This window comes from Hirundo rustica, chromosome 1, assembly GCF_015227805.2.
Source record: "Hirundo rustica isolate bHirRus1 chromosome 1, bHirRus1.pri.v3, whole genome shotgun sequence".
NCBI classification, from domain to species: Eukaryota; Metazoa; Chordata; class Aves; order Passeriformes; family Hirundinidae; genus Hirundo; species Hirundo rustica.
The window spans coordinates 45,345,608-45,417,696 of record NC_053450.1 but is presented as its reverse complement, the minus strand read 5'-3'; positions in this window follow the sequence as shown (position 1 = coordinate 45,417,696).

Below are 72,089 nucleotides of genomic sequence, written 5' to 3'. Positions count from 1 at the left end.
AAATAATGATTTTCATAAAAAAGAATGTCTTGAAATATGTTTTTAGATATTAAACAGAAGGTTAGTCTAAACATTAATTTGAAATAGTACTTACCTTTAGATATGAAAAAGTAACTGAAAGAGTTTTTCAAATATGAAATAAGATTATTACTGAAATTCAGAGGTGGCTGAAGAAAAATCTGAAGATGACTGATAGAGAGCTTTTTTCGAAACAGATTTTCTGGCACAAGTTTTATCATCCTGAATTATATTAAAAATCAATCTTTTTCAGGCCTCAGTTGGATTTAGAACTAGATATGTTAGCTGTAATCCTTTACTCATGAATTTTGGGTAAAGATCAAGGAGGTGGTGATAAAAATTGTCACTACAGTAAATTATTAGCCAAAATACCATTTTTAAATAAACTGGATAAGCTACTTCCAGTTAATACCTGGGCACTGTGTTTGAGCAAACTGTCTGGAATGGATCAAAACTTTCTCAGGGGATTTTTTTTTCCGATACCTTACCTGTATGATGGTAACTTCCTGCTGCGGGTGTTTGTGGTCTGGACCTGTCTATTCTACCATACTGAGTCTATCCATACTGACAACAAAACGAAGCAGTTTGTAAAATGCCTAAACAAGAAAAGAAACCTTATATTTATGTATCTTCAAACTGCAGGTAACTAATTATTTTAATCAGGTATTGAATCGGGTATTTTAATTTGATCAGGTATCAAAAAAGAATCAATGAGGACACACAACCTGAAGACTGCAGCTGCTGAACAAGGCTCCCCTTCTGAAAGAAAACTCGATATGTCTCAGATAAGGATGTGGGCACAGATAACAGCTAGCACTATTAATATGCATTATCCCTTTTGTCTCTGTCCGTAAAAGTGTCACTAGGATTACGCAGAGGATCTAACCTGGATAAATGGATTTGTTCTGTCCTGCAGACATTTTTGTGTTAATAGTGCTGTGATGCTGCCAGCCAATCTACCACAACATTTTACTTAATTCAAGGAAGATGGGCAAACATTTACTGTATATGACATTTTCTTGCCTATATGACAATTTTTACTATGGGATTAAGCAAATATAACATTCTCTATGAACAAGAAAAAAATAAACCTGACATGTTTTTAAAGTATTGGCCATAATCATGTCATAAAATGCTGAAGCAATCATATAAATAAATAATTTTAATTTTTCAGAAGCTTAGAATTGGAAAAAAAAGTAAACATCTTGGATATAAAATGACATGGAAGTTGTATAAATTATTAGCCTGGATTTAATAGCTAATATTAGGACTTAAAGTAGGACTAAGTGAATTTTTTAATAGGGTTTTCATGCTTAGTTTAACTTCTTTTGTAACAGAAGCTGAATAAGTTCATGTATTTTTGGCAATGTTCTTTTATAATGTTCTTCCATAAAAGGATTATTTTTATAGATATTTATGCTTAATTTGTCTATGTAATCCTCACACTATTCCTAATTTTCAAATAAAGGTTCCAATCTGTTGTTCTGGGGGCAATTATTGTGCTACCAGTGGAATTTTCTGGTGACAACAATAAGAGGACTGATTAGGAAACCCACTGAAAAAGATGTTTTTTTCTAGAAGAAGATTTTTTCATGGTATCTTAGGTTTGCTTCCAGTCTCTGATGGCCTGATAATGAAAGATGTTTAATAAACTAGATTATATGTTTATTGTCAGGTTTTTAATACATTTAGATAGTCAATGACTAGTCTTTTATGAACTCTAATAAGAATATTATTACTCTGTTGGTGATTTGCATAATACTAGTGCTTTTTTTTCCTCATAGCTACATACTCTAATAATATATATATTAAAACACAAATCTGATTCTATCACTCTTGGTATCTAAAATAAACAGTAAAGGTAGGGATGTCTTATAATCAAGGCCACATAAGACATACAAGAAATACGGGAAAAGAATCCTTTTCCTAGTGGGAGAGTATTTTAGGCAAAGAAAGTTCTCAGTTGCTCAAAACAGGGTAAGTTTCATGTCTCTACTAATGTCAGCTGTGGACACATGATAGATTATTTCATCATCATGGAGTGTAACTTAGCTACAGCTTGGTAAGAATTCTTTCAAAGTTTGGACTGAGAGTTTACATTCTAAACCAGAAAAAAGAATCCCAAATACTTCTCACATTTCACTTTTAAAAGCAAAGGAAACAAAACACTCAAAGAGAAACACTTGGAACTTAGAGCAAAGTCAGAATCAAAGCAAACAGCAGTCTTGCATCTTTTACACTTCAGGTATTTCCTGCGGACAAGCATTTGTTGAAATATAGAAACTGTGGTTAGATTTCAGAAATTCTCCTTAGATGTATAGGTGAGAGGCCAATCCTTGGTACAAATTTAAATATCATCAAAGAACTTTAGCATCTAGCACCTCACTCCAGCACAAGGGAAGGAATAGGGGGGGAAAATTATCCTTAGCTTCCTTTTACAATTTATGCTTTCTTTGCTTATGTTGGCTAAGTTTTGTAAAGTTGTTTTAGGAACCAAATATCTCTGAAGGAATTGATAGATGAATTAGGCAGGATCAAAAGGGAAAGTCTTTAAGAAATTCTTGGAATAAAGAAATGTGTGGATGAAGATTTGATTTTTCCTGTCTTTCCCAAATCTTTCTTAAACTTTAAGGAAAGTTTTAAAGGGAAAACATACACTCCAAGTGATTATATGGATAGACTGTAGCCATACAGAAAGCATCTGTCTCCTGCTCATATGTTATTTCAAAGTTACCACGGCTGTTCATGATCCCACCAACTGCTTTTAGTCTCCCCTAAAGTGCTCCTTGAATACTCATTCTCAAATTAGCAATATATCTCACACAAGCTTGCTGAGAACTCAAGGAATAAAATTCAGCACAAAGCAAAAGCCTTTTATGACTTTCTCCCCAGATCACTGAGGGTATTCTCTTTGAGGCTTGCATCAGAAAATCATGTCAAAAAATGATCACTTCCAAATGACACAAGGAAGAAAAAAAATGCTATATTTCTTCTTCACCTTTAGAGAGCTTTACAGCCAGACTTTACATTGTAATGGCTATCCCAAGGTGACCCAAGTAACTGCATTTTCCACTAGCACCACAACCAGTACAAAGAAGAAATTACCCCCTGAAGGTGTTGTGGAGGTTCTCTTCTTTTGGGCAGCTCATACCATGGCCACCACATCTTGACAGAATTTCCTAGGCCAAAGTAAGTTTCTCTTAAGGTTGTGGACATCCCAGGGACACATTTGTGGTAAAGTCAGTTTGATACACAAGGCTATCAAAGATCAGTTCATATATAATATGTAAGAGATTATGAAATTATGTCAAATTCACACATCCAGCAGATGTACATAGAATCAATCTATCACAAGAGCTTTAGATCAGACAATCTCAGAGAAAGGATATAGGAAATCTCCCTGGAAGCATTTTATCATCTATAATTTCTAAATTGGCAATAAGCAGCATGTGTTAGAGGGAATGCTTTAGTTTCCATGTTTAACTGAATAAAAGTGAATATAGTAATTTAGCACCTGTGGAGGAATATCATACAGAATTTGAATAATTTTTTATGGTTGTGCACAGTGCTTACCTGAGTTAACCCCTGAATGTTGGTGCAAAGGCAGGAACAAAACAGCCACTCAGACAATATCACGATAAGGAAAGGATTTGTGATAGGTGATTGAAAGGTGCGTTCCTATAGAAGTTAACAGTAAACTCATACTGGTTTGTAACAAGCAAGAGATTAACGAAGCTAGAAGAAAAATCAAAACAGTTCCTACTACTCTTTCAAATTGTATATTTCTAATTGGTTTTGAGACTTTCAGATACAGTAGTTTACACTTCAGAGGAAGGCTAGATTCACAGAATTTGCTTCTGAAGCATCTGAAATTAGATTGATTTTTTTAAAAAAAACTTTTTACTTGCTTTTGGTTTCTATAATTAAAATTCTCTTCATGTCCCTGGTATAAATCCTGACCTTGTACATACAGGGAAAACTCTTCTATAGGGTCTTGGTCTCCAGCCTGATTTTTTTACTGGAAAATAGCACAGTAACTTATGCTGGACAGATATTAATGACTATAGGGAATTTTATCCATCTAAGACTAATTCTATTCCAAAATTTAAATGTGTTGGTTTGACTCATCCTAAAATGGAGAGGTAAGACATTCAGAATTTGATTTACCTCTCAAAGCTGTTCACAAAACTAGTGTCAAGAGATAAATGTCACATCTAGGACTTTGACTTTTGCCCACCTCCTGCTCCTCAAACATTTGGTCAGAAGAAATAGAATTTAGATTTTCATAATCCTACAGGGACTTCTTAGGCTTATGGAAAGGGCAAAATATTTTAAGCCACTTAGAAGTGTGTTGACTCTGAAATCAGATTGTATCAAGAGAAGTGCCTGATTTAAACATGCATGCTCTCAAGAAGCTGTCTAAACACTTAATTTCAATTTCTTTCTTTATATATGTGTCATTCTCCTAATTCTCTTTATTGATTTTCAGAACTTCTCTATTGAATAATAGTTTTGGACAGTCTTGCTATTTGCTCTCCAGCAGCTTGTAAATTTGATATACAACAGAGAAGGATGATCATATTTCACTCTCTGCAGAATAACTTCCTAGATACTACTCCAGGTTTTGTTATATCTTAAAAAAACAGTACAAGTAATTGAACCTATATTGCTTAGACTTTTTTTTTTTTTTCCCCCTCTTCTCACAATTGCAAGATCGTTTGGGATACAAAATTGTATCTTTAATATTTTGTTTCACAAGGATCATTGAATTCAGCTTCCTCTCTGAACACAGAATACCTCCTTCTGGGGAAGAACAAATTTCTTATATGTGATATATGACCTAAAGTTAATTCATGTTGTGATGTGTAATTAATCCACAATAAAATGTAATAATATGCAATGTAAAATTGATCTGCATTCAGTCTAAGTTGAGATCAGCAAACCTAAAAGTATGTTTAGGGTTAACTAAGACTAAAACTGCACGGAGGGACATGAGGGTTGGGGGAAAGAGGAATTCCTGCTGGGAACCGCTTTGGGATAACCAAACAAAAAGGGCTAAGAGAACGGAAAATGGGAGATGGGCGCGCTAATGATCGAATGATTAGAATCAGATTGGTATCTTATCTGTTCCGGCCCAATTTAACATTTCCAAACCTTCTCCGGACACGGCAATCACGGCATTGTTCCACTCTGAGAATCCATTCAACGAACTCTGGACCTGAACATGAATACCTAATGAAGCTACCAAGACGCAAGAGTCCTACGGTCTCTGTCCACTTTCAGCGGAAGACTGTATAAAAACCAGCAATGATGAATGCAATTTGTGAACAGAGGGGGTGGCGGGCTGACAGAGTCTGTTACTGCGTTCACCCGGTGCCGAAGCCCCGGGGTTCAACGCTGTCCCTTTTAATTGTGGCTATTGGAGACTGAGTTTAAGTCTCAAAATAAATTTCTAAATTTCGATTCACAGAATTTTGGCTTGGCAATTTATTACATTATACAACAGAAACTGCATTTTTCTTTTTAGGCTACCTCAATGTCATAAAAGTTCACTGAAAATGAACTGAAATCCCCCTTCTAAGTCAGGGAGTGCAAATAATTAACAACTGTATATCCACCAAAAAAATATATAAATATATGATATATATTTCCAATGCTGGTATCAATGAAAAAAATGTTCTCACGTAGTTTTTTGCCCCCATAAGGTTTTATGCATAATACTGTCAAAAATGTGTGGTTAGACCTTTTTTTTTTTTTTTTTTAATATGAGGTCTTTATTCAACCAAATTCTTAGAAGATACCTAGTGCTAGATCTTCAGCTGTCTTTCCTAACTCAGTTTATCCTCTGACATTCTGATCCGAGATGTATTTCTACATAAACAATACATACAGCTGCCCTGTGACTGGAAAGGAAAGAAGGGAAAGATATTTAAGGTTATTATAACAATTAGAAACTTCCTTTCTCAACTTCAGAAAATCCCACACAGAAACACAAGTGATTATTTTGTCCAGGAAGTGCTAAAGCAGGCAACTGGTTAACCAGTGGGATGTACTCAGGAGGAGATCACTGTTTCTTCTTTTGCTTCCTTAAGGCCCTGCTAGTGTTTGTGAATGCAAATTGTATTTTTTGGAAGACAGAATACATGGCTTGCCTTAGTGAGAGTTTGTACTGTATTAGCATTTTCAGTTTGGTCATAGATTTATTTCTGAAATATGGGTATTTATGTGTATGAACAGTATCAATAATCTTACTATTTTGCATTCTTCTTCTATTCATGTTTGTTAAATACAGCTGTAAATTATATTAAATCTTTTTGTACTTATTTTGTCTTTTTTTCTACTCATGGCCAAATGCTTCAGAAATGTGTGATAATTAAGTCTTAAAAGTATCTAAAAGGCAGTTGACTACAAGATTCATACTTGGGATTCAAAACAGCATAAGTAATAGACTGTTGGGTGTTAGATTAGTTTCTTTTTTACTTAATGAATTTTTCCCCATAAATTGCTAGGAAACGAACTACTGGGTAGTTATGGGTACTTAAGCAAAACAAAGTGGCCAAAGGAGAGTGTAGCACTTGGCTACGCTTCTTTTGTCTCTGGGAGTTTCTCTCAGAGGGGGAAGATACCCTGAGTTTGGAAAAGGACAGGGCAGCTGTGCTCTCTTGCTCTTGACATCGGAAGGAGGAGGATCAAGCTGCTTACTGCGAGGAGAATTCATTGCCACCACAAAGTCCACTCCTAGGGATCTACCATCATGTATCCAGAAATCCTGAGCTGGCCTTTTTTGGCCCTGCTGGAGCTGGGCTGGTGCTGTCCCACCCCTGCCGCTTCTTTGGCACTGCTCTGGGTCTTTGCTACGCTGCAGCCCTGCACTCCCTGCCCCCTGGGGATGTCCCGCAGTTCCAGCTACCACTGGGGAGCTTCTCATACATCTCATCCAGCAGCCCGGGATTCCCGCTCATTCCTGCCCTTCCAGTTTGGTGCTTCTGAGTCCTGCAGGAGCACTGGGATCAAATCTGATTTGATTTGGGGTTTTGTGAAGCCCCAGGGTTTTGTGAAGCAAAGCCTCTGCTCCATCCCTTCCTGTCTCGGCCAAGAGGGCCGTCACGAGGTTCCTGCTTCTGTTTTGTTGTTGATGCCATAGTTATTGTTGTTTGTTTGCCTTGTTATACATGCTAGTAAAGAACTGCTATTCCTACCCTCTTATCCTTGTCTGAGAGCCCCTTAATTTCAAAATTATAATAATTCAGAGGGAGAGGATTTGCATTCTCCATTCCAAGAGGGACTTTTGCCTTTCCCAGCAGACACCTATATTTCCAAACCAAGACATACATGTGATATGTGACCTAAAGTTAATTCGCGTTAGGTATTGTGATATGTAATATAAAGTTAATTCACGTTCAGTCTGAATTAAGCGCTGTAAAATATAAAGTGTATTTAGGGTTAAAAACGGAACAGTGAGAGGGGGACACAAGGGTTGAGAGACAGGGAGGATCCTTGCCAGGAAAAGCCTCAAGACAACCGTTAACTCAGTGAATAGAAGAGATTGTGAGATAGACCGTGTCTCCCAGAGATGGACCTGCTAACGACCCAGTGATCAAGACTAGATGGATAACTTATCTGTTCCAGCCAAGTTTAGCATCTCTGAAACCCTCTCCTGTTGGGGAGGATGAAGCCAGAAAGCCCTATAAATATGACTGCTTAGACTCTGAGAATGTGAAACCTGTAAGTGAGATAGAATTGAAAGTAAGTTTTGATGTTTGAGATGTCCTAGCTACTGGATGTCTGGGAAAACAGTTCTGTGACCAGCTGAAGGTCACCTGCAGCTAGACCCAGAGGTCAAATGGAATGTTCTGTCTCAACCCCAATGTATGGTTCATCCCACACCTGTAACCCTCCCCTGAAGTATCAGGTATCTGTAACCCCATTGGCCCAAGCCCTGTTCCAACCCACCTTGAGACCCCTGATAAGCGGTCCTGAGGGGGCTGGATGCCCTCTTTGCCTGGCATCCTTCCCTGAGGACTTTCCTCTCTTGGAATTTCCTCTCCCTACCTCTCCCCCCACCTCCCTAGGCCTTGCCACGAGTTGCAGCCTGGCAGCTCAGAGCAAGGCTTCATATCCTTTACAGTAAACCTCATCTTCTAAAACCCAGCTTCAGAGATCTCTCGTCTACATTCATCCATACCATCCTGGGGTCTACAGCAGAGAAGTAATTTCTACACTCTCCGGATCAAGCAATCACGACAATTGTTTTACCTCAAGAACCTATTCAACTGACCGGAGACATGAACATGAATACCTGATGAGGCAACAGAGAAGCGGGAGCACTACGGTCGCTCTCCACTCTCAGCGGAGGACTGAATAAAAACCATCAGCTCGGGACACACTTTGTGAACAGGGTAGATTTGGAGCGATAGGGTCCGTTTCTATGTTCACCCAGCGCCGAAACCCGGGGTTCGACGCTGTTCCCTTTAATTGTGCCTGTTAGAGACTGAATTTAAGTCTCGAAATAAAATTCTACATTTTAATATATGAAACTGGGCTTGATCATTTATTACATACACATTTGCATATCACCTAATGTATGGTCAATGACCCAGTAATAAAAGCTCTTTTACCAAGTTTAAGTAGCATGCTCTCTCTCTCTCTCTCTCTCTCTAATAAATAAATGAATAAATAAATAAATAAATAAATAAATCTCACCTATTTCATGGCAGGTGTTTTTCAAAGGTGATTTTCAAATCAAATCAAAGGTGATTTTTTGTATAATTTTATTTAAATGTATATCATTCATATAAACGAATGAGTTTATAGAATTTTGTAAAAATGATAATGATTTCCCTCAGCAAAATGTAATCCCCCCAGATGAGGATATGGACAAGGATATATCACCTGACATTGCAACACTGGGAACCATTTAATCCAACCTCAGCTGAAGCACTGGTACATCTTTTTCTGCAGTGTAACTAGTAATTTAAATTTTAAGATGCTATCTGTACAACATTTCACACCTGCATTTACTTTGAAGCGTATGAGTTCAGAGATGATGCACCTAGTATAACAACAAAAAACAAAGAAAGGCTTAGAAACACAAATTTCAGTAAAGCAGTGATGGAATCCAGTGCATAACAAACTCAGAGTATCCTGTGTTATTTTCTTTCATTGTTCTTGTATTTATGGAAAGGATTATTTCACATACATCATTGTGGTTTGTTTTTTTCCTTTTCTCAAAAAGTAACTTTAATTTCCTATAACTGTAACAAAAACATATCAGCTTATCTCTCAGATATTCTGAGTACATACATTAAGTACCTGTTCATATAAAGTTTCTTCATTTTAAATTTGCTTACCAAGAAGTAATTTGATTTACAGCAGTATCAGTACATATCTTTCATGATTTGTGAAAGTCATTGTAACTTTCTTTTAATTTTCTTATCAAAAAACATCAGAACATTATTTGTGCCATTATAAGCTTCATTGAATGCCCACTTTGTGACGAAGGACAAAAAATTGCATCCAGGAAACAAGAGATGATCTAAAGTGACTGTGACCTCTAACATTAAACACCTGGCATGAACCGATGGGAAAGTAAAAAGGAAAAAAGAAGTTAATCAACTGCAGTCTTACTTTTTGGGTGTTTTTAACTTATTTGCACCATTTATGAGTACATATACTGTAGTCATCCTGAAGTCAACAAATTTGAGGCGTAAGGCCTGTTAGGAAACATTTGAGCTTTTTTTTGTGTTTGCAGGTGCTCCTGGGGCCTCAATAATATTAGTGGTGAAAGCCCCATAATTGAAGCATAATTAACAACAAATGTGGGTACATTTTCTTCAGCACTACTGTCAAGATTTCTTTTCATACTACTTTCACACTTACAAAGATAAGACAGCCGACAACCAGCTTTGGAAATTATCTACTAATTTAGAGAAAAGAAAACTACAGCATAAACTCTAAAAATGGGTGGTGTAACCTGGCTTCCTTACACCAGAGATAAAGGATACATTCAAGGGAATGTTTATGAATATATATATTTTATTGCACCTATTTGCTTTTCTTTTTCCCTCTGTGGTGCTTAACATTTGTCTCCTGTTTCTAGAAAGTAACAGTGTGCCCTAACTCTAGCTACTCTAGCTACTCAAATATTAATCCAGTTTACTTTATATTTTGGATTTGTGCCTATGATTGATAGTAATTAAAGTTTCCTGCCAAATAAGGTGCTGAAAGCAACTTTTGGACCAGATAAAAGAGGTTTAATTAGAAAATAAGCACCAAGCTCATGTTTCCATATCACAGGTGGTGTGTGAACACACAAACGGGACAAGTTCTGACACAAAAAGCTAGTCATGGGGTGAGGGTGGGGAATTCAGCTGCACTCTTTTCAGCTTGATTAATAGAGGAGAAAATTTTAACTACTCTTCTTTTCTGTAGCTGACAGTTACCAGAAGATGGTCTAAACCAGCTACAGTGCACCTGAAATTGTTTGAGCTTGGTCCCAAACGAAAGAAATAGCTGTTGAAAAATCATGGCTCTTCCAGCCATCTGACTAAAGGGTAATTGTGGAGTTCAATCCCCTGATATTTCTGGAAGATGCCACTGCATAAGTGTGATATGTGACTTAAAGCTAATTCATGTTAAGTATTGTGATATGTAATATAAAGCTAATTCGCATTCGGTCTAAATTAAGCTCTGTAAAATATAAAGTGTATTTAGGGTTAAAAACTGAACTGTGAGAGGGGACACGAGGGTTGAGAGACAGGGGGAGTCCCTGCCGGGAAAAGCCTCAGGACAACCGTTAACTCAGTGAATAGAAGAGCTGGTGAGATAGACCCTGTCTCCCCCAGAGATGGACCTGCTAACGACTTAGTGATTAAGAGAAGATAGATATCTTATCTGTTCCGGCCGGTTTAACGTTTCCCAAACCTTCTCCAAACCCGGTAATCATGACATTGTTTTACTTCAAGAACCTATTCCACTGACTGGAGACTAGAACCTGAATACCTAATGAAGCTACCGAGAAGCAAGAGCGCTACGGTAGCCGTCCACTCTCAGCGAAAGACTGTATAAAAATTGGTGGCTCGGGGCACACTTTGTGAACAGAGTGGATACGGAGCGATAGAGTGTCCGTTTCTGCGTTCACCCAGTGCCAAAATACCGGGGTTCGATGCTGTTCCTTTTAATTGTGGCTGTTAGAGACTGAATTTAAGTCTCGAAATAAAATTCTAAATTTTGATTTACGGAATTGGGCTTGTTAATTTATTACAATAAGGATATTTTCTTCCTGAGTTCTAACAGACTGTGCAATATGAAACTGTAAATTCTGTGAAAAAACCCAAACTCTACAGTGATCAGGTTTTACCACTGTTTATATATAACACTGAAAGCAATTACATAGATAGCAAGAATTTCGCAGTTCTCTGAAAATACAAACAGTATTTAACAGAACAGTTAAGATAGTGTCAGATTTCAAGACACAATTAGCAATGACTTTGTTGACAAATATACTTTGACTAAAGGAGATTAATATACTTCTCTTTCTCAGGGTCAAAAAATGGCAGGTTCCAGTCTGGTGAAGTTTAGTAAGCTATTATTCTGACATCATATGATCTCTAAAACTGCAAAACCCTTTTCTTTGTCATTCCATATGACAGTAGTTTGTTTGATCTCTTCAGTACTAGGTTCTCTGGCTCTTCACAGAGGATTTATTTCAGGCTTGGTAGTAATCTGTCCTGGGTCCTACCATTAGTCATAGTTCCATCTCTCAGCCTTGTTACTTTGTTGACTCTTGCTAAGAAAAATGGTACTTGCTAAGACAAGTAGTATTTGCTGCATTTCTGCTTTGGTGTTTTTTTTTTTTGTTTTTTTTTTTTTTTTTTAATTCCTGGATAACCTTCAGCTAATTTCATCTTCTGTTTTACTATTACCTACTTGTGTTCACCTTTCCAATATTCTTCAGTATCTTGTACAAACAACAAACTCTATTTTGTGGTTATAATCCTTCCTGGATGCACAGGTTTAAAGCTGAGCCTGTTAGTCTTGACAAGACCACATTAATTGGAAATACAGTGTAAAGCTCTGAGTCTTCCACACAAAAGCAAAAAACCACAACAACAAACAATTAGAAAGTCAATATTTTCCTTATCTATTACCACAAACATCTCCAGTTCCAATTACATGGAAAATGTAGTGACTCTGGACATCGCTGAAAGATAAATGTGTGGTAAGTATTTGCTTTTAAAGCCTATTGCTCTGCCTGTTATTTTCTTTTGGGTTTGTAGAATTAAAAAAAAAAAAAAAAAAGGAAGAAAGCAATGGTATACAGCATTCAAATATGCAATGGTTGTCCACTGCATAAAACAAAAATGGCAGGTTTATTTGCTAGTGCCTCTAGCATATCCAGGACTAAACAAAATAACAGATTCTGTTTCTACAAATTACACTCATGTGGACCATTACCTGGCTTACATAGAGGCATTTTTCCAGTTCAAAATCTTTAAAAAATTAGTTGATTTGTGATTGACCTGTACTTCCTCTTTCACTGAAACTGGAAGTTTCCTGGGTCTCAGAATGTAATTCCTTGGTGCCACTGGGAAGCTCCATGTCTGCAAGAAGGCTTTCCTGCTGCTCAAAGCACTAGCTGCCCACAGTTCTAGCAGATTGTGAAATCCAATTAATTACACTCTGCAATTCATATTGCAGCAGCACTTAGAGAAGCGGCTGCTCTGGTGTAAGGAAGAACAGTTCGTGTCCTAAATAAGTCTATTTCTGGATTTCATAGTTTCTCAGGGTCTACAAGACAACTGTGTCTCCCATCTCTGATTTGCTCCACAAATGGCAATGCTTTACATTTACAGCTCTCTCTCTAAAAAAGAGAGAGATATAAATGTAAACTATTTTTTAGTCTATTACCTCAAAAAGTTTAGAATTATAGTAAAGTTTTTTCAGCCTTAAAGGTACGTATGAAAATAACTAAACATTAAATGTGGGCAGCTCAGGGAACCTCTCACTGTAATGAGACCCCTGGCTTTCCCTGCTTCAATTGTGTCAGTGTTTCAGAGAGGAATGGAAAGTTCCTTTTTTTTGCTGACATTCAGACCTTATCTGTTATTGATTTTTCACCATTGCTGATAACACAAATGCTACTCCTGCTTCATCTGCTTCTTTGTTTCCAAGGGAGCCTGCAAATCACATGGTGATGTGTTCCAACAGAGATTAGATCACTTGCTTGCTCATTTGTTCTTACTTTTGGCTTCTAAGTTATTTTTGCAATTTACACATTCAGCAGCTAATGTGCTTACCTCAGACAGACACACTCCAATGTCAAAGCCCTGTAAGCTAATGGTAATTTCATCCCCTTTTCCACTTCTCTTCCATTACTATGACAAAAAAACTTGAAAAGAAAAAAAGAAAAGAAAAGAAAAGAAAAGAAAAGAAAAGAAAAGAAAAGAAAAGAAAAGAAAAGAAAAGAAAAGAAAAGAAAAGAAAAGAAAAGAAAAGAAAAGAAAAGAAAAGAAACAAACCCACAACCAACCAACCAAGAAACAAAAAAGCTAACCTATTTTTTTTCTGTTACACTGTTTCGGTAACCAAATCCCAAAATGTTAACTTACATAAAAAATGATTAAAAAATCAGTATTATTATCTATTCTATTTTAGTTCTCTTACATTACCCTTCTCTCAAATGGTGCTCCTCAAATGCAGCGTAATGTAATAATACCACAGTGGGATCCAAATTACAAATCATTTAGCTTTGTTGTTATCTTTGTTTGATAGGCCCATTACAGTTTTTGTCAAAAGTATATTTACGTCTGAAATTTACATAAAAAATCAGAAGCCATGCAAATGGCTGGCATTTTAATGCTGCCAGACATTAACTTTGATACCACTGAGCTTCCTAGGAAGAACTAGCTAAGCTGTCTCCCGCAGAATGGAAAGTCACCTGTTTTAAATGAAAGCCTGTGGGTGACACAAAAAACAGACTCTGGAAAAAGCATCTCCAATTTAATTACCCTGGAGTCCATTGAGGACTTCAGTTTCTCACAGCGATGGTGTGGATCCTGTAAGAATGATGCCACCTTGCTCTAGATGGACCCCAACCACGTAGTCGTCCTCTTCCTATCCAAGCTGACAAAGGGCTTTCAGCTGTGACAAAGAATCAAAGATGTTTAAGCTTCTAATTCCAATTAATTTTACCACAGTTCTGGCCTGGTGCTTTTTTATGAGAATACCTACATCTGCTGCTATTTGTGGTCCCTCATTTATTTCTGCATTTTGACTGGAACTCTCAGCTGATCCAATCTAATTGCATGGACTAAGCAAATGAAGCCAAATTTAGCTTATGGTTTTGCCATGTTTAAAAACACTCTTAGAAGTCACATGAGTAAATATAAAGTGTTGATAGACAATGAATGAGAAAATAGCCCCACATTACATATTTCTGTGACATAGGAGTCATATTGCAGTGATTAATTCCTTCACCAATACAAGGCTTGAGAAACCTGACTTATAGCCTCTGCTACCAGTCCAATTGAAGGAAAAAAAAAAAAAAAAAAAAAAAAGACACTGTGCCTTATTGTTCATATCTGAGACTTCCTAAAAGAAAGAAAATAATCTTGAGCAGAACTGTGGCAGGCAACCACTCTAATACAGTGCCATATTATTCACATATACAATTACTCAGTGAAATTAGGGCAAAATATTTTTTTGCACATCTTGTATTATCGTGATCTAAAACAGTCCAATTTCTGCTGTGAGACAGGCTTGCTGATGGCTTCAGAGAAGGAATGTATAAGCTGTTAGAAAAAAAGTGTCTTGTTTTTCAGTTCACTTCTTTTAACTCTGCGAGCTACCTCAGAAGATCAAATTAATGTGTTTCTACATACTTTTTATCCTTGTTATGGTCACAGTTAGCCAGACATCAGAGAAGGAATTTGCATTTCCAGTACCCTAAGTTTAGAAAACACTCATTCAGGGTGAAAACATTCTGGACGTACAACAATTTCAGAAGAAGGCTGTTTAGACATACGTAGACATACATGAAAGTGAAGTAACCCCTGCAATCTGCAATGCTATTATAAATACTATTTGACCTACATTTTCTGTATGAACTTGTCGAGCCTGAATGCACAGAGTTAAATCAAAGGCTTTTAAAAGGAAACATTAGGAGATGAAATACTGACAAGAGATAATGTACTTTTGTATGGATCACTCGGGATGCTTGGGACACAAAGGGAAGCTTTTAAATGGAAAATACTACAAGCTTTGCTCTCACTAGGATATTGGATGTTATTCTTTCCAAACAGATCTTGACTCAAAGGGTATATTAAGGATTTAGTGATGCCAGTTTAAGTAGGGAGAAATTAGAGCAGCTGACTTGATATGAAAAAGAAATACATGAGTTACAGTAAGAAGTGTGCATCTCCAATGTCAGAAAGGGAGAGAACTACATTGAATGACATTTACTAAAGCTTGCAAAAACTTAAAATTGGCATTTCCCTGCCCTTTTTTTTTTTTTTTTTTTTTCCTTTTCCCCTGCAAGTGAAGGGACAAAAGACTCATAGAGTTGTAGTGCTCAATTTGGGTATTTGAAGGATAGGAAAAAATGTAATTCTGAGACCGGTGAATTTCATGACTGGTTCATGTTCCTGATGCTGTGTAATATCACAGAATTCTACAGGCAGTATTAATTTCTGTATGACTTAATATTCAATATTTGAAATAACTTACAAATTGTTTGCCAAACTTAGTGAAACATTTTCTGTTACTTTTCCCTATCAAGTGCAGCTAAATTTGAGTAATTCAACATATCTAATCCTTGTTATATAATCTCTGTGAGAATCCAGTCTTAGATATTTGCTAGAATTGCTCATTTGCATGTAGTTTGCTACACTTATCATTCTTTTCTGCCAGTATTGAATTTCCTGGTTTTAGAGGTTTTTCTCTATTGCTGATATTTTCATTATTTTCTTATCTGAATTTACATTTCATTTCTTTGTGTCTAATGGTGTCAATATTTCTTATTTAGTCACATTGAAGCTGTGTTAATCTTTTGTTCCATTTAAAAATATAAATTTCTTAAATGGTTTATTTTATAATATTTCTTAAATATTATATTTTATTTCTTTTATTCAAATTGTAAAATATTTTGTTGATGAACCATGGTGATAAAGTACTAATTATGCTTTCAAAAATTAGCACATATAAACAGTCAACTGATTATAGGGCAGTTACCTCAGAAATCAGGCCAACTGATGATGAATTTCAAGTTGATGTAACAGGGGTTTTTTCCAATAAGATCATTTTGTAATGAAGGACTTGAAGACTCTAGTCTAAGTTCAGTGTTTGCTGCTGTGCTAGATGTTGTCCAGATGACTCTAAAAACATGACTAAACTTTACAGAATTCCCCTTCTAGTCCATTGTGAAACCCAGGAGTGGGATAAAAACTTTTAGGGGGGGTTAGGACAACACAATGCAGTTATTGATGCATGGATGATACAGTAGACATTAAATTACTGCAGGTTGCAGGCTGAAACTTGGATCAAACTAAATTAAGACTAAAATTTATTAAGACTTAAAACTGCTTCCTTGACAAGCACAACAATGTTAAGGTGGAGCATCAAGCTCAGACAGCCAATGGATGTGTTCAAGCCAGTCAGTCAAAGCTGCTCCCTTCAGCAGAGGCCTCTTCCACTCCTCTCCAGCCTGCTAAACACCTCTCCACTCACTACAGGACAAACAATACCTTAGAAACAAAAGTATGTTTCCACAACAACTTGTCCCTCTCAGAGGACAGACTGGGTGAAGATGCAACACTCAATGCAGTTCTCAAAGGTTAATGCAGACATGTACTCTACATTTTTTCTAGGCAGCATTCTCTTGGCTGTATGAAAATGCAAGATTAAGGTCAGGTCCCTTACTGACAATAGAGCACAGCGTGTTTTGCAGCTGATCTCTGCAGCAAGCTAATAGACCTGGAAACAGCTATTTTTTCCCAAACATTTTAGTAAAAACCTTTTCAGCTTCTCAAAGCTGCAAACCTATGCAATATAATTGTCTCCGTCACGCTATTCATTATTTTTCCAAAATAATCAAGAACAATCAAGTCCTGGTATTGTATCTAAGCATCATTTTAGTTGTTAAAATGTGACTATTATTATGGGTTTTTTATAGTTACATGAATCTATGACTTCCAACTCAATCATTAGGATTTTCTTAGTCTTTAAAGGTATGAGTGACACTACTTGAATAGAGATAGATTATTGTCTTTTGCTTTTTTATTAAACTATTGTATTCATATCTTGTAAAATGTAAAAATGCGGTTAAACCCTCCTCTTTTGAAATATCTTGCTATTTTTGCCAAAGCAGATCACACTTTTTCAAGTTTCTCTAGGCTCAGAAAAACATATTTAGAATTAAAGTGAGACTATAGAGAAGCCTTTATAAACTAGTTTCTAATCAGAGAATAAGTTAGAATAGAGAATATTAATACCTCACCACATACTACTTTCTTTTCTTGTGAACGAAATAATTTTTGCAATTACAGGTGAATTTTCAATCCACGAAGGCATTGGTCCTTTCAGGGAATTTCTACTTCTTTTTTTCCCCCCTACTTTACCTTATTTTTCTTAAAACTGTTCTCTTACAGCCTTTCTGAAAATTAATTTCTCCTGGAATTTTGCATTGTTTGACACCACTCTAGTTATTGTGTGTACATATATACATATACATATGTACACAGGCAAGAACACAATGTATGGAATGATAGGATGCTCATTTTTCCTAGTTCCTTTGCAGTATTTTGCTAGAGTTACATTACAAAGAGCCAGAGGGTATGACTATGAGCTCGTCCAAAGAAAAATTGCATTCTGACTACCAGTAAATTGCTCTGGATCTGAATGTCACCTGTCTTTTTTTTCTGGAGAGTGTACTGTTTCCTGCTGCTTCAAAAAAATTGCATTTTCAAGCTGCTGGCTATGAAGTTAACTAAGTGAAGTTTTTATTCTGCTGTCCTTTTACAGCTTTGTATATACAATTGTGTCAATTGCACTCAATGAGACTTTTTTAGCCTGATAAGATGTACAGAAGTGCTGCTGAAGCATGAAAGGGATGGACTACTCAGGAATCTCTTACAGGGAAACAGCATCTCCCCACATAGTGTCTGAGGCTTTATCTTCCAAGTTTGCCTACCATAAGTAACCACTGCTGTTCCTGTGGCAAGTTTTTGAAAATGTGTATATTAGATGTGCAGTCCATAAGGAGGCTTCCTTGGAAGGATGATGCGTCCAGTTCAAAAACAAACACTGAAAGACATAAGACATTGTGTCTTATGGCATATAGTGTAGAATTTCTGAGGCAAAACACAATAGAGATGGATCAGGAGCATTGACAGGGGAAAGTTTTTGATAAAATAAGACTGAAAAAACTCTGGATGGAAGTCTTGAAATGACATATAACTGTTATCCATTTTTATGGTCACAGTTATATCAATTTACACAAGTATTTTTATGCCCTTTCAGATATATTTAAACATTTGGTATCTAGACAGTATAGACAGTAGAGGGATATGGTAAGTTTGGACATTTTTACGTCAGATACAATACTCAACTTTTTTTTTTTTTTTTTTTTTTTTTTAAGGGAATCAATTTTCCCTCCAGTTTTAGTGACACTTCCATTTTAGGAAATGTAACTACTATAGACACTGTTTTCAATCCTTATGCAGGTTCTCAAGCTCAGCTGCAGATTGTATCAGTAAACACAAGAGTAAAATTGGGTCCTCTACTCTGATCCAAAAATAAAACATGAATGCATCAGGTTTTGTAAATAATAGACAACACATTCAAGGTGCAATATCTGTTAATAGATACAAAATATGGTGATTCAAGTTTAAATATTTTTTCTATATAGTTTTACTTAATTATATTTCCATATGCCTAATTCAAAAAGTAAAAGAGGGCACTTTATATTTTCTTTCAGGCTGTCACTTCAGATTTTCAGGTTTTATTCCTTTGAAAAGGAAAAAAAAAAACCCAAAACAACTCATTCCTTCTAACATTTACACTTGAACTTTTTGGATCTGCTGTTTGCTTTTGTTGATGTGCATTTCAGTTTGGTGGTTTGTCTTCAGCCTGGTACTGAAATATTACAGTGGTAATTCTGCACCATTATGCTTAATGTTACAGCAACATCCTGCAGATTTGTACCCTGACTATGGGAGGAATTTAAATTTATTTATTTCAATAACTGGCTAATGAGTCTGAGCCAAACAGATCAAAGTGAACTGGTAAGAGAGAGGTTGTTATGAACCAAAACTAATAAAAGGCTCCAGTTTGAGAAGAGGGCTGTATTCACTTCAGTGCATGAGAGAGGAGATAAATGTGAAGAGAAAAAAGCATGTTTCCTACCAATGATTAAAATTAAGTAGACCAAACACTGCCGCTTTGACTGTCCACTGTTTGGCAGCCCTTTGGACTTTGCAAGAAATTACTCCCCTTTTTATTAAAGTAGTTAGAACCTCAAGCTGTTCATACCAGTTTTATGGAGTTGGATCATTGTTTGGAGACTTAGATAGGTCCAAATTATCTCTCTGCATGTTGGCATAGTCTTCCTCCTACCGGAACGGCCATGTAGTAGTAAAACAGGCATACTGAGGGCTTCAGAGACTGACTGCCTTCTATTAATAAGAAAAGAATGCAATATTAAATGAGCTATCAGAGATCTTTCAAGATGAATGTATCTTTTTGGGTAGCATGAAAAAGAGTCAGAGAACAGAATATTTCATACTAAAAGGTTATTTTTCCTCCCATTTTTTCTCTTAGGTATTGTCATCCATATTGTCTTACCCATTAACGCTTGGGACCACACCTCAACTTTCAGCTATTTGATGCTCCTTGCAATGAAGTCAAATATCACTGAATCAGATGACTCTGGAGAACTAAAGGGAGTGTGAAATTTTTGTAAAATCATTTTGCCTTGGTATTCCGAGTGGAAGTGGAAAGGAGGAAAATTAATAATAAACCTTGTTCTTATTTGACACCTGACTTTTCAGCTTACATAGTTTAACATATTTAATATTTAAGATAGCATACTGTCAAGAACTTGCATGTCATAAACGGCTCCAGAAGTGACTACAAACACAGCTTCCATTAAAGTCCCTATAACATTCCATGCAGCCTTTGCATTCAGTAGTAGCCTGAATATTAAAGTAATCATTTTAGTTTATATTCCTAAATTATTGGAGGCTAGGGGAAAGTTACAATGAGGTGTATATTGGTGTTTTTCCATTCATACTTTTTCATGGCAGATTTTACATGGAAAGTTCCTTGTTCAAATTCAGAAGTCCATCACTTTTTCTTCTTTCTAACTTTTTATTTTAGTATGTGCATAATATAATCTAAAGACTAAAAAGCAACTAATTGGCATGTTAAGATGCAATTATCCAAGAACCATTAAGTTCAAACATAATGAGAAATAAACAAAATAATTTGTGACCTTTAAAACATTTGTAAATACAAAGCAATCTATAAGAACAATATGAAAGGCATATAGATGGACAAAGTTACAGAAAATATTCTTCTTGTATGCATATGATCGCTGGTTTTATATTTTGTAAAATTCATATGAAATAAGCTGGATGTAACCACTTATAAAGGAGATTGGTATTATACTTTCTTGATGATTTTGAAGGTCTTTTCAAACCTTAATTCTATGAGTCTTGTGTCTACTTGGCAGCAAGCTATAAGTAGGTCATTCAGTAACAATTTCCTCTTCTTTTGTACCATTGTTGACCATCTTTTTTTTTAATCTAAATGTTTTAACCCTAATTTTTAAATAAGCTAAATAGGAATACCTTTCTCTTCTTCCAAACTTTTATTTTGTCCTCATTTCTAGTGTCCAAGGAGCTTTAGGTAAATTAATGATCAATATATCAAAGTATAAAATATATCTTAACAGAAATTCCAAAAAGTACAGGCTACTGATATTTTATATGATATATTTGGAAATTAAAATTCTATTGTCATCCCAATTCTCAGTTGAAAGTTATAGTAAGAACAGGAAATGTCATAAAATCTATTCAGCATGTTACAGATTGTCATGGAAATAGAAAATTGTGAAAACTTAATTTTTGTTCTTCTCTCAAGATAGCAATCTCACAGCCATTTCTGGATGAAATTAAATAAAGGGGCTGCTTGGCTTTTATTTGCAGCACTGATCTGCAACCATCTCTTTTTCCCAAGCAGTTTTGGGGTAGGCACATATATTATTTACGGAAAATCCACAAGGAACATTTTTATAGTACCAGAATAGAAATAATACCGTAACAATAAAGATCAAAGATTGATGCAATTGTGAGTACAAGTAATAGCTGCCTTGTGTGGCTGTTATCTCCTCCAGGGAATTCTTTAGAATGGCTTTCATTTTATAAAATGTGTTTGTTTCAGTGCAGCAGTATACGAGTAGGGAACTGTACTTGTGTTTCTGGGTGGAGTTTTTTTGTTTGGTTGGTTGGTTTTTGGGTTTTTTTTTGTTTGTTTGTTTTTTTGTTTGTTTTTTTACTTTTTTTTCAGCCCCAAGAAAGAAAAGAAACTAATATAAAATTGGATGACTGGTTTCATGAACTTTGAGACTGCTCTGAACTTCAAAGAAATCAAAAAATCACAGAGATGCTATGGTTATGTGTATGTAATTTAAATGTATGTTGCCTGTCTAACCTGTTTTTAAACAAGAAGATGCCAGTAGCTCTGATGCTGTTTATGGAGTTTAATAATTTTCATGTAGAACATACCAGTGTAATGCATTATTGGCTGACCAATGCTGTTCAGCCACTTGGTTCTGGAAGCATCAGGTCTGACATGAAGCCAAAGCAATTTACATCAAATGGGCACCCTGACCAAAGACACATGATGACAAAATGTCTGTCCTTTAAGATGGGGAAGATTTTAGTTAATGCAAGATGCAAATATGTGTGTGCATATATATATATACACATTTTTATTATGATATATTATGCAGTATATATAACTCTGTGTATCTTTCTATATATGGAGTAATACAATACATATAGTTGAAAATGGTGAAAGCCTGAGACTTGAAGAAATGCTGGAACACTTCTATTTTCCTGACCATGACTTGACCTTCAATTTTGCTACAGTTTAATGCCCATGAGAAAATTATTTATATATTCTTTGTCAGCAGAGGTAAATTGTGGCAAAAAAGTGATCAAAATCTACATGAATTCCAAAACAGAAAAAAACCCCTAGGACAATAGCATATTTTTCTCCTTTTTCAACCCTGTTGTAAGCCTTTATTTTAGTGCAACTGAAATCAACCCAAACTTAAAAGCATATACATTCTCCTAACTCAATATTCTAAAACAAACAAACAAAGAAACAAACAAACAAAGTAAAAAAAAAAAAAAAAGCCCTGCTGGTGTATGCTGCATTATATTTGCAGATGTAAAAAAATGTTGTTATAGAATAGCAGGAGGGAGAGCAGAAGTGATGATCTGAGTGATGCTCAGATGAGTCTGGGGAAATAGAATGACTTATGGTGACACTGATTTTTCAGGTTGATGGTGGTAGAGAAAGACACATTCATAATGGCAAGAAAAAAGGGAAATAAGCACTGATACTGCTAGAGTAGGTACTGACATTTAGCTGCTGAGAAAATCTAGAAGGTGTAACACTGCATGGACATCCCGGTTTCTATGAGCTGCCAAGTAATGCTGGATGCTTTGTACCTCCAGTCTGACACTGCTGCAAGTCTTCCAAGGAGCTGCTATAAATATTTCACATTTGCACTGTTCATTACTTTCATTACTTCAGCTTATATTTCTGTGAGATAAAAAAGGCGATAGTGTATGACATTGTTCTGCTTCTGATTTCTATTGCCAATAGGTCTTGCATTTTTTGTTTATTTGATTTTTATCACTGTATACAAAGAAACTAAGGCTTAGAGCCTCTCTTGGCAAGCCACTTACTTTACTTTTCTCAGCTAAAATGTATTCCTGCTGTGTCGTCATTTTCCTAAGCTTCAGTCTTTCACATTAGTATTGAAATACATTTGCCCTTTATCAAGAATAGTCTTAATAACTTAACCATCATTCTTTTATTACTGAATTGCATGAAGCAGTAAACAGCACATTAATTAAAATCTTCAGGCCCTATTTAATGTGAAGTATTACAAATGACGAGGAGGCCAAAGTGATAAATCAAAAAGGGTCAGAGGCAGTAAGTTCACTCTGAAAAAGATGACTTCACATATTACAGGGGGAAAAAGAATTACAGTATAGACTTTTAATTGAGAAGGAGTTATTAGGGAGAACTTAATCCCTGATTTAAAAGAAGAGGGGAAATGAAGATGTAATGTAATATAGTGGGGAAAAAAAGAAAAATACTAAAGTAATCAAGCTGCATAACATCAAAAGTGGGAAGGTAAACATTTCTTTGCAAGTAAAACTGCTTTCAGCTCTGATAAGAATTTGGAATATGAGCAATAAAAATAATTAAGACAATGGGAAGATCACCTAATGAGAAAATTTTAAAAGAGATAACTCAATCAAATTACATCAGGAGGACACATTCACCTTCTGTAAGAATTTAAAATTTGTAGACAGTAGCCCAAAAGGGATTTTTCCACCAGTCACCACGGTGTATTATATAAAACAGAGGAATGCATTAAATTACAATAGTGTCAAAAGAAATATTTGACTTCATTTATTTAAAGGGCCAAGAAGATTTTTTTGTCAGGATAAGTCTGTGCGAACAATCTACTACAGGTAGAAAGAAATCTCAGAAAATAACAATGAAGATTAGCAGCAAACCAGGAGAGAGTATCCGACACCCAATGAAAATAAACATTTGTCAACTACAATGTAAATTAGAACATCATGAGCATAAGGAGAACACAGGTACATCAGCAGCAGAGTAATGCAGACAAGCAGCAAGAAACAACAAAAATAAATTCAATCGCATGAATCCCTGGAAACAGATAAACAAATGCAATCTTTCTTAGTAGGTGCTTGTCAGCAGGCGTAGTATCACAGCTCCTCCTCACCCTTTTAGCAACGTGAACCTACCAACCCACCTACAATCAGGAGAGATCCCACTTATAAAGGAGGACAAATGCATGTGATTACAGCTACTTTCTTCCATCTCTAGAATGCAGTATTGGCAGCAGCATCTCTTTATTTTTATGTTGCCCTCCCGCAGGCTCCACAAGATATTAAACCAATGGCACCAAAGGGCAGTGCTGCAGGGTCATGCTTATGACATGACATGAGACATAACCAAATAAAAAAGCTCCTTCTCAAATTAGGAATGAGATTTTCCCAAACCCTTTTTTTTTTTTTTTTTTTTTTTTTTTTTTTTTTTTTTTGGTCAGATTAATTATCTTTTAAGTTAAGGTAACCTCTTTCCACTGGATACGTCACTCATAGTCAGACCACTTTTCATAAGATTACCTAATCTGTTCATGGACCCTGAACTGCAACCTCTTCTGTTACTGAACACTTTGCTTTCAGTAGTGTAGAGTGATGGATATTTGTAGGTATTCATCACCTAAAGTATTCTGAGAGCCCTGAGAACCAAGCTGTCATGATGCCCTGGATTATTAACACTACATCCTTTCTGAGGAGCCAACCACAATCCACACATTTTGGCATTCCACATAGCTAGTGTCAGTATAAAAGAAAAAATGCCTCTTATGAAAGTTTGTGCCTATTTTTTCCTAATTTATGACTCAGAGTTGACAACTATCTCAGAATTAACTGAAAATTGACATTTTCTTAAATATTTTTTAGATGAATTTACATTTTTAGTTACCATATTGTATCACACATATTCAAGAGAAGCTATTTTCTGACTCAGTCCTGTGACATTTGACATGTCATCAATATGAGTCAGACAGTCTTATGGTGTCAGAGACATGTCTCCTTTGCTTTTAATAGAGACATGCCCATTTACAGCATTTAATGATGTATACATTAAGTTCATCCCCTAGAACTGTCAGAGCTGAATATCTCTGATTTGTGCAGCTGTTGCTGTGAATCTGCCCTTCTGATTTCTCACTCAGAAGAAGCTGGTCTGGAAGCAATAACAACGACAAAATGCAGTAAAAGTGGCTGAGCTTGTAATTTTCTTTCCATGACAGAAATTGTATGTGGAAAAAAAAAAGAATCTCTGAACAAAAGGTTGAGACTATTGGAAGTGTTTGTCTTGAAAGGATAGCTATATAGTGAATACAACTTATAAAGAAAAAGCTGTTCTAGGGAAAGAATTTTGTGCTCTCACTGTTCCATCCCGTCCTAACTAGAAGATGTCTACAGAAATTGTACAACTAACATTAAAGGTTTTTTAGAAATTTTATGAAATAACAGTGGGGATAATTAACACTGGGTTCACTGACATCTCATTAGAAACATACATATATGAAATATCTTCTTCAATTAAGGCTCAAGTCAAGTTCTGACTTGTGAGGTTAAGGTGGCATAAACAAGTGCTGTACTTATTGGTACTAACCCCTCAGGGCACTGAAAACTGGAAATGATTGTCGAGCATTTTGTTACACCGAACAGAATACTTGGGTAGAAAGATGTCTGATGAACTTCAATTTTATTAACTATAAAAGTCTGACCATGTAGAAAAACCAATTCTAACCTGATATATACTGTAAAGGGATCTGACAAAGCTGTTAATATTCAACAACAAAGTTTGGGATTTGTAAAAAACAGCACAGAGAAAGCATTGCCTGAATGAGCAATTGTATTTAAAGAAGCACACAGAATGTTAGGAATTCCTGCAGAATAGCGAAGAACAAACTAGAAAGCATAAGCCTTCATGCTTCATTTTCAGTATAAAGAGCAGGTCCCATCTCCCTAATTCAAGAAAGGGACAGTATCAAAAAGTGTTTAGAGAAACATGTCAAAGGTAAAGGTAAATCAGTGTTATAGGTTGGCTTTTGTACAAGAAGAGACTACTTAACAGACTAGGATCTTTAAATATGAAAGGCAGATAAAGGGGAACAGGGTAGGGATCTATACAATTGTCATGGTTTAACTCCAGGCAGCCACCAAGCCCCACACAGCGGCTCTCTCACTCTCCCACCAGAAGATCAGGGAGAGAATTGGAAGGGTCAAAAATACAGAACTTGGGGGTCAAGATAAAGATGGTTTAATAAGGAAAACAAAAGCTGTGCATGGAAGCAAAGCATAGCAAAGAATTCACTGCATCCCATGGGCAGGAAGGTGTTCAGCCATCTCCAGGAGAGCAGGGCACCATCACCCATAACATTTACCTGCGAAGACAAACACTATCACAACAATATTTCCCCCTTCCTTCTTCACTTTATTTTCTGAGCATGATGCCACATGGAATATCCCTATGGTCAGCTGGGCTCTCCTGTCCTGACTCTGTCTACTTGCAGCCTCTCATGTACCTTCAACTTCCTTGCCAGTGTGGCAGTGCAAAAAGCAGAAAAAGGCCTTGGCTCTGTATAAGCCCTGACCAGTAATAACAAAAACATCTCTGTATTATCAACCCTGTGTTCAGCATAAATCCAAAACAAAGCTTCATATCAGCCTCTGTGAAGAAAATTAAGTCTACCCCAGCTGAAACCAGCACAACAACCATGAGAATGCATGGAAAAACTACGGTTGACTGCTTATTATCCAGGAAGCCTCAGAAGAAATCATCACTACATGAGAAGTTTAAAATAAAAATGGTGTTATGAATTCACCCAACACTCCAACTATGAAATTCAGAGAATACAAGAGTTTACAGGCATCTAGGAAGTAATTAAGAGATGTGTTTGATAAAACATCCACTGAGGGCAGTGAAACGCAAGGTTCTCTTTCTGCCATAGAAGAGAATGACTGCTGTGGTCCCTTTCACAGGCATAACAGTGGGTTAATTTATGTGACCCAGTCTGAACACCCCTATCTCATCCATCCTAATGACAGGAACATTATCCCACAAAGTTCATCAGCTTGCCTCACAGCACTCAGCTCTTATAAAGGACATTAGTATTTTCATGTGGAGCAGCACTACAGATGTGAAAATGTTCCCTAGCTGGTTTGATTCACATCCCATGGACTTATCTAACCACATGAGCGGCATCCCTTTCTGTTTAAACTAACTGGAAGCCATGCTCCAGGAGCTCATGTAGCATCCTGCAGCTGCTGAGGAGTGTCTGGTGCAAGAGACTGGCCGAGAGCCTGTCTCAAGTAATGATCCCAAACCAAACCTGAAGGTCTTGGGTCCTTAGTGCCACTGTAGCATTTCACAAATGTGCCACACTACCTGCTGCGTGAAACAGAAGATTGATATTGGACAGTCTGGAGTCTGCAGGTGCTCTGTCATGTTCCTATGTTTTTCAGAAGTATTTCTCATCATTTTGACTTTGTCAATTGTCCCACAGATACTAAAGCCGAATGTGTAGTATCCCATGCCTTGAATAGTAGTGGGAGGCAAAAAGAGAGCATGTTTTTAACACATTTGGAAAACTGTATGTTCACTTTGGTCTTTCATCTTCTTTCTATTGTTCAATCATCCACTGTGTTGTGCTAATAAATTAGTGATATAACATTATAGACTCCATGGTTATGGATGATTTCAAATTTCTACAATGTTTAGAGAACAAGAAACAGAATTCTTTACTCTTGGGTATGAAACTACACTAAAAGACCAAACATAAACAAAATATTCACTTTGCGGCTACATTTTCTTGGATGTACTGAATCTCACAGAGCTATGCAGAACTTTCTTCTCAGCAAAACAATTGTGTTAAAGAAAAACTACTATTCTTTTTTTTTTTTTTTCAAGCTGTTTCATTGTGTGCTTCAGATGTACAATTAATTGGATAAAAAGACTATTCAACTTCTTCCTATACTGACAACTTCAGATCTTATTTTAATTGAATCAGCTTGTCTGAGCTTTGAAAGTGTTGTCAAAGAAAATCACAGCCACAAGGATTCAAAACACCTTCAGAGTGTTATCAACAGTAACAAAATAATATGAGCTTGGAAGAACAGTGAATTGAAAACTGACCTTTTCTCTGGGGATATCATATATATTTGCAGTTTAAAGTGACAAAGTATTTTTCTCTAATGTTATTGTCATTTTCTGTCATCAGTGTTAGGAACTCAATATGACTTCAACTAGCCTCTTTGAGCTGAAGGTGTAACATCATCGCGCCTCATAATGACAGTTTGCACAATGGATCTGCTTCCATATCTCTGCTCACTGCCCCCAACAACCTGAGAGAAACTGATTATTCACATCACGTCTTTGAGACAGGCACTCAAAGAGAAACAAAACAGATGAAAAGAGAAAGGTCTTAAACGTGAGGATAAACCCATAAAGATGTAAAAGAAATTTGAGTCTTCCAAGCAGAGTGCAATATAGTCTCTAATATATTTGTGTACATTTACATTTTGCATTTAGAATAAAGTTTATTTTGGGAAAAAAGGATGAAGAATAGTCTATTCACTGACAAAAATAGATATTTATTTTATTTGTGATAAAGTGTCTGTTAGATTTAACCTATTCTTTCTCTCTGGTTGGTATTTAAGTGCAGGGAACTTGCTGCACTTTTTATTAAAGGAATGTGAAATTCAAGGGCTCTCATGATATAAATTAAATTTACAAAAGACAGAGTAACAAAAAAATCTGTCTTTTGTAAAGATGGGTTGGAGGACTTTTAAGCAGTACAGGGAATCAGTATATCACTCATTTGGAGCAGGTATAGAAGCATAGTTTCAAACCTACCTCTAATTCAAAATGAAAATAAGCAAAATGCACTTGGTCTCGTTCTATTCTCCCACCAAGAAGATAATTAAAAATTATATGCCTCTGCTCTCCACTCATCAGGTATTGCACACAGAATTTCGTGCCTTCAACAGCAAAAATGCACAGCCTGGCTATGAGCTGAAGGCTTGCTCATGCTCAGCAGAGCAGATCTCTGCAGCTACTTAAGCTATCACCACTGTTCTGCTGCCTGCCTCGTGTGCTTCCTGGAGGTTAAACCCTGATAGCAGAGCTGGCAAAAGGGATTCTGTGAGCATCTTTCATCTGCTTCATACTGGCATAGCAGCACAAACTACCATTGCTGGCAGCTGAAGTGATTACACTAGACAGTGACTGGAGTGCTTCAAGTACGCTTTTCTTCTCCTCTTTTGCATGCGCCGTAAGTTACTGTCTTAAATTAACACAGGATGATTCACCACAGTGTGTCTGTATGCTAGAGTTGGTTCTATTTCTCTGTTAGAGAAAAAACATGCTATAAAAATCAAACCAGTCTGCAGACACTAGTTCTGACAAAGATAAAATGTAAATCCGCTAACTTATCAGTCAGATGTACTTTATTTTCTTCAAGTTCACCACTGCTACTTTTTCAGAGTGTAGTCTCCCAATATCAACACTGAGGGCTTCAAAAAAGTGGATTGGGGTTGAAGCTGGGAAAACCTGATCCTCTATTTTCCTTAAAGAATTTTTAACTCTTGAGGAAAAGTAAAATGCAAAAAAAACCCATTTATCTGAACATCTCCAGTAAGACTGAAAAATAAAATTAGCTAGAATTGATAATGTACATATAGTGTTGTCTCACTATAGAGCACTTTACATCAGCATCTCAGTTTTCAGCTTGATTTTTTAAAAAAACTATTATTATTTTTACTTCCGTATTCTGATCCCAAGAATAAAAGCAGGGGAAAAAAAAAAAAAAAAAACCCAAAAAAACAAAACAAAACAAACAAATGAAAACAAAACAAACCAAACAAAAAAAAAACCAAACCAAAAAACCCCAAACCAAACCAACCAACCAACAAACAAACAAACAAAACCCCACCAAACAAAAAAACCCCACAACCAACCCCCCCCACACCCACCCATCCACCCACCCACCCAAATATGCTGGTAAATAACCAGCTTGAGTTTTGTTCCACCAAGATAAAAAAATTTCTGCAGTGGATGTCATCCTAAAATGAAGTACTGTTGTGCGGAAATGGAAAGGAGAAGGAAAGGGAAAAGGAAATAAGAAAGGGGGTGAAAAAAAAGAAAAAAGGAAAAAAAAAGGAAAAAGAAAAGAAAAAAGAAATACTGAGTCTGTTAGCTTGACTGCGCCATCTGATTCCAAGTACAAAGTTAACCTGGGGTTCAGGTTATCTATCTATTCTAAATTTGAGATAGCAAAGAACAATATTCTGAAATTTAGTACTCTGAGAACAGGAAAGAACTGTACTCTGCACATGTAGAGGCATGAGTTCTTCAGCAAGGAAGACACGTGGTCCATTGGTCTTATCCCTGCAACTGCTAAAACTCAAAAATAGGTGACACAAAGAGCTATTTATAGTTCACAAAATCTTCTCAAATCCTGCAGGCCCTTGCTATATATTCATGTCCTATCTTGTACCTCTGGTCTGCAAGACTAATGTAGTTGGTGTGAAAGATTATAAATTATCTGATGAATTAAAGATAGATCCTGCCTCTCAGTTAGCTTCCACTTAAGCAACCACTCATAATCCTCAGCTCTTCAGAGTATCCCGCTTTCACCTGGTTACATGAGAAACATTGATTTAATACTGATGGCTATGGCTTATACTTTGTGAAGTACTTCCAAGGTTTTACAAGCTGGTTTTGTGGGTGAGCACTGAAAATTTTAAAGAAACATATAATCATGCTATTAAATAAAACGGCAGTTTTACCTTTGAAAGAAAATCATTAAAATGGCTGTTGGTACAAAATATTCTTTAAGCATTAGCATCCTAAAGCTCAAATTTTTCCAATTCTTTTTGATTAATGAAGAATATTGATGCTTTTGCCATATTTGGGAAAGATTGCCAGACAATGTCATAAAGCAAATTTATTTATTATTTATAGCTAGAAACTGTGATACACTGAAGTTTCTTTCTTTCATCTCCCAGAAGACAGTTGGAAGGGTAATTATGACATGCAAATTGTGATGCTAATTAAAACTAACATACCAATGTACAGTATGTAGTATTGCAACCTATGCTTAGCAGTTCTTCAGGTCAACTCTCTGACAGAGATTTTACTCTCTGATTTGTATGGTTTAGGCCAATTTCTCCCAAGTATAGGTTTTACATTTCCCCTTTCACGTCTATGTAGTTTTCCTTCTTCAGATCCACAGTTTCAAAATTTTCTTAGTTCACATATTTAACATATTTAACAAGTTTTCATTAAAAAGGAATCTCTCTGTCTTGGGCTGTTCTTTAAGCCTTTGTCTTTGATGAAATGCTTGTCACAGCCTTTATATTCTCTCTAATTAATGTAAAAACCCCAAATCAAAACACAAATCAGTCAGATTAGAACATTTGCAGTACATTTTAATTATAGTCTTTGTAGGGCTTTTCCTTATGTCTATTTTCTTTTATGACAGATTAAGAAACAAGGACACAAGACACTTCCTGAGAGAGAAAAGGACACCTGACTCAATAAACTGTTCCCTTTAAGTTTATCTCACACCCATTTTCTTGCTTAGTAACTATATCCTTTGATTCCCTTCCTGATCAGACATGCAGGGTTCTCTCTTAAGCTCATTTGAGATATTTGCTTTGATGGCTTTACTTGGCAGCTGCAATAAGTGAAATTCTCTGCCTGAACTCTTTGTGTGCTATCTCTCTCTCTGCATTTAAATTGTGGTCTCTAATGTCTGAATCATTCATACCGCAAATATTTTGTCCTACCTTTGCTATCATTCCCTTCTCATAATTCTAGATGTTATTTAGGTCATCTGAAAAGTTTTCTATCTCTCTTCACTTGAAAATAAGCATTATTTAAGTGGCCTAAAAATATTATTTAATTCCAGTTGCTTATAACAAGTGCCCTCAGCTGAGGAAAAAAACTTAAATCTCAAAACAATGTGTTAGAAAGTCTTAACAGACACTGCTTACATAATTATCTTTCAGCTTGGTATGAGGATCAGATTCTTTGCTTTGACTTCTAAGCACATAGCTTCTTGTAATCTATGCAAATATTTTTTGTCTGTTTAGTCTGAAATACTTACCAGCCTGTTGTTTTAAAACTTCCTGATACTTTTGGCTCCACCTGCCTATACAGGTAAGCAGTTGTTAACCTTAGTGCTGAGTTACATCATCTGTGGTAGGGCAAAGGAGAAGATCAGATGAAAAAAAAGAAACAACAGCAAAAAAATGCAATTAAACAAAACCCAAATAAAACCCACCAAAAATTCTAGGGCACTTTAAAAATAATACTTATGAGCTAAAAATTAGAGTTCAAATCAAACCTGAGTTCTAAGCTTTCAGGTCCTCTAGCCTTTAAATTATTTTACTATCTAGAAGTTTTGCCTCAGTTATGCAATGCAGGTATAGAAAGTGCTTAAACCTAAAAGACTATGTGTATTGCATACAATATCAGTGCATTCTGCAGCATGTCTCACAGTCTCCAAGATGTAGTTGCCTGTACCAGAGCTCCAAGTACATCCCCTGCCTGCATGCCTGGGCTTTCTTCCAAGGGAGAGCAAAGTGAAGGTCTCATCATCCCAATGCAGCACCACGCTGCAGCTGCAAGGAACACTGTGGATTCACTACTGTGGGTGTGCACAGAAACTCAAAAAGCACTGCTTTTTAATCCAGGAAGTTATACAGACACAGCTCAGTTCTCATTAAGAGACCTCAGACACAAAGGAAAGACAGACAGGTTTTTTAGTGGGAAAAACAAATTCCTGCTCATCTTACCAAAACTGTTGTTTACAAGTTAACTAGAGAGCAAAGAGCAGTCTAAGTCTCAGGATATTCACTGACTTGTGCCAGAGCTCTTAGTGGTGGTCCTGCTTTTCAGGACAGTACTAATGCTTTATCCAAGATCTTTTTCAAGTAAAAGGGACATGTTACCCTACAGCTAGGGAAAGAATTGAACTGATTTATCTCATGCTCTAGAAGAACACTGCAGTAACTAAGCTATTAGGTAGAAAAAGAGCAGTCATATTTTATGGGACAGAAATTATTCTTACTCTGCTCACCTAAAGAAAGCTCATGCTGCTACCTGCTTTCACTTCAGGATTTCTGGACTGAGGATCCCAAGTACATTCCCAAGTATATTTCCAAACAACTGCAGGGAACTCTCGTGGGGTTGGATTATTAGACTGATCACATCCCTGTTGTTTCCCTGTAGGTCATCTCTCTCTCATTACCTACTTATGCCTTAACTTAAGCCAGGAAGCAGAATAGTCATTCCCAGTATTCTGCGTATTTGATTGAAAGAAATAGCTCCTGTGGAAGGTTCATATTTTCAAACAGAGGACTTAAAACCATTTACTCTGCAGGTTCTTGTAGCTTCAAATAAGTTTCAGAACCTACAAATCCCTGCATCCATATGTCTTGCCCTATATTTGCATCTATAACCTCTAATTTCTGATAGCCAGGAGGTAAGTTGGATCTCCTCAGAGGTACAGCAGCAGGCTCTGGCATGCCACTATTTTTCAACATCAAATGAAAAAAAAAACCAAAACCTACCCTAAAAGCAAAATTTGTGGAACATTTTGAAACTAATTAGAGTGACCTTCAATAAACACATTAGGCTGAAATATTTGCTCCTTTTTGACTTTTTGTGTCTGCCTTCTCCTACAATTGTGATTTTAATTTGCCTCTATTTTGTTGCTTCAGATTTATTTTAAAGTGTCGTGTATTACTTAAATAGTGACCTTGGCATTGTTATCCTACCACACTGACCTCTAACACAACTACCTCAATTTTAGATTGATAATAACTGGAAAAATATGCAAATATCCTTTAATCTCTTTACTCAATGCTGAGGTTTGTTTTGTCCTTTTTCTTTTTTTTCTTTTTTTTTTCTTTTTTTTTTTTTTTCTTTCTTTCTTTCTTTCTTTCTTTCTTTCTTTTGACTGGTACTTATGATCAGCTTTCTGATCACCAAACATGATTTTAATCAACATTTCAATGGGATATTTAATATTACTTAATGATGAGAGCCTTTCTTATTAAATCAGAATATTTAGTGGCTAGCAGAGGTGTTCTATCTTCATACACTCTGGCACAAAAGAAATAATATATCTAGAAGTACAGAAAACATGGGTAGTTTTATCACATCATTCATGCTTGTTTGATTTTTTATTTCCCCAATCCAATACATTGTCCAATAAAAAACCCCTACATCGTAGTTCTTCTCTATATGGGAATAAAAGTGCAGAACTCAATGACAGAGATAGAGAATTGTGGCAAAGTATCTGGCTGTCATAAGAGACCACATAATTACCCACCAGTAGTTCCCAAAACCAGGCATTAAACTGGTGAAGGGAAAGATTGATCCTCTGAAAACCAAACTTCATTATTCAATAATGTCTGTGTGGCAGGGATCAAAGGAAGGGATTAACAGAGCTGATTCCTAGGTTTGGAAAGCAGCCCTTTACTCCAGTAGCTTGAGTGATATGGACAGTCTGAGGCAGGCAATGCTCTCCTCATCTCTCATCCCAGTATCTGCCTATTTTCAAGAAGAGTATTCATCATGATCATAATTGATGGGAGAGATTTGCTAGCCAAACTGTAAAAAAAGAATCATCATTGAAAGAACTTTCAGGGACTGCATCAAGGCAATGAAATATTGAAACATTTTACCCATCTTGTTTAGCAGTCAGTATAAAGCCTGATTTTAAAAGTAAATACCAAAATCCCAATGTGATCTAAGGAAAAGCCTGGATTGTTGCGCTTGTCAGGGTCCTCAGTTCACCTACAAACTCTGAATGTGCTGACCTGCCTGTAGCCTCCACTGTCAATAGCTATCCTCTCTCTCTGCAACCTTGCACCAAACTCCTGGTGAAAGAGCTAAGTTGCAGAGCAAAGCTGCGAGGAGCTTATCTGGGGCCTCTGCCTGTGCATCCTCTGCTTCTTGGCTCGGGCACCACATTTAAACCCTGGTGCTTAGTCTGCCGTGCTTTGCAGGTTCCTGGTGACTGCCACCACACCTGTCCCACTTCTCTTGTTTGGGCACTGTGAGGCTGCGCTCCTTGTCAGGGAGGACATTGTCCTGCTGACCTTGGTGGCTCCCAGATTGCTCCTGATGTAGAGCTGTCAGCTCATGCTACTGCTTTCCTTTGCATCCAAGTTGATTTCAATAAAGCACATCCCTGGAGCAAATCTGTTGTGTTATTTCATTGTCTGTTTTATTAGAAAAGGAATTAAATTAAAACTTTGTGGGTTTGTTCATGGTGAGGATTTTTTTGTTGTTGTTTTTATTATTTAAAGGAATCTCAAAAAAAATTAGTTCCTGGAATTTTTAAGTGCCAGGCAGATGTGGAACTCCAACCAAGTACATTGCTTCCCATTTCTTTTTTTTTTGTTCAACCCCTACTGTGTTGTGCAGTTGAGCTGGAAGGCCCAGATGCCACTGCTGCTCTAAATATCTCTGCAAAATGCAAGTCTGAGAGAAATGTTGCAGCTGTGCCACCTCCTCTCATTGTTTCAGGGGCATTGCTATCCCCAGGACCAGTGACATTTGAATTGCACCATGCTGTTCTGCACGCTGCCTGTTACTGCTCACGGGCTAGGCAGCATTGAAAAGAAAACAGTAATTTGTTTTTTTTTAATTTCCCCACCCCCAATAACTTTGGAACCCTTCACTTGACTTCTGTTTTTTTTTTTTTTTGGTAAAAATGTTTCACACTTTAAAAGCAAGTGTTTTCTTCTGCAAAGTAAGAGATAGGGCGAGAAATATGTCTGATCTTGTGAACACAATAATGGCCCTGAAAATCTTAAGACTGACTCAAATTACCCTATATTTCTCCCCTATAATATTTTCCCATACCTCAGTACAAGAACCACTTTATTGCTTCTATAAAAACAGGGTTCACAATATCTCAGACTATTTTGTTTGTAATTTCTCCCATTCAGTAATTTACCTATATTTACAAGTGTTTATTTTTGACATTTCTAAATCAAAAAAAAAAAAAAAAAAAAATCAATCACAAAGGCACCATCAATTTTATTGGAACTGTGGGGATCAGCAGCACAATTTGCAGGTTGTTATTATTTGGATGATAGATTTGAACAAGGAAAGTTTACAGTTTATCTGATAAAGGAAAATACAATTCATTTTATTTATAAAGCTGTTTATAAATCACCTACTCAGGAAATAAAAATAATGCCATGTTATTTACAGGACAAATTATATAGCATAAATAATGAATATTCTCAATGATCAGCTCATGAATGAATCATGAGTAAAAATTTCTTGACACAAGCTATTTATTGAAGAACTGCAAATGGAAAAATGTATTTGTAAAATTCATAACCTGTATCCAGATATCTTGCAAAGTGAAGAAATTTAAATTTTACAATTTTTATTATTCTGAAGAGATCAGTAATGTACATACATGGCCATTCAAGTGATTGACTAATTCCTCCTTTCACTAGTTTCTTAGAAATCATGAAAGAATAGTAAGGCATCTCTGAGATAGCTCAGATAATTGATTCATCTTGGATATATCAAATCAGTTCTGTTTTGTTGGTGTGCTGAATCTGTTCAGTTGTCTCAAAAAGCTGCCTTTGTTAATACCCAAATGCATGGAACTGCTTGAAAAGTGTACCAAGAACCCAGACTCCACATGTTTTGGATTTATTTTGCAACCAAAATTGATCACAGTGTTTCAAAGGTTTGCGCTGCTCATTTGTGAGAATTTAAGGTTGTTGGATGAAGCAGGGTCTGCGTTGTGCTAGGTGATTCATGAACACCAGACAAAAGAAAGTCCCAGTCTATTATAATTTGTAATCTTAGTAAATGAAGTAAAATTATGTGTAATTCTAATTTGCATACTGACATTTAGGGTTATTGTGACGTAAAACTAGTTGTCTGAGATATCATATTTTTTCCTCATGTGAATTCTTAAATGACTATCTGTGTTTGTGTTAATAACATTTCCAGAACAGCTGGGGTTTTTTTCAGAAATATTTGAAGAAATGCAAGATAAACCTTGTTCCAGGCAACACCACATTTCTTAATCACAGTGCTGGCCATAAGACAAAAGTGTGAAATTGAGCTGCACAACAGGCTTTTGGTTTGCAAAGTTCACACAAATACTTTCTCAAAACAAGTTGCTACAGCTGAGAAGGTACATGGCCAAGTCACACTGAAATTTGAGCAAATATTTGCAAAAACTGCTTGGCTCATAACTATTAAGCAAATATTTGCATAACCTCCCTAACACAATGCACTAGGTTTTGCATAGTTTGGTTTTCAAGTTCCTGCAGCATGAGAATATAATTCAAGAATGCTATTAAGAGGTCTTTTCTCATTACTGTGGTCTATCCAAAGACACAGGGAAAAATCTCCCAATGAAATGTATTCCCAAGAGCACTACGGATTATCAAAAGAACAGCTAAATGTTGCATTACGGAGACAAATCACCACTACTATCCTCATCTGAACTGTCAAATCACAAATTTTGAGGATGAATGATTGTGCTGGTTTCGTTCATTTGTTTTCAGCCTTATTAATGAGCCCAAAATATTAAAAGAAGGAAGTTTTTAGATCACAGATACAATTTCTTATGCAATCTAAAGACTTTGATCTCCAGAACGAACTGGTTATACTGATCTGCTTTGTTTGCACTCCCTCTCCAGGTTGAGATTTGGCAAATTCCAGATTGTTACAGCTACTGGGATTTATTCGTTACCTTTAAACACAAATTGCATTTTCTTACAGTCAAGATTTTTTTTTTTAAATCAAGCACAAATCTGTATTTCCAACCAAAACAGGGAAAAAAAAAAAAAAAAATAAGAGGAGAGAGGCATGAGAATATGTGAGAGAAACAACACCACAGACAGCAAGGTCATTGGAGAATGAGGAGGAGGAGGAGGTGCTCCAGGCACCAGAGCAGAGATCCCCTTGCAGCCTACGATGAAGACCATGGTGGGGTAGGCTGTTCTCATGGTGGTGTGGGCTGTTCTGTAGGAGGGCCTCATGTTGGAGAAGTCCATGGGGGACTGTCTCCTGTGGGATGGGCCCAACACTGGAACAGGGGAAGGACTCCTCTCTCTGAGGAGGAAGCAGCGCAAAAAAAACCCATGAGATGAACTGATCTTAACCTCCATTCCCATCTCCCTGCACTGCTGTGGGAGGAGGAGATAGAGCCTGGGAAGGAGGGAGGAATGGAGGGAAGATGTTTTTAAGATTTCTTTTACTTCTCATTATCCTGCTCCGATTTTGGTTGGTATGAAGTTCAGTTAATTTTCCCAAGCTGAGTCTGTTTTGCACATGACAGTAATCAATGAGTGATCTCTCCTTGTTCTTATCTCAGCTCATGAGCCTTTCATTATATTTTCCTTCTTCTCTCCAGTTTCTGAGGGGAGTGGTAGAGTTGCTTTCCTGGGTACCTAGTGTCTAACCAGGGTAACTCCCACACAGCACTAAATTTAAAGCTTCAGATAAAAGCACCTGAGACCAGCCCTAGAGGAATTAACAAGAAGTAGCCTACATGGCATTGTTATTCTTCAATAGAAATCACTTGACCTGCCCCAGTCGTGAATTTTGAATCCAATTTAGGTATAGATCAGAAAGATCTATCTCTGTGGCTGCAGTATATTATTTTCTGAAATTCCAATATACCGATAAAAGAAAAGTGATGATAAAAGTAAACAATGGCTTTTAATAAACTGTTTTTCTTAGATCGTTGTCAAATCTTGCCAGTTTAATAGTGTAGATAGAGTAACTACAGCACATGGGTGTGAAGTGAGGTGACTGCTTTTTATTACTGAAAATCTAACAGGCCTTTTTGCAATAGCTATTTAATGGTAGAAGGAAACAGTGAGTGTTTTATTAGAAATCTTTGCCTACTCAGAGATCTAATCTGAAGATGATGTGGAAATGAAACATAAGAAGATACATTTTGTAGTTCACAGTCACAGTCACTTCTAATCCCCCTGATTCTCAGAACAATATCAAGCTGTTGAAAATTGTGACAGGTAGTTAATCCCACTTAATTAATACAGCACCATTTGCTTTTCAAATGCCAAACGTATAAATACAATGCCAGTTAAGATAAATTCTCTCTCAGTTTGTGCACCTAAAGTCTACTTTAGCCTAGGCTATAACTCAGAAATGTTTTCTGGGTTGTTTTCCCCTCCTTTTTATTTTCAGGAGAGAATGTATTGTGATTATTTGGTGGGTGGAGTTGACACAATCCATTTTTCTTTACGTGACTTAGTGTTCTCCTCAAAGGAGTTCTTCACTTATCCTCTCCTGTAACTTAAAAGCTCCAAACAATAAATGCTAAATAATATTGTATCCTGATTTAGCAATTTTTTATTTTTAATTACTTGCTTATAGGAAGCAGAACTTGATTTTCATAAGGAATTATTTTCTTTTCATTGTTAGTATCCTCTCTGACTACAGAGGAATATTCTGTCATTTCACAATTATTTAATGGTCCCTTTCTCAAATTTACTCAATATGTGGTAGATAATAGTGCTATAATTTCAAGAGTTTGGAAGTCCAGCTTTGACTTTTTATGTAAAAGAAGGTTTATCTTAGTTCTGGTAATTTAGACACTAAATAAAAATTCTAATGAAGGCTCCTTGATTTGATATTAATTCCATTTTTATTTTCTAAAATAATCTCATCTTTTCAGTATGACAGAATCTTATATTGCTTATTCAGAAGATAATTTTTTTTTTGAGAAAAGCTGTTTTTAATCAGGAAAAATGAAGTTTAAATACCTCAAATTCTTTCACAGAAGAAAGTAAATTGAACAAAATAAGTTTTTTTTTTTTTTAAAAAAAATGAATACATTCCAGGAACATAAAATTTTCCTTTTTCAGGATTCCAAAATAAATGTATCTGATTTTTTTTTCTTTTAGAGCAGCATTTCATCTGCTTTTATTCATACCTATAAAAGAAAATTTAAACCAATTTGATTAAAGTAATTCTTATGGGAGGAAAGGAATGGAGGCACATAATTTCAGAATTTTTAATTTATATTGCAAATCAGAATAGAAAAAACATTGGCTCTCTTAATTCTGCAGAGCAGGAGATTTCCATTATTTCCCTCACTGTCCAGATATAAGGAACATCTAGAAAAAGATGTGTATTTTCATATATTAACATTCATCAAATCTAGATGTCAATATTGAAAATTTAGCTTTCTTTTTTAAAAGCTGACATCTGTCCTGGTTTTTAGTCAACCGCATGAAGAATACTAAAGCATCATTAGAATTAATGCTTAAAGAATAAAACTTCAAAACCATTGGACTTTCTTCTTGTCACATGAAAATTTTCCAAAAGGAGGGAAAAAAAGAAAATACGGAAACGTAATCATACCTGTATGAGTAAACATGCAAATGTTTGCAAGTCATTTTTCCTTTTAAGGCTCTAGTCCTTGAGATAAACTCACTTAATATGGAGAACTGATAGTAGGATTTGGAGTATAATGTAAGTTGTCAGAATTTGGTACATGTTGCTCTTCAAATGAGCTGAAGGAACCATGAATTTGCAGAGCAGTCAGCCTGCCCTTAATTTCTCTTTAAAAAAGCAAATGAGAAAAAAAAAAAAAAAAAAAAAAAAAGAGAGAGAGAGAGAAAAAAAATAAAAAAAGCTTCTCCCTCAAAAAATATAACAATTAACAAAAAACCCACCCCCCAAACAAACAAACAAACAAACACTCAAACAAAAGCAATCCTGTACCCTAAAAATCTTGATGAGGTAAAAATTTGCAAACATCTAGATCATAACAAAGAGATGAGCAAAAGACAACATACACTTACAAAGAAAGAAAGAAAGAAAAAACTTCAAGCCACCCTAATTTATTTTTATCACAGGTTAAGAGACCCATTTGGAGTGAAGAAACAATTGATGTGACTTTTATTTGACTTTACAGAAGCTGAAAACATCTTTTCTGACAGTATTATAAAACAAGGAAATTTGATTTAGATATGAATTCTATAATGTAGATATATTTTTGAATATAATTTATCAGTAACTGTGAAATTCTATTTAAATAATATGAACACTATGTGTTCTCTGAAATCATAAAATTCAAGTTCATTTAATTATTGGTGTTGGTTGATCAACAGGACGTCCTGTCCCATTCATGTTCGGAATGCATGGGATAGGATAGTGCTTGTAAGATTTACTATTGATACCAAGGCGAGTGGGCTATCAAACAGTCCAGAAGAAAAAACAGATTTACACATGACCTCAAGAACTTGCAGAAGTTAACTAAAAAGATTGTTTTTCATGAAGTATTGAGTAGTAAAATAATGAGCTGCAGGAGTAAAGAACAGTGAATGTAGTGGTGTATGCAGCCAGGAGGACTTGTGCTTTAGAGAAGACCACAGACTGAATGGGAATTAGCAATGGTGGATATGCCAGTCCTGAGTGCATAAACATGACTGTAATTTGTAAAAAATTAAGAAATTATTTCCCAATCTGTTTTAAGTGGGTTGTGCCATAATAATAAAGTCTTTTTACCCAGATAAATTTTAGGAAGAAAATAATGATCAGATATCTAGAATATTACTTGTAAGAAAAGAGTGAAAAAAATTGGAGTATTTACTTGGGAAGGTTGTAGGAGAAAGGTAGTCAGAGATGTAAAGACGAAAGGAATAAATTATTCTCCAGGTCTATTTTGTGTAGAATAATAAGGTACAGTCTTAAAGCACAACAAGATAGATTCCAGTTACAGTTTAGAGGAAAAAAAACCCCCAAAGTTAAGTAAAACAAAGGATAGGATAAAAAAAAAAATAGGATAAAAATAGATAGTTTTCCAGATGGAAAGTTTAGGAGTAATGCAAGGTATCCATTACACAGTTTAGACAAGTATCACTCTGGAATAACTTAGCTTTAGCTGACCCTGCCATGAGCTAGAGAAATAGTCAATATAGCATCACTCCTTTCTTTTGTTGCACACTCTAAATCTCACTGTGGATGGGTGCTTTAAAAAAGAGATTCTACTGCTTTAAAAAAAAAGATTCTACCTCTTGTCTTTCTTATCAGATAACCCTGATCTCCCCAGGGAAAGATTTCTCTAGCATCTTTTTCTGTGCTCTTTCTTTCATTAAATCATCTAAATACTGTTCACCTATCATCAAACATCAGCTGTGTTTCTCTTGTAAACAAATGTCATAAAAAACTACATCCCAAGTTTACCTTACCATTTCAGTCTGTGATGTACAGTTTAGAATATTCACCTTCATAAGATACTGCTGCTAGCAATATTGTTTTAGATAACTTTTTCTTTTTCTTTATCCTTTTACTTTTTGGTTTTTTTGATTGTTTTTAATCAATACACTCAAAATAAGCACTTAATGTTGTTCATCTTTTCCAAATACTCTATAAATTCTTAAACCAATTGAGAATGCATCTTTTAAATCCACATTCATATGCTCTTCCACTAATTCACTCTTACTCTAAATGTGTCAGAAACGTCATCAGCTGATGTGAACTTACGACAATCTATTTAGAGACCTAATGGTGATTGACAATATATATTGCGAGTGGATCTGCAAAGCAGCATCTTCCTGCTGTCTCTTGACATAACTAAGAGGTTATCATCTCTTGTACTCATGTGACATTTGACATCTTATGCTGAAATCAGTAGACTTACTAAAGGTCACCCTGACTGCCAACTGAGGACAAAATTTGGTTCCGCAATTTGCTGAGCAAGGCCATTTTGAAAAGCGATGAAGGTGTCTGCAAATGCAGTGAAGTTCAACTCAGCTGACGTCTACCTGCTATAGAAAGAGCAGTGGGGGGTACCTTAAGATCACCCTTTCCTTTTATCTCAGGTATTTCATGAATTTAGAGGACTGACTTCTTTTTCCAGAGAGTTTCTCCTCTGACAAGAACCTCTCTCATATGGATCATGATTTGCACAAGATGATGCTCACATTTTGTCCTGGAAACATGATTTTGATCAAAGCATTCCAAATGTTATGGATCTTTTTAATTCGCTAATGATGTTAAGAGAATACTTTCCCACTTTAATTTCAATCTAGTTTTATTTTCATTTTTTGGTGACTTTTTCTCTCTTAATAATAAATATTTTAAGGAAATTTTTAAATATTCCCTTTCTTTTGCTGGTGCCATGGATGGCAACTCAGAACGAACACACGAATAATACAAACCAGACAAGTTTTTCTACCTTACTCTAAGATAACTTTTTGGTCCATCATATTATTTGTGACATCCTTATTCTCTGTCTGCTAATTTGCATCATGTTAATTACCGAGATATTCCGCTACAATGCTCTAACACAGCTATTTGAAATAGCTGAATTCATTTGCTTGTAGTAATTAGAAGTAGATGCAAATAAGAATTTTAAGATAATAGGCAATTACAGATTTCTTTTTCTCAAGATCACATTTACAGTTATTCTAGAATTGCATATTTTAGTGTAAAATTCTTATCTTAATTTCTTTTTAGCCAATAAATAAATAAATAAATAAATAAATGCAGAGATATTCTGTCACTGTGCTATAAAAAAGATGCTATTCTATTTGGACTAGAATTAAAAGCAAAAATCAAAATGTACTATTAGCTTTTAAGATACTGTTTTTTCAAATGTCATTCTTTGAGGATAAAAACATGTTTTCTTTGTAAAGCTCTTAACATTTCAAGCCGAAAGGCTTGAACAAGCTTTGAACTCTGGGGTATAAGATGCCTATAAATTAAAGGAAAAAATAACATTAAATGGTACTGCAGCTTGTGAAGCTCCCTTTTTAAAGTCTCTGAATATCTCAAAGTCCTCAAATGCACAGTTTTCTTGGAGCAGTCTGTGAGTCAAAGAACCCAATGTATCCCATGGAATGCTTTTGCTTTATTTGGAAACATCCTTATAAGGTAATTTAAAAAAAAAGTGAATTCTCTGTAATGTGTCAGTAAACAGCTGGCTATCCAAACAATTTTCTCTCCATAGATGCTGAAGCATGCCAGTGGAAACAAAGTGCAATGCTGACTCAACACACCTTTTCTCCCGACCTGCATATCTGCCACCTTTGACTTGGTCATTATGGTCAAGATTTTTCTGCTTGTAATAAAAAATTGTGTGCTTGATTTTGTGCAGAATTTTTGAAAGCCTATTTCTGTTTGGTCTTGGTATTAAAGGTTCTGAACCCACCATTCGTTTCCTCTGGAATGCCACTATTTCCCTGGGACTGAAAACTTTTTTTTTTTTTTTTTTTTTTTTTTTTTTTTTTTTTTTTTTCCCTGTACTTGACAAAAAATAACATAGTTAAATTGATTCTAATTATTCATATACACTTCTTAGCAAATCCAAAAGAAGGCTTATGAGTAAAATTTCCAAAGGAACAGTTACAACATAAACTTCTGGATTATAAAGTTGTTTCCTGCCAAGAAAACAAAAGAAACAAGAAAGAGATTGTTTTCTTTAGAGAAAATTTCCCAAGCAAATAGTTGCTTCACAGATATTCCTCATGTAATTTTTAAGTTTGTGTGAATTTTCCTATCACATCTTTCACCAAAAAAAAAGCCCCTCTGAAAAAATGTCTTTTGTCTTATGTGTCCTTCCATCACAAGGCAAAGTAATAAAATACTAATAATGGCTCACAGAGGCTATAAAGAGACCCTAAATCCTTTAAACAAATGGTTACAGTCTAATTGTCTCATCTGCTCATTCATATTATAGTCTTCCATCAATAGTGTGTTGCTGAATTTGTAGACTCCAAGTCACAGATAGGCTTTAAATTGGGAAGATAACTTTTATTCGTTATGGGCAATAAAGTTAGAGTCTCTACTGACTGTCTGACAAGAAGGTGTCTGGTGCTGTGGATCCAGTCAGGCAGAACACAAATCGAAATAGTGTCTAAAGGGCAAGACAATGGAGGAATGAGAAGTATAAAATCTACACAATAAAATTATATTGCAATGAGAGAAAATTAGAAAATTAGGAGTAGAGCCTCAAAATAGAGCTAATCTGCCCCTTGAAGGCATACACAGTAGGGATGACTGCTAATGAAATGATACCATGCTGGTTTGCCTTTAATTCAGGCTCAGCAATGGTGATATATCAAGTCTGGGTTTAAAGGATGTGTGGGTGGGGCTCAAAGTCATGCTTGTGCATATGCACAACTATGAATTTCCACACCAAGCCACTCACTGTGTTCCTCTAGTCCACTCCGTGTCAGCAGAACATCTCTGTCTAGTAGGTATCTGTGAACAGGCAGTTGTGGCTTGTGGCTGAATTCTGCATCTTCCAGCATGAATTTTAGAAAACACAGACCTCAGAAATAGGCTCACGTTATTTCCTGATTGGAAGAAGATTTTACATAGAAAGGTCAGTTATTACAATGAATAATACAGACAAGAAAAGATATTACATGCACATGGACACACATGGACATGTGAATACATCCCTTCCATTATGAAGCTTTTTCAGTTTTTCTTCCAATCTGTCTCCAGTTTATTTGCTGCCACTATCTTACAATGACACCTGCTAGAAAAGCTTAGTGGAGCCACTGACAGCTCCCCTGCAGTTGCTGCTTGTCAGTGCCTAATTCTCAGTCAGCAGTGTACGCCCTCTCTAATGTACGTTATATGTCCAATTTAGCTTTCTTTCTCCTTGGGAAAACCTATGCTTATTATCATTGTGGATAATACTGCTAGGCTGGTTTCCCTGCCACCCCTCCTTCTTCAGAAGTGAAGGTGCAAATGAGATCTCGAAACCACTACAGTGTAGTTGTACGTTTAAATTTTAAATCCCTAGCTAGGAAAAAACCCCATTGCTCCAATCCTCTCATGTCCACAGCTAATCCAGAATAAATTTCAACAGAAACATTTACCATTTGTTTCAGGTTAGCTTCTAAAATGAACTTTTTTGCTAGCTTTTACATGTGAATGCTCAGCTTGTGACGGCCATTTTAGCTTAGTGTCTCTGAGGACAATGAGGAAAAATACTCAAATTGAAAAAGCTTTTTTTTTTTTTTTTTTTTCCTTCTGCTTATTACAAGTTCTTACCCACTGGGGCAAATGAGAATATTTTTTGCATGTGTGTCAACTTAAACCTTGCACTGATAAAACAAGTGGAATTTACTTATCATCATTTACTTATCATCCACTAAAATCAATAGTGGTCCATCAGTGTAAAAACGGCAAGAGCAGATTGTGATTAATTTTTTAAATTTTTCATTTCCTTGCCTTTAGGATAAATGTCATAACAGTGTCTGTGAACAGTTCCACAGACACTGCAAGAGGAATTTGGGACCACATTTATGCCAAGTGCTCCAGACAAACTCAGAAATATCACACAGGAATATATAAAATATTATTTTCAAGCCATGTTTTAAATCCGATTTGCTATGATTAGTTTTATTTTCCTTAGAGTAATGAAAAGTTTATTACTGTAAATAAGGAAATGGGGTTCGACAGAACTGGGGACTCCATCTCTTTGTATTGACCTAAGAGATTATTTGTATCAACTTCCTTTGGCATTTGCCTGAACTATGATCAGAAGAAACTGTGCTTCTAGGTGGAAATCCCTCACCTTTATTTTTTTTCCCCCAAGCATGTACATCTGACACTTAGAATTCACTGGCTACCAGGTTATTTGCATAGGTAATTTTACAGAGATTTGCAACAACAAAGACTCTAAGCTCATAATGAAAAATAATAGCTTTCACATTTTTTTGTAAGAGGGTTTCTGATCCTCTTACCCATAGTATATTAAGGTGTAATTGGCTTTTGAAAAAATTTCATTAAAGAAAAAAACCTAACCACTTTAAATTTATGACCATATGCTTTCACAACAAATTTCTGCTTCTATCCTGCAGGACTGATCCTGTATGCATAAAGCTGTGTCCTTAACTTCAGATTGAGCACCGTCCATACCAAGAGACTTGTCCTAGATAGAGTGAATACTCTGACAAGCAGAGAAACAAAAGAAATCTGCCTGACTTAGATAACCAGTCACAAATTGATAGGTTAGTTATAATTTCAAAATACACATTGCAACCTACAGAGTAAACAAATTCATACACAAAAAAGACCTGTCAAGTAATTTAGAATAACAAATATATGCAAGAAAGCTGTGATAAGCTTGTAGATATTCTGCAGACAGAAAAAGAGGCTAAACTCATTTAATAAATGATTCATAGTGAATCATTCTCTCAGTATGGTAACAAAGATGTATTTTTTACATTACTTCCATGGGAACTTGTAGACCTGGGAAAAATTCTTCAGGCAGGAAGTTAGGCTGTCTTACAAAACCACCTATAAAGATATCCAGTAAGCTGGACTTCAGCTTTGCAATATAGTTTCACAACACATTTGTCTCTCCATGAGTGAGCATATTGCAGGAATAATAAAAGATTTTTCATACTAATCTGCTATCATTGTATAGAAATAGTTCAGCAGGAAATCCCATCTACAAAGGGTTGAATAAACTGTTGTCAATACACCTAGTGAAATCAAACCCTTTGCTTCAATTCACTGGGAAGAGCCATCAGAGACTTGTTTTTCCCTCATTCCACTTTCATGAGCTGTCCTTTTCGACAGACCTGGTTTAGTAGCAGCAAATTCTGCGTCTCTCAGGAAAGTGAGCATGAAAGTTTGTCACCTTGTGTCTTTCCCTTTGACACTCTCTGAGTTAGATCCTTGCAGCTTGCTGAGGTGTTTTTATTTTTCCACTTTTTCTTCTGATAGGGTGATATGTATGCAGTTCAGAAAGCTTTCCCACAGAAAACCCCCAAAGGAGAGACAGCCTGTGTATCTGATTGCAAATCAGCCAACTACCTGATTCCTTGAACAGGGTAGTAATTGGCTGGGGATTTTATCTGTTTCTCTGGCTGATGCCAATAAGCAGGCGTGTTTATTAACAATTTATTTACAGAACACAGATTGATTTCAGGAGAGAAACACCACCAGCCTCTGCCAAAGCATGAGCAAACGATTTCTTCCGGTCCCACAAATAATCTATTATTGTCTGTTTGCATTGGTCTTTATCTCAGGGTTTGAGACTGAAATACTGAACAAGCACAGGAGACAAAACATAGGTGAAAAGGTTCTTCTTGTTTCTAGAAGAAACCCTGCAGAATAAGTGCTTCATAAATAAAGTGTTTAGCTGAATAAACACACTCCACATCCACCTCAGACTTGCTGGACAATATTAGGCAACTCCATGTTGTTCACTATTTCACACAGTTCCTCCCTCATAGGTGGTCAGGAAGCAGATTCACATAGTCAATAATACATAGAGATATATTATGCTAGAAAACGTTCTTGGTTTTAGTCTCAGAAATCTTCAAATTATAGAGATGAACCAGGAAACAAAAGTGTTTATGTTTTTGTTCTTTTTTGTTGTTGTTGTTTGTCTCCTTAGAGCCAAACCCTCCATCAAAATTATGCGTGTTTTTTTCCTCTTTATGTCTTAAAACATATAAAATTAATTCAAAGCTTTTCTCGTATTCTGTTTAGAAGTTAGACTGACTTTCCCAATAAGATTACCTTAGCCAAGAATATTTTCTTTCATGACGATGAGAGTAACTACACTAATATTATTTGTCTATGCTCAGGATCTGATTTAGAAGTAGGCCATTTTATGAAGTAGTACTGGTAAGTAATACTGGAAGTAATACTGTGAATTGTGAGTTTTATTTTGATGGTTCCATTGAAGGTCACACAGAGCAACTCACAAATATTCTGTCACAGATATCTTGTTATCATATATATATAACTTGTTAGCTTTTTAAAACAACTTAAGAATGAAAAGCACTGGGCAAATTATGATGATAAATTCATTGCAAGCTCAATACTTTTCTTAAAAAAATATATAATTTTTATACAAAAAAAGGAATTGTTACAGAAAGTGGTGCATTATTTTTCCTGTAATAATTCTGTAATCTATCTCAGTCCAAGGTGTAGATCCTCTCAATGTGATTATCACAGATGCAGTACTGAATTACAATGCAAAGCACAATTTACATCCAGGGAAGAAAATGAATGCTAATAAAAATAAATATCTGGGCAGTGCGTCCATAAAATAAAATAAAATTCTGTGTAAATCTCCTTCCATAAATAAATGATGTGTGACAAGTTCATAATTACCTTATAGTGATAAATATTGAATTAGTAGAGTAAATTATTTTGTGTTTAACTTTTGATAAGTTACAAAATAACAGCATGTTATCAGTTGATAATGCAAGTCGAATGTAACCCAAACAAAATCCATATTCAAGACATAATTTTACAGCTTCAGTGTTGTGCCTATGCCAATCAAAATTTAAGTTTAGTTGCTCACTGAGATACTAATGTATTGGTAAAGAAAAAAATGCCATAAGCATTAAGACTTCCTTTTTTCTTGCAGTTTCTTCTGCTGATTTTTTTTTTCTGAAGAAGATTTTAATTAAGAAAGTCCCTGATGTAAAATATGTCTTCTTAACATATCGAGAAACTCCTTTGTTTACCACCTTGAAAAAGTAAAAGTTATTCCACTGAAATGACAGAATTTTACCTTACTAATACAAATGTATGGAGTTTTTAATATTTTTCTATTAGTGGCATATGTGTAAATTGCTCACTGATATATAAGCTGCTCTCAAACAGAATGGGCAGCTCACCCTCCCTAATATATGTGTATTCTCACATCCTCAGGGAAATGTAAATGTAGTTTCAGGCCATTCTTATGCAGACCAGCCACTTCATTAGCTGGTCACAATTCCACTGAGTCTCCTTGCTTGTAACACATTCCTTTTTCTTTTTTTCTTTTTTTTCTTTTCCCCTGAAGGGTAGTTTTCATAGACATGGAGAACTTTTCACAACATAGACTTTCTCTCTCCTTCTAAAAATCTTTCTAATTCTACTGATTCATAAAGTCCTCAGAACTTGCATCTCCAAAGAGGGTCATTCCTGATGAGTGGAACCTAATTATAAAGTAAGAATTAACAAGTTAAATATGGCACTGCAGAGCTCTGAAGTTCTGGAATACAAAATTGCAGTCTGCAAAGGAGCGTGCTCATGTTGATACTGCACCATGACTTTGAGATTGTATTGGTTGGGTAACCAAAAAAACTCACTCAAAAGTGTTTGCAGTATTATCCAAAGAGGTAAATGTTCCCGGAAAAGCTCTTTTATAAAGACTGAAAAGACAGAAGCTGGAAGAAGATGAGGAAGAGAGAAAAACAATTGTAAGAAGGAAGTGACATACCGACAAGAAAAAAAAAAAGGAATGACAAAATCAGTTATTTTGCCATCCTCATGCAGGGAAATCTGTACATACAGACATTGTGATATATGTTCTAAAGTTAATTCGTGTTAATAAGATATAAAATGTAATACAAGCCATACAAATATAAGTTTTGTATAAACTAGCATGTTATAAGTTAAGTTTTGTTCAAACCAGCATATTGTGAATTAACTCAGGGGAAGGTGTCTCAACAAAATAAAGGAATTTCTCTAGCCCGAAAAGGCATGGGAGGGACACGAGGAAAACATGATTAGAATTACCAGAAAGAGGAACAAGAAAATGCCGCTGCCGGGAATCCTTGAAAGGGAACAAAAGGTGACGGAAAACGGAGATGATAGCCCGGAGAACCAGATGATTACCTTAGATCAATATCTAAATCCTCTCCGTCAGAAATTAACATCTCCACACCACACCTGGACCCAACCATTAACAGCATTGTCCTCCTACGCTGATCTATTCAGACTCTCGGAACTGAGACCTGCATGATTAATGAAGATGCCTCGGAGGAAGGACTGTCGAAATCCCGAGTCTCTCTCCGCGATCCAGTGTATAAAAAGGGACTACTGCAAACTGAAGATGTGAACTTGGGGGATAACAGACTGGCAGAGTGTGTTATCAAGTGTTCACCCAGCGGCGACCCCGGGCTCGACGCTGTCCTTTTAATTGTGGCTGTCCGAGACTGTCATTTTGTCTCTCAATAAAAATCTAAAATTTTATTTATCTAGTTTGGTCCATCTTATTTATAACAGACATGAAAACACATAACTGTATATTTTATAGTACTTTCAAATTGTCTTTTAAGACATGGGCTTTTCATTAATTTTATTGAAAATGAAAGACTGTCCTCAGTAAAGGGAGTGGCATGTGGATAGACATGCAAAGAACATCTGCAACCCAGTGGCAACAGAAAAAAATCAGTTTTATTAGATAAATAAGAATATTAGAAAAAATAATTTTTCACTACAAATGAGCACATGCACCTGAAGTCTAAGTAAAGAGCTTTTGTCTCTGCTAGCTTACCTGTGTGCTGTAAAATCTTTCAAAATCCAGTGAAGACACCTCACCACACTGGGAAATTCACTTAGGGCTAGGAAAATGTATTTGCTGTTTTATCAATAAATGCTTATCACAGTCCTCAAATTTTTCCTTTCCTTTCTTTTAATCTATGATATTTCATTGAATTACTTTCTTTCAAGTATATTTTTATCTTCCTTATTTTTTCTTGTAGGTTCATCAAAATTTTCATTTTCTCTTTTTTTGGCAACCTTCTTGCTCAGGTTTGCTTTGCAGCTTACTGTTCATTATGCACTCAACTGATGTCAGAGGCACAAAAATCCAAAAGAGAATGAAAATGCACCTCAGGAAAAAAAAAAAAAAAAAAAAAAAAAAAAAAAAAAAGAGATATCTATCATACCTAAGTCCTTTTTGACAACCAGCAGCAGGGTCATGTTTAACACAAGGGTCTGAGAAAACTTCAAACAAGGTTGTGCAATCCTAGCTGGGCCACCACTTCTTATGGAGTATCAATATGTCTGCATTTTTATGTTGCACTTGCAAAAGGGAAATCAATAGCAGAAATGGCTAGACATTGTTTAATATGTTTTAATCCTAGCTGGATTTATGTAGAGTTGCCTGCTGTGTAATTGGACGTGACATTGTAGGATAGTAAAATGGTCAGCTGGCCTTGGAAAAATGAAGTCTTCTTATTTGATGGAATTCAAAGAATGGTCAAATTACAGTTATTAAACCTTGATCTGGACAAAAACAATAGTTCTAATCCAACAATCAAGATAATCAAGCAAGGATTCTGAAAAAAACTGGTGATGTAAGAAGGGATGTTGATTTGTTCCCATTGATACACTGATATAAAACTTGATTAATCTGAGCTGGGGTTTGAATCATTCCCAGAAGTAGCTGCCAGGGCTGAAATTTGGATAAGGTCATGAATGTAGAGAGTGTTACTACTTGGCATTTTCACAAATCTCCCCTATCAAAGCTTCATTCTCTGGCTGACTCTCATGCAATAAATCTGCAATGTCTTGTGTTTATTTGCTCAATAACTTACAGATTGACACTCATAATTTCGTGAGTTTTCTCTTTCTTCTGGCTCTGCCTTAGTGAGAAATCTCTCTTTAATAACATTAGGGAAAAGAAATTGAAAATATGGCAAAAAAAAAAAAAAAAAAAAAAAGTTTTTATTTATTCTGCAAGACAAAGCCAAGGCACTCATCCCAGATATTCTTGACAGTGAGAATGATAGAGGAAGGATGCTATTTTATTGGGCAGCCTCTTGCTTGTGTTCTAGCTCCCACCTCAACACAATGCCTACAATCAAGAAAGGGAATTTGCATGTGTCAGTGTCCTAAGGAGAAAAAAAACAGATTTTATAATAGCAGTGTTTTGAAATTCAGTTATTACAGAGAGATGATATGCAAGTCCTCAAGCCCAGAGGAACTGATGGGGTGGGGGTGTGGGAAACAGAACAGTTTTTTTATTGATACAGTAGTTCCTGAAATACTAGCTGTGTGAACAAAAAGGGTATATTCCTTACAGAAGGGTAGAAAGTAAATGGACTCAATAAATGCAATAGTCTGAGGCACTCAGACATTTCTGTCACTTATGAAGTAGAAAATATAATGGTCTTTAGTCTTGTTCAGACAAAGGTGGATTAAAAATTAATCACCATATTAAAATATGAAAAATCATGAATAAACAAAGATCGTGGTCTGACAAGGCATTTGAGACCGAAAACAGATCAATAATTGGCCCACATAAGAAAGGAAACTTTCCTTCAAGGACTTAATCTGCTGAAAGAAATTATAATGTGTAGCAGGCCTGACAATATAAAACTAGGATTTTAATTAAATAATTCTAGATTAAACATGAAGTATGTTGAACACTCATGTGTTATTATATCTGTGTGAAGCCCTGCTTCTCTTTTTCTGAAAGTAATGGTGAAAATGGAAGGGTCCCCTTCCTGATCTCAGATTCCATTGGCAAATGATGATTACAAAGGTAGCCATAAAATTCTTCCCTTACTACGATGTATGAGCTATTTTCTGTGGGACCTCAAAAGTACTCATTTGTCTGAGTGGAAGATATAACCTCGGCTGGATAAAGGCTCCCACAGTTGTACAGAGAATGGACAATTTTTTGGGATTTAACACAAGGAAAAAATCTGGTATGTCTACTGCATTTTTTTTGCCATGGAAATATTTGTCTGGACATTTTGGAGATAAGCAAAATGCAAGGCTTAATATTCTCAACCCACTTTATTATGTATGTAAAATCATTTGGTAATAAAACATCAAATGCTAAAGGTAACACAAAATTGGTACCTTAAAAGAGGAATAAGGACACATTTTAAAAAGAGATAGAAAATGTAATGGCCGGAAATTGCTACAGTGGAATCTGAGCTGTTAAGCTGTTAAAGTAGCTTTTTCAGCTTGTAAATTACACCAAATCATATTGCTCTTTTTTTTTTTTTTTTTTTTTATATCAGGAATATTCAGAATATACAAATATTTTTCTTCCTTATTATCTTCCTATTTTCCTTCATTATTTTACTTTTTGACCATTGTTTTCCTTCACTTATAGTTCCCCCCAACTTCTTATTTACTTATTTATAAATAAGAAGTAAAAGTACTTCTTATTTACTTTTTCTCATTTTGAGAATCACATGGATAATTTCTCATCAATCAGTGTTCTAATTTTCTAGATTATTTTCTTCTTTTCCTTGCATAAACTTTGTCTTAATTTGAAAAACTATTTGATATGATCATATTGGCAACCCCAAAACAAACTTAACTGCATAGCAAAATATGATGGTGCTTCTTGAATTGGTCCTAAGACAAAATCTTTTAATGCAAAGCACCTCTCTGATATAAACAAGGAACTTGATTTGAATAATTGGAAGAAAATAATTCCTTTGTCCTGTGGAAATCAATACTTCTGTGAAAAAGATGAGGGGAAAAAAAAGAAAAAAATGGAAGTATCAGGGAAAAAAAAATATACATGCAAGAAATCCCAGCATACAACTAATGTAAAAATTCATCAGATCACTATTATGAAATTGGAAATAGGAAGCCCCTAAATATAATTAATATAAATGGAAGAAAGTAGCATATGAGTCAGCATTTGAGGTGCAGTTCCTTGTAAACAAATAGCAAATGAATGTTCAAAGTTAAAGTTCACCAGACCAGAAATACAGGCCTTAGTGAGAAAAGGTTTCTGTGCAGGGAACCAAGGCTTATAGTAACACTTAATAAGGTGACTTTTGGCCATGCAGAGTTCATAGATTATCATTAAATAATAAAGGAGATAAACCAATGAGATCAAACATTAAGTGCTACAGAAAAATACTGTTCAAAATCTGTTTTCAAAGCAGAAGTGTACGTGAGACATCTGAAGAGAAAATGAGATTTCTTGCAAATGGCAGTAATGACATGTAGTGTCATGCATGCAGTGACTGAGCAAGCACAAAAGCTAGAAGGGAGTGAGAGGTTCAGTATAGTATGTTATGTGTATTATTCCAAAATCAGAGCAAACACCGTGACATGTCAGGCTTGCAGTGAGTATCAGTTTCATCTTATTGCCTAAGTGCAAAACCAGGGAAAATGGTCTTGATATGTCACGGCACAAACCTTCTGACATGGACGTCTTACACACGTCATCAGTGCAGTACAAGGTCGGCAGTGGCATGTAACTGTAGGATACAGCAAGCAGCAGCGGTCATGCTGTGTTCTTGCATGCAAGGCAGTTTAAGAAACACAAAATTTAAAGCTAACATGTTAAAATCAGCCTAAAGAAAATCCTCAGATTTTCCAATACATCAGAGTAATTGCATCCCTGAAATTGAATTAAGAAAAAAGGTAGATCACAATGCACCACTGCTTATATCTGAAATCATATGATTTGACACATTCATTGAATATTCAGTTATCATAGACCATTAATAGTGTGTTTAAAAAAAAATGCCAATAACTCCATATCTGTATAATAAGTATCTAGCAAAAATAACGCTGAAATGAAATCAGTACATGAAAATGGATCTGTTCATGGAGCCTACACAGGGTATCCATAAATACAAGCAATTGAAAATAAACAAGTATTGCTTTGACAAGGCATTAAGTTATATTGGATATCTACCAGAACAATGGCAATTCAACTTTTTATACCTCTGGTGCCAATTTAATGCCTGCAAGGAATTTTAGGACATTAGATGCATTTGGATATTTTTTATTAGGAAAATGGAGGAATTATAGCTAAATTTGATGTACTCAGAAGATAAACAAATATTAGATTGAACAGGCCTCTGAAACAATAATAAGAAAACTTGACAGTTCTCCTTTGCTCTATTGCAACATCACTCCCAAATGAACAAGGTAATCAGACCCAAAGTGTAAAGATGAATCAGGAAGAAGAAAGTAGCAAGCTAAACACTTTCAGCACTCCAGAGATGGCACTTCAAAAGGCTATTCAGCATACAGTACTCCCCTGCACAAGAGATATTCCAGAAGAGTGGCATGTTAGAAGGTCTGATGGAAGTCAAAGTAACTTTTATGACAGTATAGTACATTTCAGCACAAGAAAAGTGCACAACAAAAACTTAATCGCAGTGTTTACAAGTGCAGGAAATGTCACCTAAAAGTGAATCACAACAAAATGCAAATCAGAGTAGTGCATATGAATTACTTTGATCGTGCCTTAAAAAAAGAAGCACTAGATCTGTTCCAAAACAGATGAAGCGATCGTGAAAACGATAAAGCATTTAATAGTCCTCACACAATCCGAAAGTGCTACTAGTTTCATTTGAGGTTATGACCAGCTAAAATCCAAACTCAGTCTCAAAAAGCATCTCTGAGAAATGGTAAGTCAGGTGCTGAAAGAGTGAAGGAAAAGCAAGAAATCAGTTGTTTCAGTATAATGACCTTCACCAAGTCTGAATGATACCATCGCTTCTGACAGAAAAAAAAAAAAAAAAAAAAATTATATATATATATATATAAATAACAGTGAAAATTGAGTATAATAATAACCATTAACTAAGTACTGATTCCCTGCATCTATAAGACAATATAATGGCAGGAAGAGTTCAAGAGATATCAATGCAGAAACAAAAACCATATTTTGCATCTACTAGTAAGTATTGTGAGCTACTAGTAGCTTACTATAGCACTTAGTGTAGGTCCAGCTGCATGCAAATGACAGAAAATGTTGCAGATTTTGTATCAAAATATCTGTATTTGGAACACAAAGCCCTAATATTTTCATTTTAGTACATCCAAAGTGGATGACAGGAGAGAAAGATTAATCTGGACTGCAGTTCTTCATTTGCATACTTTTACAGAAGAAGGTGACAAAAAAGAGATGGAGTAATATAAATAAAATACTACAGTGTTTATCAGTGTTTGCCAATAACTCAGGACACAGGATAAGAGAATAGAGGAGTGACAAAGCAGTGAAGCTTTCAAAGCTAGAAATAAGGTCATGAGAATTTTGAAATAAAATGGATTTGCCTAAAGAATGTGACTGTGTCTGACTCATATAAACATTTCAGCGGAATCAGTCCGAAAACTACTTGTGAATTTATGGTACAATGCTAAAAGCAGCCAAGAGGCGTATTTTATTTATGTGATATGGACGTGCAAGTAGAAAAGTTACATTTGTACAAAGTATCTGAGGTGGGGTTGCGAAGAACCCATGGTAGTCAGTGCTGCACTCCAGAGAGTTCTGATAAGAACTGGCAGCTGCTTTGCTTGAGCATGGAGGAAACTGCTATTTGCTGATAGCTTGTTACAGTCACGCTTTTAAAACCTGAACAAAGCAGTATGTTTGTCAGCGTGGCAGTGAGTTAAATCATGACAATTTCCACAGACATCGTATTTGCATTTTGAATCATGGACTACATCATGCTTTGGCATACATTTTGAAAAAAATTGGAGTGAATGGATTTGCACCTCTGCCGTCTGTGCTATCAGCTGTGCTATTAATGTCCCAGATGAATAAAACATTCACATAGTTATAACCTCTGTTTGCTAAACTTAAGCACAACCAGAGACTTGTCTTCACAGCTGTGAGAGGGTTCAGACCAGTGATTTCCTTTTGCAAGTCTTTTAATAACCAAGAAATGTAAATCATGGCAAAGTACAATGGATCTGGGTGATAGAATGAGAAAGATCACTCATATTTTTCAGAGGAATTTAGGGCTGGAAGGATTGTCTTATGAGGAATGGCTGAGGACTTCAGGTTTGTCTAGTTTTAAGAAAAGGAGGATTACAGGCTACCTCATTGTTTTCCACAGCTTCCTGAGGAGGGGAAGTAGAGAGGAAGCAGCTGATCTCTTCTTCCAGGTATCCAGTGACAGAACATGGGGAATAGTTCAAAGCTGCACCAGAGTAGGTTCAAACTGGACATTCAGAAGCATTTCTTTACTGGGAGGGTGATTAAACACTAGAACAGGCTTCCTAGAGAGGTGGTTAATGCCCCAAACCTATCAGTGTTTAAGAGGCATTTGGACAAATTCTTTAACAATATACTTTGAATTGGTCAGCTCTGAAGTGGTCAGGCAGATGGACTAGATCATCCCTGTAGGTCCCTCCCAACTGAAACCTCTCCTCTCCTCTCCTCTCCTCTCCTCTCCTCTCCTCTCCTCTCCTCTCCTCTCCTCTCCTCTCCTCCTCTCCTCTCTCCTTCTCCTCTCTATCTCCTCTCCTCATCCTCTCCTCTCCTCTCCTCTCCTCTCCTCTCCTCTCCTCTCCTCCTCCTCATCCTCTCCTCTCCTCTCCTCTCCTCTCCTCCTCCTCTCCTCTCCTCTCCTCTCCTCTCCTCTCCTCTCCTCTCCTCTCCTCTCCTCTCCTCTCTCTCCTCAGTAAGTGATCAGTGGCAAATTTGTGCTGTAATTATACTGCTGGTACACAACAGATCTCATGGTAACTATTAGAGAGTGGATTTTCTAGCACTTGTTACCCTTTGGACAGCACTATACTGCAGCTATGTGCAGTATGTAGAATCTGTGGTCTGAAATACATCTAAAGAGACAGCAGACCCCATAGGGACTGCAGCATTGCTACCAGTAGGAAAAGAAGAACTATTACCGCCCCTGGTGTCTCAACTGCAAGGGCAAGTAGCAATATTTGTTTCAGCTACAATGGATTTTTAGCTGAAAAAGAAGACAGAATAAGATATGTACTGATGCAGTTAATAACTAGGGCATTAGTAATGCCATGCAAAGCTCTTGTACTTACAGAGAACATGCCTCCCTCACAGCTGGATAGCAACTTTCATTATTACTTTATGAGAAGCAGAGGAAGTCCTTCCACTTCTGGCTCCCAGTGGGAGTGTCCTAAGTTTCTAAGAATACATGTATGCAAATTCAGAAATTTCTTATGTCATATTTCTTAGCCTTGTGGGCAGTATGAGCAGGTGTATATCTAAGCAGGCTACCAAAGCATAAAGCAAAGGTCTGGGTGTGATCTTGGTCGTTGAGTCATCTCATGTTAATCAGCAGTCCCTACTACTGGGCCAAATACCTGCTGTAGTCCCACCAACAAAATTATACAGCTTCATTGTGAATGTAGCTCAGAATTCTTTTCCTGACATTCTTGAGAGACAATATTTGTCCTACACTGGAAAACACTAGCTGTGAGCACAGGCCTGTCCTGCTGCAGAAGTCTCATTACTGCTGCAGATCACAGCACCATGGACCAGAGAGACAGGACTGTGGCAGTGAAGAGAAACTACCATCACCTGCTTGGTAGGAGTCGCCCTACTTTAAAACTTCCTTGGACTCAGTCCAAGATGTAATTCCAGCAGTGGCAGAAGGAACAGTGACAAGTTAGAACATATTTTAAAAGCACAGCAAACTATAACTGGCTTGAATTTGTTTTGAATTTAGTGTATATATCAGCATAGCACAGCTGTTCTTCCTTGTTTTCATTTTCTGATTTGTACTCTGAAATTTTAGTTGGCCCTTATATCACAGAGGGTTTTACTGTAAAAGAACCAATGAGGCTACTTTATAATTTTTTTTCACCTGACAGCAAAGCTATCTTAAAAAAAAAAAAAAAAAAAAAGGTTCAGAAATACTGAAGAAAATGTAGCAAAAGGTGATGGCAGTTCTTTAATTCAGTTTTCCATTATTTCAAATCTATTCAGTATTCTTTCTAATACTGCCACTCATAATGACTGTATTTGGAATTAACATAGGTTTCATGTGTAATTCAATGGGTATTCAGGGTAACTTAGCAACAGCTAAAGCATTTTTTTCTTCTGTAAACTAGAGCATGGCTGTTGATGATTTCACTTGGTAGACGGAGGCACACATTATTCTGAATTTCCCAATTAAATCTGTAAGATGAGATTTACTTATAATGTAGATTTTATATTGTTTATCAGAAGTTATGCAAAGGATAAATAAATCTAGCATCAAACCTTTGGAAGCTTTTAGGACGGTCTGGATCATAGCATGGGAATAATATTTGAACCATAAAGGTTAAGTTCATAGGCAATTAGAGCTGCTGGGATGGAAAAACCTTTTAAAACATACAGTGTTCACACATCTCTGCATCTCAAGGTTTTTATATGTGTGTGGATGTATTTTGTATAGCAAATGGGGTAGAGGAGGCATTTATCCTATAAATAGATTTTTCTCAGGGCTCATGCTGTGTATGGCGATATGTTCTCACTAAATATATAGTCTTAAGTCCTACTGTATTAACCCAGTTTAAGTAATGAATTAGAGCAAGTAAATACATTAAATTATTTTCCTCAAAAAATAAAAAATTGCACAGAAGAATACTCAGTTTGTATAAATTTATAAAAGTTCATAAAGGGCTACAGATTGGCAAGATGATCTCACCTGCCTATAGGTCATTGATTTGCGATATTTAAGAGGCAGTATTCAGGTTTCATAGTCTTCATAGTTCAGCTTGGTTTGGAAGCTGAACTTCATGAAGTTTTTACTGGCCCTCATGTCAAGCGTGTGAAGGTGTCTCTGGATGATATCCCCTCTCTACAGCATGATGACCACACCAAAATTGCACTTGTTCCCACTGCCCAGGACACTGACAGTGCTGAAGAGCCCCAATACTGCTCTCTGAGGAGTGCCAAAATCCACTGCTCTCCACCTGGACATTGATCTGTGGCCGCAACTCTTTGACCAGTTCCCTACTCACTGAGTGGCCCATCCATCAAATCCATGCCTCTCCAGTTTAGAGACAAGGATGTCATAGGAGACAATGTCAAATGATTTGCATGAGTCCAGGTAGATGACATCAGTTGCTCTTCCCTTAGCCATCAAAGATGCAATCCCATCAGAGAAGGCCACCAGATTTGTCAGACATGATTTACACTCAGTGAAATCCTGTTGGATGTCACCGACCACTTCATTATTTTCCATGTGCCTTAGCATAGTTTCCTGGAGGATTTGCTCCATGATCTTCTGAAGCACCAGAGACTGACTAGCCTGTAGCTCCCCAGGTCTTTCCTTATTCCATTGTTAAAATGGGGTTTTGTTTCCCCTTTCCCAGTTAATAGGAATTTTGCTGGAGTGTCATGATTTCTCAGATACAGTGGAGAGTAGCTTAACGAGCTCATTCGGCAGTTTCCTCAGGACCTGCAAATGCATTTTAATCAGGTCACATGGGTTTGTGCATCTTCAGGCACCTTAGATGGTCTTGAACCTGGTCTCCACCTACAGCTGTCAGGTTTTCTTAATTTCCCAGTCCCTGTCCTTTCCCTTCTGTGACTTGTGTGGTCGGCTGGAGCATTTGCTAGTGAAGACTGAGGTAGAAAACTCTTTGACTACTTCAGCTTTTTCCATGTTTCAGGTAACTAGGTCTCCCTTTTCTTTCTGGAGAAGGCCCATTTTCTCTAGGTTTCCTTTTACCACCAGCGTATATATGGAAGCTTCTCTTTTTGCCCTTGACGTCCCTGGCCAGATTTAATTCTATCAGGGCTTTAGCTTTCCTAAGCTGATATAAATCTGTTTACTGAGGAACATTGTTTTTCTTTTATTAGTATGAGAACAGATTTCACAGGAGGAAAAAAAAAATGTTGTTGATACATAAAACACACAAAAAAAGAATGATCTGAGCAATTTTTTCCTTCTGTACTGTTAAATGGATGTGATTGCATGATTTCGTGTTCAATTACCTTTGGCGTTAGGATTTTCAAGAAATTTTGAATTTTGTTAGTTAAACACTGTCTTATGAGTGCTTAGTGGTGAGCAGAGAAGCTTTTAACATGTTGGTCTAGTATTTTATATGTACTATTCTAAATGCATCCCAAAAGTTAGGATTATGTTTTCAGGGAACTTTGAGTCTCCAAATGTGTATTTTGGCTATGTACTTAGGTCGGCTCATGTTCCTTGTGTCTGTGCATCACTAAATATTTAGTGCCCCTAAAACAACTCAGCACTAGGAAAAATAAGAAAAACAAACTGCTAAATTTTTCTACACTGCCTCAGTCAATTGGGAATTAACTTCAGAGGTATAAATGGAGCAACATCACCTTGGAACATTTGTCAGTCTTCTTGAGCTTGGCGGCTCAATTATCAAAGGAAGAGAAGCAACAACATAAAGTGATACTCTAAAATATGTGGAATGTCAAAACCAGCCACATTTTTATGAATGTATGTATGAAAACACGCATGCTGGTCCCACCGCAGAACTGTGAGAAAACCAAATATCAATCTGTTTTCGATTTAATTTTGTGTAGAGTGTTCATGAAATAAAGTCTCAAGAAAGATATCACTCTTGATTTTGCTCCTGAAATAATTTAGAACGCATATTCAATATTTTTCCTGTTGAGCAAACACATAATCTCATAAGCATCCTATCTTGCACTGCAGTTTGTGAGGTGTCAAAATGATCTAGAGAATTTTTGTTTAATTTTTCTAAATAATGTAGTTGGTATTAAAGAAAAGAAAGAAAAAATGTTTTTACAGAGGAAAAATCATATTGCCTTCGATGTGTTTCTGATAAAAATTACCTTGATATAGACTGCAAATTGATGAATGGTTGATAAATTTTTCATAGTCTTGAGATGAGATTTGCAGCTGAATGTTCAAATATTACTATTTCAAATGGAAATTAAAGTTGTTATCAAAAGGATTGAGTATGAGTTATATCCGTGAAGTAGCACACTAGGGGAGAAGGAAGTAGGTGGAAAGGACAAGAAACAAAACTCCTGTCACGTAGCTTGTTTTTTTAGGGTGAAATTCTCTCAAAGAGGATTAAAGGAACATTCCTGCTGTGAGAAGACAATAGCTGAGAACAGTTAAACAACTCCAAACAACCCTCCTAGTATGAAATGGACACACTGAGGCAACCAGTGCCAAATCTACCCATTAAGTTAGTGGATCAGGTAATAAAAATATCACGCAAACATCAATGAGACACATATGCCAGAATTATGTAGTGTGGAAAACAACCATTTGTTTTTGGTTCCTCATTGAACTATGCTGAATTCAGATCTGCTGGATAGAAAAGTAACCAAACATCATTATCCTTTTTCTTATCAACATCAGCCTCTGCATCTCATTCATTTTAATGCACTTCATACCCAGCCTTTTCAAAACAATCTCTTTGACATGTGTGAGTCCATGGTGTTCTTTTACAAAAACTCATCATATTTTGAATCCAAAATTTAATCAAAGGAAACAGGCAATTTTGTATTGTGATGGAGCAAAAGCATATATATAGGGGCAGAGGACTTCCATCATTCTGCAGATAGTGAGTGCAGGCTGCTGAGTCTTTTGTATCAGCAGATCCTACAAAAATGGCCTTTCTTCATGAACAAACAAACAAATCTCGTGAACAAATACCATTTAAACAAACAAGAATTATCATAAACATCATCAAAAATCCATTTAGCTCTCTTAAATGTGTTGACTGTGATTGCTAAAACAAACCATTGCAATCTTACTTGTCTTCCAAACTTTTACTCAGAGATCAGTGATTAAGTATTAATTCCTGTTTTTATTTTCTCCAGTTTTCTCTCAATCCAAAGAAAAAATCATCCACTTCTGTATGCACCTTGCACCTTCATAAAATAATTTAATTTAGTACAATAGACAAAAGACCTTTAATCTTATATACAGTTGTCTGGGCATTTACATTCTTTGATGCTCAAAGAGTATTGGGTTATTTATTTTGCTGAATATTATATTGTCACTTCATAACATCTGTGCTTGAGTCATCTAACCTATATAAAGGCAAATAATTTTGTTTAATGTATATTATATTCCCTTTGGGCAGGCTGCAATAAAGGTGGCTCTTTTTTTTTTTTTTTTTTTCCTAATAATTTGCATAGTCATTTAGAAATAATTTTCAGGGCTTAAGTACATTTCTGTGTAGTACTTTTCTCACATCTGTCTTCTTTAAGTGATTTGTATTCTTTACTTTCAAATGAAAATTCTGGAAGTTAATGAATATCAGCTCATCCTTTACTCTTGTTAAACACTTCAAAATATTCCCTCAGAAATTATTCTACTTCCATTAGTAGAAATTTTGAATCCTCAAGAGAAAAAGGATTATTGTTGCTTTGGAAGATTGCTGCTCTCTGACTTACTGTAGTGACACTAGACTTAAAGCACAAAGCTTAAGAAAAATAATAAAATAGGCAAAATGAACCCAGAGGAAAAAGGAAGAAATAACTGAGCCAAATAATGTGAGTAGGATAAAGCCTGTTGACCCACTAGATGCTGGATGTGGAGAGTGTGGTGGTGTTTCCCTCCCCCGCCTCAAACTGCTCTATTATCTGAGACATACTCGTTATTCCTCAGCCTTTACAAACTGCACCTGCCCTGAGTTCCTCTAGAGCTTATCAGAAACACAGTCTGCTCCCAGGGACTGATGATGTCTAATGAGCTCCTGGATTTTAATGAACAGACATGGAAACTCATTTTTCTTGACTGAATAACAGCCCAAATGGAATAACATTTTCGTTATCAATCCTTCAAAGAAAGTTACTGACCCACACTGCGGCCAGGACGGAAAATAACATTGACTTTCTGAACCCAAATCTCTTGTGACCCTGTAGCAGCAGTCCTAAGTGAGATCCTTTGAGATCTCCTGGACCACAGCAGGATGCAACCATCAACCTCCCTCTGAGTGGGACGCCTCAAAGAGCTAGTGAGGTCCCAAGTTCACTACATTTGGATGATCACTGGATCCTGGGCTGACACTCCCACTCCTCCAGAGTCAACCCTTCATCCATTAGGAAGATGCAAAGGCATCCAAAGTGAGTACTTCATGGAACTCGAGGGGCATTTCACCCACTTACCCCAGCCCCCAAGCAGATATTTCTGGGGTTATTTCATTATTTTGATTTTGGATTTTCATTTGCTTTTTCTCTATGTGCTTTACCATCTAACAAGTAGTAGAGTGAACCTGAACAACCAGCTTTGTTGTGCTTTCACTTTTATATTAAACCTATTTTTGCTGATACCTTTGCTTGTGATTCAAGTGACCTTCAAGAAAACATGGTCCAGGGGTTATATTTATGCTTTGGCAATTTCCTTTTGTATATTAGAGCATAAATGTCTTGTTAAAAGAAAGACTTTTTTAGTCTTTTTCACTTTGTGATCCTGCTCCAGTCCCTACTTTTCTAATCTTTTAAAAGAGCACTTTAATTAGGAGATTCCAATGTTATTCTAGTAAACAACTTAAATTTTTATCATCTATTTCTGACCAGTGTAATCGTATGTTTTGCCTGAGTGATTTAAATCTATGAAAATTGCCTTTTGTGGACAAAGAATATGATATGTATGATTGCCACTGACGAGACATTATCAGAGCAGAAAATTTTCAAATTTCATAATGCTATGGTGCTACTGAAAAGCAACATTGCTAGCAGAGTGTGTATAAGATTTCTCTGGACCAAATTCATACTTGGTATCTCTTTACCTATAATTTTCAGTAAAAAGTGTACTATTGCAGAGAGAAATCCAGGAAACAGCTCATATTCAGCTGCAGGCATCATGACCTCTGAGACACTCTTCACTGGGTAAGTTTTCTCATTGAATAAGTACAAAAAGGTAAAAGAAATAATTATGATATTACTCAAATGTAGTGTACAGTCAAACATTATGTTACTGAGCTCCTCTTCATACGGTACTTTCCTGAGGTCTAATGCAAGAATGTTTTAGTCCTGAAGTAAAATGTGAATGCATTCTGAACTCAAAGTGGTCAGAAGAATACTGGGAATTCCTACAATGTTTGTGCAATTTCAAAATATTAATTAAACTAAGGATAGGTGGTGAAAAAGGCAGCAAGGAGTGTTCTTGGAGACAATGGGGTATGAATAAGCAAGAAAGCAGAAAAAAATAATTAATTTTAAAAAACATGAAAGTGTTAACATTTTTAGAAATGTCTGGATTATGATTCTGAAGATCTAGTAGTATAAGAACACCCTCAACAGGAGACAGTCTAGGGTCCAGTACTTCATCAGTCTTGGAAACTATAGTCATACGCAGGATCAGTTTTTGCTTTATAAAGAACAAGACTCACTCGGGTCAATAGCTCAAAAAAATTGTTGCAGTTCCTGCCTGGGCATTATGTATTCCAGTCCTGTATCCCAGCAAGCGCATCAAACTCCACCAACCTGCTCCAATCATCTTTTAATCTGCTTCCTCAAAGCTTCCTCAGATCTTCCACCAGACCTTTGGAGCAAATACTGCAGGTGTTTCATCTTCACTCTCCCTGGCACACAAACAGGAGAAGGACTTGGAAAACAGGAAGAAGAGGAGAAAAGAGGTGCTCTCATTTGCTTGTAGAGTTCAGAAATGAAACAAAATTGCTCTATTTGCTACTTTCTGATTCTCTTCCTTTGCTATTTGTTTCCCAGAGGGAACTGGAAGGGCTTTATTAGGGAAAAAGGCTCAGCCTACCTTTCCATCAGCAGTTGTTGATTGCTACTAACCAAAATGGTAAGACAAAAAATGAATCAAATGTTTCCTCCAGTCAGGATTAAGACAGGGTGCAACATTTGGAGTATCTGTTGGTAGATCCTTATTTGTTTATAACTGACACAAAAATATTTCCAAGGTTTCGGGGAACCAAAGAATCTTCCACATAATTGTAATTGTAGAACAACTTTCCAGAAAAACATGTCCATACCTATATATTTATTTCCAATCTAAATCCAGTGACTGATTTAAGAGAATGCGTATTCAGGTTATTTGAAATATAAGTACGGAAGTGAGCCAGAAAATAATGAAGATATAACAGGGTGGAGGAAATTTTCATTCAGCCTCAGAATTTGCCTTTTTGAGAAGATGCAGCCTCCATATTCGTTTTCTTCCAAAGCCAGAGTAAGATTTCCTCAGAACTAAAGAAGAATTTTTCCTTTTTAGCACCTTTTGTTCATAATTTCTGAGAGAGAAAACCAGGGGTAGCAATGCCCCAGACACTGCAGCTGCAGAGCCAATATTCTCATTTCAGTAATATTGCTAATTTCACTGACATGGACATTTCTAAAACATTTTCATATAGCACTCTTCCTGTTTCCCACAGCCATTAATTCCTAATTGGTTATTCAGATGAAGGTATTCTTTTCAAGAGAATGCTTTAAAAGTTCAAGTGGTTTGTATTTGTTAGTTTTTTCATTTGTTTGTTTGTTTGTTTGTTTTACTTTTGTAATAAATACCTTCTCATTGAAACTTCTCTACTAATTTTATATTCCTCCAGACCTCTGAATGAATAACCTAGAGGAAATAATGTTTAGGCAAATCTGGCCTTACAGGATTTTATTTGAAAACACATTCAAGATATAGAAATACATTTCCCACCCTATTCTCAGCATGATAAACTGCACTGTTTCAGTGTGGTATATTAACTCATTCTGTTAAAATGAGGCTAGGATGGAGAGATGGCCTCATGGAGGCATGTAAAACAAATCTCTTAAAAGAAGGAGTAATTCTCAAGACCCAAAAGCTTACTGTGAAAATCTTCTTGGGTGGTTTTTTGTGGGTTTTTTTTTTGTTTTTTTTTTTTGGGTGGTGTTTTTTCCCTCCACACCAGATGCATAAAGAGTTCCAACCATTTTCTTAGCTATTAAATTTTCTTACACCTTTTTCCTCTTTCATGAGATACGAAAAGAATGGGTTTTCATAGGGTTTGGTTTTCGGTCTTTTTTTTTAAAAGAAAGGGGCAGTGTGGGAGTGAGTGGGAGGAATTTTTTCACTTCTGAGTCCTGTGATGGGGAAAATTGCTGAAAGATGAGACTTTTAAGAGTATATTTTAAATTTTCTCCTCATTTTAAAAGAAAGACCATTAACAAGCTTATCTTGGAGTATTTAATTGTAGTTTATTTGGTAATGACTATAGTAATTCTAAACTCGTTTTAAAATAATGCTATTTACATTTAGCCAGGAAGATCACCAGTCCTGCTAAGGTTCCAGAGCTAATAAATCAGTTATCTCCCAGACATGAATAGCTTGTTTCAGAATCATAGTAATGATAAACAATCTAGAAAATCTGTTATTTGATAAAAGATTTACTGAATTTTTGTTACTCTTGGGCAGTTATAATCTCTATTTTTACACCTACTTAATATGAAGTATGACCAAACGAGAAAGCTTGAATTCTGTTCTGTAAAGTATTTTAACTCCTGTCTAGCTATTTATCACAAAACAATAAAGAACAAAATATATCTTTGTGAATCCACCTCTGTTTTGGTTTAGGGTAAATTTTTGGAGGAAACTTTTGAATGGGCAGGTTTGTACAGTTCTAAGAAAAAGGAAAAAAACAAGTCTAGGGAACTTCTCAGCTTTAGCTAGCTAAAAGCTAAAAAGCAAAGGAGGGCTATTTCTTGCTGTCCATCTGTACACAACACATTCCAGGAGCGGAATGTGGAGGAACAAGTACAGTTTCTGAAAACAAACTGCACCCTTCTTATTTCTACCCCTTTGCTCTCAGAACCAGTCTTAAAGGTGCAGAACTTAATATCCAGCATAAACAGAACAGAAAATTGAGGATACAAGCATCATAAAGTTATTCTAAGACAGCCTCCCACTTTTCAATGTTTCTCCTAGGCTCATAGGCAATTTAAGCCTCAAATATGCTGATGACTTCCTCTGTATGTAAATCTTTTGTCTCTGCCTTTCAGAGGACTTTTACTTCTGAGAAACCTGTTAAAACAAGCATTGAGGTATAAGGTATCTATGCTAGAGTCAGGCACTGAACAGTGAATAAGGAACTGCCAGCTGTTTGGCTTTTGGACTAATACTGGCTCCCTGAAAATTATGTGTCGGAGAAATTTCTCATGATTCTTTGCTTGTGCAACATAAAAGCCTCATTAAGCAAGACTCAGAAATCCCATCGTCAATGATGCTAGAATGGTTCCTTAGGTGGTCATAGTACACCTTGTTTTGCTCTTGCTCTAAATATATCAGAACACATTTTTTTGCCACCTCAAAAAAAGAAAAAAAAAAAAAAAAGAAAAAAAAAAGGAAAAAAAAAAAAAAGGCAGAAAGCTATTTCAGTATGGGAACTGCTTGTGAAACCTCTTTTTTTCCATGGTGCCTGAGGGAAACAAAATTCTTTTGCTCTCTTCTTTAAAACGTCATTCTCCTGATATTTTTTTTTTAATCTTGTCATATTTAAGAGTCATCATTGCTAAAAGCTCCAATACAGACTTGACATGGAAGAACTTTGCAAAGAGATATTATTCTGACTAAATAACATACATTTAATCCATGTCTTTGCAACATCTATTCTCATACCTGCTCTCTGTAACTTTTTCACTTTTACACTTTGTTGTATTTCTATCTGAGATTCTACCTGAATGACCTTTTAAAAGTCCAGCTAGTGAAAAACACAGTAGTTCATCAGCTGGAGAGCACACTTCCAGTACACCTTCACACCAGCTCCGTGGTTTTTGTCACACAGTGGTGCTTAACCTTTTAAACTCTGTGATACACTATGGGGATTTCTTCCTGCCTTCTTTGGTTGGTTCCTAACTGATATTAGGCAGAGGCCAGCTGTGAAGTGCTGAATGAACAGCACAGAGATATAGTAAAGACAGTTCGAGGAGGCTGAGGGCCCTTTGTCGGTTATATGACTTTACTCAGAAGGATACGATCTCCCCTGCAACTCCCTGCACTAATGACAATGCTAACAATAAGCACTCTCAGCAAGGCATCAGAGTCTCTTAATTTTTACCTCCTCTTCAGGGTAATTGCGACTGAAGCTAGCGACCTCCCCAGCATGCTGCAAAGCATGTCGTTTCAGTCAGAATTTTAGAAAAAGTGTTTTGGAGGAAAGAAGTACTTTTGTGGAGGTTAAATCACATTGGTGGATATTGTCACAGCCACTGTTGATGTTAAATGTAGGTGCAAACCACAGGCATATGCCACCAGCCAAAACAAAGGGAACTTTGTGAATCCATGCCGTAATTTGAGCCTAGATGGAATGACTTTACCTGGTGCAGTTTTCAAAGCTTCGAGTAAGAAAAAAAAGGCATAGAAACTGTGAAAGCAGTTGTTGACAGGTGTTGTACAGACAATCAGAAATTGCTGTGTTGAGTTCAAGAGGAAGAACTTCATGTTTCAGGCAGAAACTGTTTCAAATTTCATTGTAGGGGAGATATTTTTGTAAAGTTTCTCCTATATTCAGAACTGTACATCTTTTATACATAAACATAATTGCAACAAGATATCTATTTTCATCATGCAATACTTGTGAAGTAATTACTTCATTGTGTTAAAAGGCTAGTGAAGAGAAGGATAAACTATTCAGTGAGTTCATCTTTCAGTCATAAAGTTTGAGAATGAAGTTACATGCAAAAGCCTGGACATAAGTAAAGGAGAGAAGAAAAGGGAGGAAGGAAAGGAAGAAGAGGAAAGGAAAGGGAACAGGAAAGGAAAGGGGAAAGGAAGGAAGGAACGGAAAGGAAGGAAAGGAAAGGAAAGGAAAGGAGGAAGGAAGGACCGGAATAAGGAACATTCACTTCCCTTCCCTTCCCTTCCCTTCCCTTCCCTTCCCTTCCCTTCCCTTCCCTTCCCTTCCCTTCCCCTCCCTTCCATGTCCCACTTTAGAATAAAATTTATATATTTATTTTCAGCTGTGCTATCAGACTGTATCTTCCCCTGCTAACCCCAGATTTCTGAAATAGCATCTTCAAAACTCCCTTTCTGAAGGTTGAAACCGGTCCATTTATTTGCTTGCCAATAATATTTTTAAAAATTATTATTATTATTTTGTGACCCAAATGACTTAGACACGAGAAATTGTTAATGTTTTTTCTATTATCCTGTCACTGGGAGAAAAGCCAAGCCCAGCTGTCCTGTTTTATCCTTTCCTTCATTGGATAGCAGTACTCTCTGCTTGGTGAGGTCTTTGCTAGTCAGCTGTAGAGCTGTAAGATTATTCTTAGTTTCTAGATACATCTCAGATACAAAGAACTCATTATATAATTTGATGTCCATTCATATTAATTTTGAGGTGCATCTTTGAGAGTACACAGAGCTATACCTCTAACAACACAGAGGCACTGTCAGACTATCAAATTAAGTTTAAAGGTGATTGAAATGTTTTATTTTGAAAAGTAGAAAAGTTATAGAAATGGCTTTATCACTGTTGTTTAACATTTTAATATATGCTACAATGTAAAATCTGATTTGTGATTATTATAAAATTATATAAATTATGGAAAACAGTCTCCTCCTTCCATAGAGAGGAGAATCACCTCTATCACTGGTCAAACACTCTAAGAATGCTGCCTCTGTATATTTAAACACAGAAAAGAAATCATGAGATCATTTAAGAAGATAGATGTCACACTAAATGCATTAGACAGCACTTTAGTCTTTATGCAGAGCATGAGCTTAGCCAATAATATCACCCACAATCAGACACAAATTAAACTGTGTGACACCTGGACTCTTTAGATCTGCTACAACCAATTACATGGAAGGAGTACACTGAGTCTTGCACACAGATTTTCAGTTTCAAGCTTTTCAAGACTGGAGATGAACACATCTATGTATAGTTAAACCTTTCATATTCCTTACCAGAATGCCTGTTTTGGGCTATCAGTTGCTGAAGTAAACAAAGAAGTAATTAAAAACTCCAGAAGTGGATTTTCACCCTGGCCAAGGTTCTTTTTTAATTTAGGTGCAATTTTGGTTTGCCCGTTCCTCGTATGAGGAGTAATTCCTTAGAGTCACTTACACTAATGTGGAATCAGGATAAATCCAACAGGTCAACAGCCTTTAGAAGAGGGAGTTAATGCTGAAGACACACTCTCATGAGGTCCCAGTAACTTCAGGAGTTACATACTCAGCACAGAGCCTATCAAAGCCAATATTCTGTGTGTGACTCACTGCACTGTCTGTCTCACTGTGTGCCTTAATTTTCTTGGTTTTAAAACATTATATATCTCTACTCTTTCCATCACAGACTAACATTGTTGATAAAGTACATACAGTGTTTAATTTTTTAAAAGAAGGCCCTTAGTGGAGAATCATAAGTCTTGCGCTGAACCTTTAGCTTACAGTTAAAGATACTATCTAAAGAAAAATGGCCTGTGGAAAATTCAGAAAGCATTGACTTTTTTCCTTTATAAAATATTTTTAAATTTTGAGACACATTCCATCAAATCAAAATAATCTGTTTGAACTATTTTGTGATTTTCTGAATTTACATTATTAGTACAGTATGAAAAGGAAAAAATATACTCAGCTAAACATTCAGTTTGCGTGTTCATACTTCACAAGCTGAAAACAACAGTGGCATTTGTCTCAAAGGTCTGGACATGGCCTATGTCCATGTTCTGGTTCCATCTGGGATAAAATAAATGCTCTTCTTAGTAGCTGGTACAGTGCTGTGGCTTGAATTTAGTATGAGAATAATGCTGATAACACCCTGATGTTTTAGTCGATGCTCAACAGTGC